The following is a 72,089-nucleotide window of genomic DNA, read 5'->3' as shown; positions in this document are numbered from 1 at the left end:
GTATTTAAAAACAGCAATTTGAACAGTTCTCTTCCATTGAAACTTTTTTGGCGCACAGTTTAGAAGTTGCAACGGAGATGGTAGTCCATATTTGAATATCATTTTCTTAATTGAAATAAACCAGCTGTTGCTTGATTGGTCTTTGATGGATAATTGTCTAATAGCCAATTTCTTTTCTAAATTTGAGTTGTCTTGCCTACATATATTATTAAATAATATTAGCGCTTTTTGATCGATTTGTGCTTCTATAGGTAAGAATCCGGATAAGATGTAAATACTCGGATCTGGTGTACATATCGGTAAAGACATAATTTTCTTAAGCAGCTGTTTGGAACTTTTCTAATTTTAGTAAATTTGATGAAGTAGGTAATATAACTTCTAATCCGTATGTAAGAATAGGTTGTATAAAAGTTTTGATCAGATGTAGTGAGGTAATCGGATCAAGTCCATTCTCACCCTGCAGTCCTGCTGACATTAGACTGTAGGCGGCTCTCCTAGATTTAGTAATGTTTTGGTCAGTGGTTTCATTTTGAGAGTTTTTTGAAGATGTTGATCTAAGAATTCCAAGATGAGGTGATTTGTCTACGACTGGCATAGGATTTTCGTTCAAAGTTAAATTAACTGATTTAGACTGTTTCTTGCGGTTAGTTGGTTCTATTTGTAAGACAACGCTTTTTTGAGGCTGTAGTATATAGTGATGGTTTTGACTATATTCAGCAGCTATATTTATGAGAAGTTGTAGTTCTGCTGGATTTTCGCTCATCAACGCAACATCATCCGCACAGGCTATTGCATTAACAGAGGTTTCTCCAATTGTGCATCCCTGTGCAACATTTTCGAAATTATGAAGTAAATCTTCAATATATATTTTATACAGATCTGCACTGAGAAGACCTCCCTGCTTAACTCACTGTTAGACTGGAAACTTTTCTGAATAATCATTTGCCCATTTGACGCATGCTTCTGTGTTTTTATGTATTTCATCAATTAATATCCAAGTCGCTGGATTGACATCGGTGAAGTGTACTTTCCGTAGTAGCATTTTTAAGACCGCAACATCGAAGGCAGATTTCGCATCCAGTAGAGCTATAAGAAATGACGATTTCTTGTCCATGTATTCTCTATACTTCCTCAACTATTATTGCTGCATTCAGTGGTGAAGCATTTGCAGTGAAGCCTCTCTGTAGCACTGACTGTAGATCAAGAGAATGTTTTCTTAGATCATCACGTAGTATGTATTCAATTATTTTCAATAATATTGGTAAAACAACTATACCACGGTAGTTCTTGGAGTAGGATTTATCTCCTTTGTTTTTGTAAACTGGTGATAATAGACCCATCTTTATAAAATCAGGAATCAGCCTTTTTTGGAACATAGTATTAATGAGTTTATGGAGAAATTTTAAAAATACGTCCCCTCCATATAAATAATTTTCTATGGAAACCCATATCTGTCTTCTGCTTTTCCTTTATTTATGGATTTAATAGCTTTTTGAATGATATCCAGGCTTACTTCTTTTGATGTAAATTGGCGACTTATTTCTAAGATTGTATCATAGTCCATTTCACATAGTTGGTAATTAAATGATGGATGTTCAGTTGGTATTGCCAGTTTGTTAAAATGAGTATGCCATCCAGATAAGATATCATCTCTTTCAAAAGTTTCTCCATCAACGTTTAGGTCATTTATGAAGGTATTGCCATTTTGTCTTTGCTTACGTATCAGTTTATAAAAGAGATTTTTGTCGCCACTATTTGAGTGTATTAAGATGTTCCTCTCGTTATGTTTCCTTCGTAGCTCTTCGTTCCTGATTTCCGTCCTAAATGTATTCCTTGTCAGTTTCTTTTCAATAATTAATGGATGGTCGATGTTCATTGGACTTCCATTGTCCTTCCATATCTTACGTCGTAACTACAATCCCCTTCCCTTTCATGAATGTGACCTACCGAATTAGACTATTTACCGGATTTGTAATCACATAAGCAACACGACGGGTGCCACATGTGGAGCAGGATCTGCTTACCCTTCCGGAGCACCTGAGATCACCCCTAGTTTTTGGTGGGGTTCGTGTTGTTTATTCTTTAGTTTTCTATGTTGTGTCATGTGTACTATTGTTTTTCTGTTTGTCTTTTTCATTTTTAGCCATGGCGTTGTCAGTTTGTTTTAGATTTATGAGTTTGACTGTCCCTTTGGTATCTTTCGACCCTCTTTTATTACCACCTGGTCGATGTCTCTGCTGGTGGACATTTTGTCCCCGAGGACATCATCCGCCCAGTAGCAAAACTACAATTGCATGAACTTACGAAGATCAAACAGGAAACTGGCTCGGACGTCGCCCAGTATAAAAAGGTCCGAAACAGACGTCACCATGGACACGGTGTCGTCTGATATGGCAGGTGTCCCCTCATCACCAGACATGACAAATATCTCAAACACGACTCATTCAGATCATCGTCCTAGTGACAATAGCAATATTACACATATACAGCCATGTTCAGTTCTCCTTAAAGACATTTTGGTTTTTGATGACACAGTACAACACTGTCGCATTTCATAATGTGAGACCAAAGGCTGCAAAACTTGTGCTATTTTAATTACAGATGCTGAATTCACTAGCAATTTGACCAAGAAGTCATATTTTACCAGAAGTTACGATGATCTGAATTGTAAATCGATAAATGTCGTCTACGGATTAGAGTGCAACCTTTGCGGATTGGTATACGTCGGTGAAACAAAAGGAAGGCTAAACAAACGTATGTGCGGTCATAGATCAGACATTAACCTCAATGCTAACGACATTCTATACCAGCATTTCAATCAGCCCGATCATTCCATCGTTTCTATGACAGTTCGCATTATCGAAAAGATATACCATAGCTCTAACAATCCTAATCTTTCAACGACTCTCCGTAGACAAAAAGAAGACTACTGGATTAGACAATTGGGAACTGCAACACCGTATGGCTGCAATGACAAAATTGATGGTATAGGTATTCTATCTAGTCCTTCGTGTAACTCGGTGAATGTGATGAATATTTTCAACTCGACTCCTCGACGTAGACACAGTCATGGTCATCGTCATTATACATCACCTTCTCTACATGATGTCTCTATTAATGACTTGCTGTCATTCATACAAAAGCCGTTAGGTATTCATCACATTCGCACGAAACTTTATTCATTACCCCTTTCAAAACTTCATTCTCTGTTCAATTTATGTTTGGAATCCACTGTTACAAACCCTCATTCAAACCAATACAAACTTCAAGCTATAATTTCGGATATTGCAAGTCACAGACTTTTGAAGCCAGTTCGCATTGGAAAAGATGAAAAAGAGAAAAGATCTTTTCTAAATCTTTCCTTTGCCAACAAAGGTCTCGATGGCGTCAACCTAGGCAATATCCTTCATCATAAATCAGTTCAATCGAAAATACCTCCTTATTTCAAAGACCAGTCTGTACCAATAATTTCTTATACCTATACCAAACCTATTGCAACTAAAATTTTCAATTACAAACGCGTTTTGCAGGATCTCGATATTGACGACTTCAAGTCTAAACCTCCTGATTGCACTTGTGCTAGTTCCAAATTCACATATAATCCTGCAGGCCACGTTATTACCGGTGACCTTAACATTGTTAATAACACTTCTCTACGAAATGTGTAATCGAAAGGTCCGAAATATCGTGAGCCTAAATCCATCAATTGGAAATACAACTTTAAAATTTTGATGGACTCAGTCGAGGATTATGCCAGGCAATGTGCTAAACGTGAAAAGGAAGACGTAGACACTCTATCCGAATGGATTAAGGCAGTGAGGTCGTTAATACAAATCAGAATTAAGAAACTGAATGGGTCCATCAATGCCCATGCTACGTCAATCTTTAAAGACCCAAATGTTGCTAAACACTTATCCGACCTCCATGATAAATATGTTGATGTCCCCGCAGACAAAGCCCCAAATAACATCGTTTTTGTCTGTAAAAGTCACTACATTAATTGCTTGATAAACGAATTAGGTATAGACAATTCACTTGGAAACTCAACGTATACCCTCACGACACTTACCAAAGAGGAAATCCTGGATAATCATAGGTCTGTTCTTTGTTCCTTTGGTATTTCAACCAAAGATGAGGAACTGGATCTTCCATCACTGTATTGGATACCTAAACTACATAAGTGTCCTTACAAACAACGGTATATTGCTGGGTCTTCCAAGTGCTCCACGAAACCTCTTTCTAAATTATTAACATCTATTTTATCAGCAATCAAAGACGGGCTTCAAAGTTATTGTGAAACTGCCTATTCTAGAGGTGGCGTGAATCAGATGTGGATACTTAAAAATTCCAAAGATCTTTTAGAGTACATACAATCTAACTCTCTTTCATCTTGTAACAGTATTAAAACATTTGACTTTTCTACTCTGTACACAAGTATTCCACATTCCAAACTAAAAGACAAATTGAAAGAGTTGGTATTACTTTGCTTCATAAAAAAGAATGGCCAACGTAGATACAAGTATCTTGTCTTAGGGAGGGATAAATCATACTTTGTAAAGAATCACTGATTCAAACAAAAAATTCTCTGAAACCGATATTATCAAGATGCTTGATTTCTTGATTGACAACATATTTGTAACGTTCGGAGGACGTGTTTTTCAACAGACTGTCGGCATCCCAATGGGAACAAATTGTGCCCCTCTACTTGCCGACTTGTTTCTTTATTATTATGAGGCTGACTTCATGCAGGAACTTCTTAGGAAGAAAGATAAGAAGTTGGCAATATCCTTTAACTCTACTTTCCGCTATATAGATGACGTTCTTTCACTAAACAATTCAAAATTTGGTGACTATGTGGAACGCATCTATCCCATCGAATTGGAGATAAAGGATACTACAGATACAGTTAAGTCGGCTTCATATCTTGACTTACATCTAGAAATTGACAATGAGGGTCGGTTGAAAACAAAACTTTACGACAAAAGAGATGATTTCAGCTTTCCAATTGTGAACTTTCCATTTCTAAGTAGCAACATTCCAGCAGCACCTGCATACGGGGTATATATCTCCCAATTAATACGATATTCCCGTGCTTGCATTTCCTATCATGATTTTCTTGATAGAGGGTTGCTGCTCACAAGGAAGCTATTAAACCAAGAGTTCCAAATGGTGAAGTTGAAATCATCCCTTCGTAAATTTTACGGACGCCATCACGAGTTGGTTGACCGTTATGGAATAACCGTTTCACAAATGATATCGGATATGTTCCTTACGTCGTAACTACAATCCACTTCCCTTTCATGAATGTGACCTACCGAATTAGACTATTTACCGGATTTGTAATCACATAAGCAACACGACGGGTGTCACATGTGGAGCAGGATCTGCTTACCCTTCCGGAGCACCTGAGATCACCCCTAATATTTTGGTGGGGTTCGTGTTGTTTATTCTTTAGTTTTCTATGTTGTGTCATATGTGTACTATTGTTTTTCTGTTTGTCTTTTTCATTTTTAGCCATGGCGTTGTCAGTTTGTTTTAGATTTATGAGTTTGACTGTCCCTTTGGTATCTTTCGACCCTCTTTTATATGCTTGCTTATTGGCTTTTAATGAGTCTGCAATTTCTTTGTTCCAGATGTTTAATTTTAGTTTGTTCTTGCCATAGGTCTTCTGTTTACTAACTTTTTTAGCTGTTTCAGACATTAAATTTGTTGTATCTTTAATGATCTGGTCTATGCTCTCATTATCGTTTTCTAGCATATCCGAATATTTGATGATCTCCTTACTAATGATGTCCGTGTACTGTTGTTTATCTAATTTTTCCCATTTAATTTTCAGTTTCTGATTGTTTGATGTTTGTTGAGCATGTTGAGTTAAATAGCATTGCATTTGGAGAAGTATTGGGTGATGGTCAGATACATTTACTGGATGGTCTGTTATTCTCTCAGATGGCTGTAAGTCTATATTACTGTGTAAAAAGTAATCTATTTCTGATATATCTGCACCGGATGTGTTAATAAAGTTGGTCCTTTATGGTTTGTTGTTAATTTACATTCTTTCATAAACTCAAGAAGTGCAATTTTACGCATGGAGTTATTTGTTTCTTTGACAATGTCTTCATTAAAGTCCCCTCCAATCACTATATCATGTGTCTCTTTGTATTTTTGGACTATCTCATATAGTTGGTCAATGCAGTCATCAAAGATAATTTTGCTGTCTGTTGTTGATTTAGTTGGTAAGTATACGGACATTATGATAGTTGGTTTGCTAGTTAATAACTCAACGCATTGAATACGAGTAGAACCGTCCGAAATAGGTTTCATATATTTATCAAGGGCTTTATTCCATAAAATTGCTACCCCTCCGAAACCACGTGGCATGAAGGAGGCTGATATTGGATCATCTGAATCTACGGCTTTACCACTTCCCGCAATGTCGTCATGAATTTCTGACAACATATTTAATTCACAATGAAATAACCAATGTTCTTGTATTAAAAATATATCAATTTCCTTTTCCATTTCCCTAATAAAGTTCCCACTTGTCTTTATATTCTTACAGTTAAAAGATAAAATGTTCAATTTCTTGCTATTGCCTTGTTCAGAGTTAGAGTTCTGATTACTACTTTCTGATGCTATGTTCTGCTGTATTGTGGCTGGCTGTGTCCTAAAAAATGGTCTTTTCGTAGCGGAATATTTTGATTGTTGTTGTTTTGCTGACTACCTTGCCAGGTATGCTGATTATGATGAGTCAAGGGTTGAGGCTCCGCACATATTTTGGTTTGTACTGTAGATGGTAATGTACTATTGTAATGTGGGTGCATATATGGTATCTTCTGGTTGTTAGTAGAAACTGCCTGGATACCAGGTAGTTTCTACTAACAACCAGAAGATACCATATATGCACCCACATTACAATAGTTCATTACCATCTACAGTACACCAGGCAGTTTCTACTAACAACCAGAAGATACCATATATGCACCCACATTACAATAGTACATTACCATCTACAGTACAAACCAAAATGTAAAGATAAACAATGAATGACAAGTGTAGATTATATAGAAGAAAAGAATAAATGACAAGCATTTCACAGTCAAACCAAAAAAGTCCGATTGGTGATGTTTGAATCATCTTTTCTTAAATTTACGGAAGCCTTTACGAGTTGGCTGATCGTTATGGAAAATCCGTTTCACAAAGAAGACGAAAATGCTTGCTTGTCGTAACTACAATCCCACTTCCACTCATCATATAAAAAGAAGATGTGGTATGTAGCCAATGAACAGACCAAATGACAGCAATTTTTAACGTACATTAGCAGCACAACGTGTGACTAATGTGGAGCAAGATCTGTTTACCCTTCCAGAGCACCTGAGATAACGTCTAGTGTGTGGTGGTGTACGTGCCCATGTTCCTCATTCTTTAGTTTTCTATGCCGTGTTTTTGTGTACTGTTGTTTTTATAAAAGTGAAAAAGATGTGGTATGATTGACAATGAGACAAATCTCCAGTCTCCACAAGTGACCAACTTACACAGATAATAACAATCTGTTATAGGTCACCGTACGACCTTCAACAATGTGTAAGACGTATCAGTTTTTCTTTTTCATTTTAAGCAATGACGTTGTCAGTTTATTTCGATCTATGAGTTTGAATGTGCCTTTGTTATCTTTCGCCTCTCCTGTTCATTTGATTTAATTTGTGTAGTTTCTCAGACTAGTTTCGCAGGAAGAGAACTACTCTAATCGGACACAACTAAGTACCACAATAAATGTTTGTCACTACATGATATGAGAACGGGCCGTTTAAGAGAATTAAACCACATATCGGTTTTATTTCATAACATTTTGCATACCGAATGAATGTATGATATTTTAGAATTTTCCCAAGATGCTCTGATTTCGAAGTTGGAGATGAATTAAATGTTGCTTTTGATTGCATCTCATCAAATAATGCGGAAAGGAGACTATTACTATATGCTTGAATATAATTGTGCTAACAGCATTTAATACAGTTATAGGGAGGTAATGACGTTGATACCAAGTTCAGTTCTAGGGTAGCACTGTCAGACTCATTTTCTAGGGTAGCACTGTCAGACTCATTTCTAGAGTAGCATTGTCAGACTCAGTTCTAGGGTAGCACTGTCAGACTCAGTTCTAGGGTAGCACTGTTAGAATCAGTTCTAGGGTAGCACTGTTAGAATCAGTTCTAGGGTAGCACTGTCAGACCCAGTTCTAGGGTAGCACTGTCAAACTCATTTCAAGGGTAGCACTGTTAGAATCAGTTCTAGGGTAGCACTGTTAGAATCAGTTCTAGGGTAGCACTGTAAGACTCAGTTCTAGGGTAGCACTGTCAGACTCAGTTCTAGGGTAGCACTGTCAGTCTCAGTTCTAGGGTAGCACTGTCAGAGTCAGTTCTAGGGTAGCACTATCAGATTCAGTTCTAGGGTAGCACTGTCAGACTCAGTTCTAGGGTGGCACTGTCAGTGTCAGTTCTAGGGTAGCACTGTCAGACCCAGTTTTAGAGTGGCACTGTCAGACTCATTTCTAGGGAAGCACTGTCAGACCCAGTTCTAGGGTGGCACTGTCAGACCTAGTTATATGGATAGCACTGTTATAATCAGTTCTAGGGTAGCACTGTCAGAATCAGTTCTAAGGTAGCACTGTCAGACTCAGTTCTAGGATAGCACTGTCAGAATCAGTTCTAGGGTAGCATTGTCAGACTCAGTTCTAGGGTAGCACTGTCAGACTCAGTTCTAGGGTAGCACTGTTAGAATCAGTTCTAGGGTAGCACTATTAGAATCAGTTCTAGGGTAGCACTGTCAGACCCAGTTCTAGGGTAGCACTGTCAGACTCATTTCTAGGGTAGCACTGTTAGAATCAGTTCTAGGGTAGCACTGTTAGAATCAGTTCTAGGGTAGCACTGTCAGACTCAGTTCTAGGGTAGCACTGTCAGACTCAGTTCTAGGGTAGCACTGTCAGTCTCAGTTCTAGGGTAGCACTGTCAGAGTCAGTTCTAGGGTAGCACTATCAGATTCAGTTCTAGGGTAGCACTGTCAGACTTAGTTCTAGGGTGGCACTGTCAGTGTCAGTTCTAGGGTAGCACTGTCAAACCCAGTTTTAGGGTGGCACTGTCAGACTCATTTCTAGGGAAGCACTGTCAGACCCAGTTCTAGGGTGGCACTGTAAGACCTAGTCATATGGGTAGCACTGTTAGAATCAGTTCTAGGGTAGCACTGTCAGAATCAGTTCTAGGGTAGCACTGTCAGACTCAGTTCTATGGTAGCACTGTCAGAATCAGTTTTAGGGTAGCACTGTCAGACCCAGTTTTAGGGTGGCACTGTCAGAATCAGTTCTAGGGTAGCACTGTCAGACCCAGTTTCAGGGTAGCACTGTCAGAATCAGTTCTAGGGTAGCACTGTCAGACTCAGTTCTAGGGTAGCACTGTCAGAATCAGTTCTAGGGTAGCACTATCAGATTCAGTTCTAGGGTAGCACTGTCAGACCCAGTTTTAGGTAGGCACTGTCAGACCAAGTCATATTGGTAGCACTGTCAGACTAAGTTCTAGGGTAGCACTGTCAGACTCATTTCTAGGGTAGCACTGTCAGACTCAGTTCTAGGGTAGCACTGTCAGTCTCAGTTCTAGGGTATACGTAGCACTGTCAGACTCAGTTCTAGGGTAGCACTGTCAGACTCAGTTCTAGGGTAGCACTGTCAGAATCAGTTCCAGGGTAGCACTGTCAGACTCAGTTCTAGGGTAGCACTGTCAGACTCAGTTCTAGGGTAGCTTTTATATTTTTGTATTTTTCTATTTTTATCAGTAAATTTTTGTGTTCTACAAAGTTTACCAGTCCTTCACCTTTCATCTGATACATTAATAACTAAAATATATGCTACATAGTTAAAGATTAACATATGTGCGTAGATTCTATTTTGTTTTGAATATGTCATACTTTCCAGTATGTTTTTTTTTTTTACCGGGACAGATTGTGTGATGTTAAATCTTACAAAGTTTATCCAAATTTTTTTGGCAAAAAAATCCGCTTAAGCTGGTACTAGGGACCATCTTATTAAACTTGCAGTTAGGTGAGAGATTTTTAAGTCCATGTTGATGCCTCACTGTGATGTTGAGATGAAAAACAGCAATAAAATCGCTGTTCCTTTTGCCTTTTGTGTGGATACCCCAAAGCCTGTGTTTTTTTTATACTATTTATCTATTTATTTTGTGTATCAATTTTACATCAGTGATAAAATTGTATGCAATCTTACTTATATCATGAATTTTAAAAAAAGCAAATATTACATAGCGTTTCTTATTTTATTGAATAATCACGAATGTGTTGTCTGTTTATTTATTACTCTACATTTGCAAAAATATAACAGATGCAGTAAAAAAGATATTCATGATTCTTACATTATATATACACTAAACATAATACCTATGAACTGCTTTCTAAAACACGTTTGTTATAGCTGGCGTTATTAGTCCTTGCATGATTATATAATTAGTTATTTTTATTAAACATATTCAAGTAAACTATTTCGATCATAACAGCATTATACTTTTTTTCTAAAATGATATGAAGAGAACTGAGATTTTATGTTCAGTGAGAAAAGGGCACGCTACTGAAGATGTTTTATTTTTCTAGAAATGTATTCTAAAGTGTAATCTTGAAAAATGTTGAAAAATAAATATTCGCTATTCTTTTGGCGATGAAAAAACACCATTGTCCTTTATAATAATTATTGAATAAAAAAATTACTTTTATTGTCCGAAAAAGTCGTGTGCCTCAAATGACTATATACTTTTCATCACCTTTGAAATGTTCTGTCTAGGTTAGAGACCAGTGTCCAAACATAGTCACACCTCTTTAAATTGTGTAACTTATACCTTTCCATTACAATCAGTATAAAATAGATCCACCAAATTTGCATGGTTTTATTTTTTTTGGTACGGTCTTTCTACCTATTAAATATTTTGTCTGCTTTTTATGGTGAAAATGATGTTCCTCCTATGATTCTTAGTGTGTAATTGGAATATGATTATTGGTTGCATATAAGGTGGTACCTAACACTACAGGGAGATAACTCTGTAAAATCAGCTAAACGTTTTAATCATAGTGTATTGTTAAGGAATTATTAACCTTCTCAATGATCAAAATTAGTGTTTGTCAATCTGCTATATATCCAATGGATTTTTTCTGAGAGAAGGCTTGTTTTTTTTGAAATTTTTATATTTTTGTCAAAGGGTGAAAGTAAATATTTTGTCAAAATATTATGAAAATTAAACGAGCCAAATTAATTTTAGTAAAACAAATCGTTAAAGGTTGCGATGATTGATGGCGTCTGTGGGAGTAGCCGATTTAAAAAAAGAAACTAACCAATGAATGAATGTTCTTAGTTGCTTATATATTGAATTCCTTTATATAAATTTCATATTGCAGCATTTTCCTGATAACGATTTTCAAATTAAATGCAGCTTAGATAAAGACAAAAATGTTATATATCATATATTGTATCGCAATTTACCACTTAACTGTCTTTATTATTTTAGCACAACACGAAACAACTTATACTAACTGTGTTCATGTTGGAATTATATCCGTTTACCAAACTCCCTTTTTTAACTGTTCGTGTCCTTCAGTTGTTCAGGGAGCAAAATTGTGCGTAGAAAATGCGAAATGCAATGTTTTTTCCTACAATCGTTTGTCTAAGATATGTTTTCTATCAGAGTATTGATACAATTAACTGTCAGTTGAATGAAGAAAATGAAGGGATTACTTTTACAAAAGTTACAGGTAGGCACTCTTTTTTGTTTAAGTTGTTTTTTTATTAAGTGTTTAACAAACTATTCAAATATACTCAGTTCTAGAACATTTCTACAATAACAATGACAGTACAACTGTCAGAATCAGTTCAAGAATAGCACTGTCAATACCGGTTCTTAAAAAGCGCTGTCAGAATCACTTCTAAGGTAGCGCTGTTAGTGTCAGTTCTAAGGTAGCACTGTCAAAATCAGTTCTAGAGTTTTCAGAATCATGGTAAGTAGCACTGTGAGACTCAATTCTAGAGCAGCACTGTCAGAATCAGTTCTAGGGTAGCACATTCAATATCAGTTCCAAGTTAGCACTTTCAGAATCAGTTCTAAGGTAGCACTGTCAAAATCAGTTCTAGAGTTTTCAGAATCATCGAAGTAGCACTGTGAGACTCAGTTCTAGAGCAGCACTGTCAGAATTAGTTCTAGGGTAGCACATTCAATATCAGTTCCAAGTTAGCACTTTCAGAATTAGTTCTAGGGTAGCACTGTCAATATAGTTCTAAGGTAGCACTTTCAGAATCAGTTATAGAGTAGCAGTGTCCGAATCAGTTCTAGTGTAGCACAGTCAATATTAGTCTAAGGTAGCATAGTCCGAGATTACTCTGACGTCCAACGGCTGTTTTGTCAGACAAGCTAGGGCCGTGGGATGTCAGAGCTCGTCCCATATCAAAAAGTGGATATTTGCCCGTCCAAAATAGTTGCCTTGCTTCGTCGTTTCTTGTGCCGACTAAAGGCCTTGGAATTATAGAAATCGGGTATCAATTTGGTCATTTTTGAAACTTACATAAATGAAGAGATAAATGAAAAATGAACAAATTGATACCCGATTTATATATTTCCAAGGCCGTTAGTCGGCACAAGAAGCGACGAAGCAGTGCATCTATTTTGGACGGGACAATATCATTTGTTTTTATATGGGACGAGCTCTGACGTCCCACGGCCCCAGCTTGTCTGGCAAAACAGCCGTTTGACGTAATATCGGACTAAAAATAGCACTGTCAGAATCAGTTCTAGAGTACACTGTCAGAAGTAGTTCTAGAATATCACTGTCAATATAGTTCTAAGGTAGCACTTTCAGAATCAGTTATAGAGTAGCATTGTCAGTATCAGTTCTAGGGTAGCCCAGTCAATATAAGTCTAAGGTAGTACTGTCAAAATCAGTTCTAGGGTAGCAATGTCAGAACTGTTCGAGGATAAAACTGTCAGAATCAGCTCTACGGTAGCACTGTCAGAATCAGTTCAAGGCAAGTAATGCCAATATCGGTTCTTAGGTAGCATTGTCAGAATCAGTTCTAGGATAAAACGTCGGAAGGGTAGAACTGTAAAATTCAGTTCTTGTTTAGCACAGTCAATATTGGTTCTGAGGTAGCATTATCAGAATCAGTTCAGGGGTAGTACTGTCAGAGTCGGATCTAGGGTAGCACTGTCAGAACCAGGTCTAGGATTAAACTGTCCGAAATGAGTTCAGAGTAGAACTGACAGAATCAGTTCTTATAATTCTATAAGTTGATCCATTATTTTCTACAGGGAAAATGATTGTATCTACTCAGTGATATGACAGTTGTTTTATATTTGTTTGATTTTAAAGAAATTTTTGATTTTGCGATTTAATTGAGAAACACTTTTAGTTTCAAATTTGCCTTTGAGTTCGGTACTTTTATGGTTTTACTTTTTCTAGGGTAGCATTGTCAATATCAGTTCTGATGTAGCACTGTCAGAATTAATTCTAATGGAGAACTGTCAATATCAGTTTTAATGTAGTACTATAAAAAAATAAGTTCTTAGGTTGCACTGTAAGAATAAGTTTTAGGGCAACACTGTTAATAACAGTTCTTAGGGAGCAGTGTGAGTATCAGTTCTAAAGAAGCACTGTCAGAATAAGTCCAGTGTAGCATTGTCAGTCGCAGATAAAGGGTGGCACTGACAGAATAAGTTGTATGGTAGCACTTTCAGAATCAGAAAATATGTGAATGTATACAATAAAAGAAATGTGATTAAATAGGCAAATAATAACCGTTTGCTACATGAGTATTGTTGAATAAAACGTGTGCTTAGTCGAGCAGGCCTTTTCGTATTTAATCGTATACATTAGAGTAGGATAGAAATGAAAACTAGTAATGGACTCGCCCAATCCGTACACTTACATGGTCGCACCTCGGGTAAATTAGTCAGTGACGTTATGATTGATATATCAGGTCGTCACATGGTGACCCCAATGGATGTGTAACGGAACACCAAAATTCACGACGTCACGTGACGTCATCTATTATTGTCATCATATTTCAAAGTTGACTTTTATACATAACTTGGCGGGTGCAGTAAACTCGTTACACGGTTCACTATCGACACCCTATATATCTTTCGGCTTCGACCGTATTGATTTTTCTACTTTTTAATCCTCTATGGATCCGTTGGGGTCAATGGATATCCGTAGAACTTATAAGATACAATATTAACTGCAACAGATGCGCATTTCGACAATAAATTAACCTTAATTGATGCCCAAAGGCAAAGTATTTGAAAATGCTACACTTTGAAAAGCTCATGTTAACCAACAAGGACGTATTTTACCCTTAACCTACTTCGATCATATATTTTACTGTTCGAGTATCATGAAGTAGTTTTTCAACATTTCACAAACCATACTCCTGAATGTTTTTGTTTTTACGTTACATATACTAAGTAAATGGCAATGTTAATCTATAATACAGCTCTAAAACGACGTTAGAATGTTGAATAAACAGATACAACAAATGACATGCCGTTAATATTTGATTATTGTAAAAGCGAAAACCTTTTAAAAGATGTAACCAAGGGCTAGTCCTGATGAATTTGCTGATTTGTGACAGACTTTTATTTTTTTTTGGAACACCACGACTAACCGTGTATAGAAACAAGCCCCACCTACTAATCTCGTGTGGTCTTCAAGTGGTTTCTTTTAACTGAAATGTTTAGGAGATACGGAAAAAAAAGGACACCAATTATTGAGGGGGTTCAAAGATGGAAAGGAATATGCATGAATTGTAGTCAATATACTAGGATGAGATTGATAAAAAGTGTCAAAATGAGTGCAAAATTAACATATTTCGCGCTATAGGATAGTTATTTTGACATAAGCTGGTTCTCGATTAACTACTACACTTTGTTTGAGCGCAGATAAATACAAGTGGATTCTAGTGTAATTGTGACATCACCAGAGTGCAAACACTGCATAGGATGTTTGTTTAGGCAACCACAAGTCCCAGCAAGGCTTTCAAGAACTAGCAAAAAAAAACATACCACATAGTCTGACCCCTATGTGACAAAATGGGAAAAAATTCCAAATGAAAAAAACAAAGCATAAAAACAAAACAAATAAAAAACCACAGAAAACCTAATTTTTTTCACAAAGCAACAAACGAAAAACAAATATCACAGAAAGCTACCAGCGACAACCCCTGAAAGGTCCCAGACATGGGAATATACCGGGACCCATATCCTGACACAGAGGCATAGCAACACAACACAAACACATACTAAAATATAATTGGAAATGTGATTAACCCATCGGATCTATTATCTAAAACAAAAGTAACTTACCTTAGGATTACATAAACAAACTGATGAATGGGTGACCATGAGTGCTCGCAATTACTGTTCAGTAACAATAGCAATTTATCAATAAACCATGTTTTCCTAGACATAGGTATAAGTACACAATATCGACAGGATGTAGGACTATAAGTTGATTGACTACATACAAATATTCATTTAGTTAATTTTGTTTTGAATTCATCAAAAACAAATTCAATGTTAGTATCGATTACAAATTCTTAAAATATCTTACCAGGGTGTCAAACTGCTACCTTTATAAATAACTTATTTCAAATGACCAATGAGACCATATGGGTCGTATCTATATTTTTAAGCTTTATAAACAACATAACCGTAAAGATTAGGATGTGATGTCGATCCCGTTTGTAATAAGAATTCTACATTTACAGCCAAGCTTCTAAATAAAAGCTTAAGTCTGTGAAAGAATTAAGTAAAAGTTTTTAGTAATTGTGGCAATGACATCAAAACTTAACAATACATTTGGTTAATCAAGGATATAGTCATGTCAGGTTGAGGGATTTGGTTAATCAAGGATATAGTCATGTCAGGTTTATGGATTTGGTTAATCAAGGATATAGTCATGTCAGGTTTAGGGATTTGGTTAATCAAGGATATAGTCATGTCAGGTTTAGGGATTTGGTTAATCAAGGATATAGTCATGTCAGGTTTAGGGATTTTTCTCAGATGATCTGACTCCTGAATTTTTTTTATACGATACACGGTAAAATATTAGTTAAAATATTTTGACCATATTACCCATTTTTCTTTTCATAAAAGACTTTAATAGCTCATTAAAATGTCATTACCAAGATTTAAGCAGATTTAAGATTTTCTTCCTTATGATCTTAGACCCAAATAATCCCACTGCTAATTATAAGGTAAAATTCAGAATCAGCCTTTTCCCCGCTTTTGCAGAAATCTCTTATACCCAAAAAAAGTTCCATAACCTATCAATATCTTTAGCGTATTTTGTTTCTTTAACTAATGTCCTTCAAACTGATAGTATCAATTTTAAGATCTAGTTTTTAATTACACCTAACTACATCCGTAAGAAGAGATTACAGTATTGTGAAGTCGACGTCATTATGTATGTTGATTATCTGGAATTTTACTTTATTCTTAAGGATGTATAACTTTGAGTAGTAAAATATTTCTAGAATTAAACATGTTTTCTTAACTTGATTTTTGGGTTCATATATGACAGTAAGAATGGCTATGATGTCAATTTTGTAAATTTGTGATGTTTCTCTGTGTTTTAAGAACAAAAGCATACTTTTTCAAATACTTTGTGATTGAAGATTGAAACAAACGTATCAAAGAAATTCGAAAAGACATATTTTCGGTAAACTCATTTCTTGTACTCCTCACCTATTTTCTCAACACTGTGGCTGATGAGACTGACATGATTGGTTATAAAATTTGAAAAATGCATTAAACAACGACTACTTACTTTTTTTTTTAAATATGCAGTGTTTCTACAGAGTCTTGTTTGATTATGATATTTTTTTTAGATTCAATGATTTTTCTGACGTGTATCACATGTTTTTGAAAAAATTGAAGAACGAGATTTCAACGAGACTTAAAAAACATCAGAAGAATCCATCATTCAAGCAATAGGAAATCCTGAAAAGATTAGACGACATACGTGATCTTGAAATTTCCTTTTATAAATAATTGCCTTTCGTTATTCATTTTATGGAAAACCTCATGATTTGTTTTTGTTCATTAATTATATATGCTTTTTTATTCATCGTACGGATATCTTCAGGAAGTTTAATATAAACCTTACTTAACATCCAGGATTTGAATTATATTATTTTTTTTTTATCAATAAATTGGTATTATGTTTTTTATGTGTTAACCAACATTGTTGATATAATACAGTTAAACACATGAAGTGTGACAAATTAAAAAAAATCACAGTATACGGAAGGCACATGCAAACGTTGCTGCGCACGAGGAAACGTACCAGCACAAGACACGCACGGTACACGCATTCAGGGCGGATTCAGGGAAGAGCGCAGTGATCGTACTTCCTTACAATCGGATAAAATATCCTTTTTGTTCGCAAAATAAAAAAAAAATCTCAAAATTCGTACACGCATTTCTCTAGAATTTTACAAACACGTGAAACAAGATACACACAAGCAGCTTACGGTGCACGTTCCTATCATATTGTTAGAGGTTTACCGTTTTGCTGCGTATCAGGTACCGTTGGTACGTAACTCAACGGTTATAGCTGTTATGGAGTTATTATTTAATGCATGGAATTTTTTTATTCATCAATACTTCAGTTCACCCTTATTACAAGAAGCCATGTAGTTTGCGCTTATTTAAAGGGAGGTGGACAGCCTGGCTTGCTTTGGAAGGACTGAAACAAATTGAAGTTTTTATCGACCTTGACAGGCTATATACATGTAGCCCTTTCACCATCGGTACTTTATTTAACTTTAATGGGATCTATAAAATATATAAGTTTCTTACAGAAGGTAACCAAAGAAGGTACCAGAGACTTTGCGACGATGCAAATATTAAACTTTACAATATAAATAAATATCTTTAACAAATGGATTCAAATAGCAAAAGCTATGCAATAAACAAATATATACTAAGTTTCATTTTATTTGAAAACGATTTCAACGTTTCTAGAACACTTTGTTCGTGTATGAATCAAATAGACCTTAAACGAGCTGAGTTGACACGGCCTTTAGATTCTTAATATAGATTTGCGTTTCTGTTTACTATAGGTATTGTTTTTGTTTTGTTTATCTAAAAAAAAAAGACAAAATTTGGAATAATTAATTAATATCTATGAACTACTTTCTAAAACACGTGTTGGTTATATTCGATAACATGTCAAAATTGTGTTGCTCACATTATTAGTTCTAGCATGATTTTGAAATTAGTTATTATTATTTAAGTAATCTATTTCGTTCATTACAGCAGAATATGTTTTCTTGAGAGGATATAAAGCGAGCTGATATTTCATATTGAGTGAGAAAATTACGAAAGCCGATAAGGGTCATTAAAAAAAATGTATGTCGTAATAACGACATAGTATGTCGTAATAACGATATAAAAGTATGTCATAATAACGATATAAAAGTATGTCGTAATAACGGCATATTATGTGGAAATAACGACATTGCTTTTTTCGTTATAACGACATCCTTATGTCGTAATAACGACATCCTTATGTCGTAATAACGACATCCTCGTGTCGTTACAACGACATCGCTATATCGTAGTTACGACATCGCTATATCATTATAACGACAACCTTAGTGTTGTTACTTTGTGAGCATTAAACACCATGGGAAACAACATTTTCATCTTTATTTTAAGAACAACTTGTTAGAATTGAATCAAACTTAATTTTCGTGTGCCCTATTGAGTCCTAATTAAATGTTGTTACTTAGTTACCAATTGGTTAAAACACATGACCGCCAAGAGACTTTGAAGAATCAATGTTCAAAATCTTCTTCTCAAGATCGCTGAAATGACTGAGTTTAAACTTAGTATAAATATACAATGTGTACCTAGTATCCATGTCCTTTAAAAGAGTTTTTACGTTTTGAGCTGATCCGAAGTTCAAAATGGCCGCCAGTGAGGGCAAAGTTTGTATAAAAACCTTATCGTAAACATATTCATTTTCGTTTTGAGAATGAATAAACACTGAATTTAATCAAGCTTAATTAATATTAAAGTTATTTACTCTGTACGTCTGCACATAATAGAACTTTATTTCATAATCAAGTGAAATGGTGAACGATTCAGGCTCCTTTCAGCCTTTATTTATATTTGGCATGTCTGTAGATCACATCAAGAAGATATGTTTAGTACCTGAAGGTTATGTGTGCTATTATCATCACTTGACGTACGTCGTCGTCTGTATTTATCGTTAAATTTTTATTAAAGATTACAAAAATCGCAAAATGTTGATAAAAAATTAGCCGCTGTCGCCGCAAAATCAATTCCTTTGTTTCGCTATTTATGACTTTCGTCGCAGGCGAGACAAAATCTGCTATTTCGCTATGTGGTCTATTTGTATAGCATTGTGAAAATAATTGCATAAATTTTGAGATTGCATGCGAGTTAAGTAAGCGCGACACTGTTTTTTTTTATATCCTGTTGTGTTTGTCGTTGATGAAATATGTTCGTTGTGGTTCTGTAGTTTACATGTTTTGCGACTATTACTACAATGTTGTGTATTATTTGTTTGCGTGTTTCTCTGTGACGAATGTTCTTGCGTGTGTTTGATCTGTATAAACAAGTTCAACCCACTATTTGTTCTTAAAATGTCCTGTACCAATTCAGGAATATAACAGTTGTTATCAAATAGTTCGTTCTATGTATGTAAAGGTTTTTTTTTTGTTCACTTCAGTGTTCCTGTTGTTAGTTTATTTTCCTCTTACAGTTGATGTGTTTCCCTCGGTTTTAGTTTGTAACCCGGATTGTTTTCTCTCAATCGATTTATGACCTTTGAACAACGGTATACTTACATATGTATGTTGCCTTAATTGAGTAACATTGTCCATAATGTAGGTTGCCGGTCAAAATCGACGGACGCAAAGTGATAACAATAAATGTAGCTATCCCAAAACAATGTTTTAGAGGACACAACTTATATATGGGTCAAACTGATCTTTCTCAAATTTTCGGCATAGATCCATTTTGGCATGATGAACCCTCAACAGATTTGAAATAAATGTAACGGTTTTCGAGTCATTATCAAAAAACTAATGTGTGACCATCATGTCCTATGTTTGAAGTTAGTAACAGCGGCTGTGTTTTTAAGGAGTCAAAAATTGAATCACGCTTTTTGTGAAGGAAACATTTAATAAGGAAAAATCAAACTAACGTTCAAAGAATTTTGCATGTTGTAGTTTCAAAGGTGATTTTAAAAACACGCTTACGAAAGTCGACCACAGACAGAAATTGCTCGCATACCACTTCGGGTACGAGACACAACTTCCTTAGGTGTTAGGTGAAGGTCAGGGAATCCATTAGGCTCGAGCCAAAGTTTAACATAGGCTCCAATGGAAAAAGCTTTGAAAGTCTTCTCCTTAAGAACTACCAGGCCATATTGGACCAATCTTAGAGAATGGACGATCCTTATATGATGAGGATCAAATATTAAAAAAAAGAAGATGTGGTATAGTTGCCAATGAGATAACTCTCCACAAGAAACCAAATGACACAGAATTTATCAACTATATGTCACCATACAGCCTTCAACAATGAGGAAAGCCTATACCGCATAGTCAACTATAAAAGGCTCCGAAATGACAAACGTAAAACAGTTCAAACGAGAAAACTAAAGGCCAAATGTATGTACAAAAAATAAACGAAAAACAAATATGTAACACATCAACAAGCGACAACCACTGAATTACAGGCTCCTGACTTGGGACAGGCAGATACATACAGCATGTGGCGGGGTTAAACATGTTAATGGGATCCTAACCCTCCTCAAAGTTTGTAGGAATAGTTGTCCTGGGGAACATTGGTTTAAAGAACTTTGGTCCAAAGTTTTAATAAAGGCTTCAATGGGGAGGACGCTGTTAGAATCTCATTAATCTCGTAGCAATGCTGTTATAATTTGCATCAAGCACCAGTAGGCCATTAAGATGCAATTGTGTACAAATGAAGGTACAGAGGTACATGGGTTCTGAGCACTAGGAGTCAAAAACTTAACGTAGTCTTTCTTTGGAAAAGCTTAAAATTCATCTTCTTCAGAACCTGCAACGGAAATGTCCACATATTTAACACGAATCTGTACATGCCAAATATAACTAGAGGCTCCAAGGAGCCTGAATAGCTTCCCTGTTCAACTGGGTCTCATTTGACTTGATTATAAAATAAAGTTCTAGTATGTGCAAGTAAATAACTTTAATTAGGCTTGATTGCATTTCATGTTCATTATTCTAAAAAAAAGAAGATCAATTTGGTTACGCTACAAACTTTGCCCTTACCGACGACCATTTTGAATTTCCTCTCGCCTCAAAAAGTGACAACGCTAAGGTTGTTGTAATTATGACATAGCAATCAGGAGCCTGTAATTCAGTGGTTGTCTTTGTTGCTGTGTTATATATTTGTGTTTGTTCAGTTTTTGTACATTAATGAAACCGTTAGTTTCCTCGATTGAATTAAATGTTTTAACATTTGTCATTTCGGGTCCTTTTATAGCTGACTATTCGGGAGCTTTCCTCATTATTGAAGGCATTATGATGGCCTATAGTTGTTAATTTCTGTTTCATTTAGTCTCTTAGCAATCATAATACATATTCTTTTGGTTTATAGCGATGTCGTTTTTACGACATGCTATAATTTTTTTTCTTCAAAGGACCCTTATCGGCTTCCGTAGAAGAAGGGCACTCTTCTCATCTTTTTTTCCCAACAACTGAAGATTTTTTTCTAATTCTAAAGTGTAAACTGTAAAAAATATTAAAAAATAAACATTTCCTTTTCTGTTGCCGATGAAAAAAAAAACCCACCAATGTCTTGAATCATTGAATTTAAAGAAAAAAAGACTAATATATAAAAGATAAGTTAAGTCAATTGTACTGACACTCGGGTTCTTTGAATATTTCATTAGCGTATCTTGTATTTGACGCTTTCTTCTTACTTTTAATCTTAATAAAGTTTCTCGTACATGTGTAAGTCGATTTTTTCGAAAATGCAGAAGACTATAAAAATGGTATAGTCTAAGATAATGAATTTGATTTACTCAAATAAGTAACAATATTTAGATCTATTAAAGAATGCGAAGAATAATTATTGATTATTTAGAAATAAAGTTTGTTGATCACCGATATGACATAAGTTTACATAGATATAGGAAGATGTGGAATGAGTGCCAATGAGACAACTTTCCATCCAAGTCACAATGTACACATAGATACTTGCTCAGTCGGGTTTTATATTTTTATTATGATTTCAAGTTGACTTGCACAGGAGTTTTTTGTTATGGAGATGAAAACAATATTTACAAAACCAGTTTTGTATCTTTAATGTGTGTGTTCATTATTTAATTCAATACATTTCTAATGAGGCTAATTTTGTATGTTAAAATAGCTCTTATGCTATTATGTTTTCTAAAAGCCTACCCAAAACAATTCCAACCTATTCATTCTATACTGTTATAGAATATAACATACTAATGACGTTGGAAAAAGAAACCATTAACGATTGCGATTATTGATAACGTCACTAGGTGAAGCGCATTTAAAGAAAATATTTAAAGGAAAACTAACCAATGAATACAAGTGGATGTTGTCAGTTGCATATATATTGAATTCCTTTATAAACATTTCGTATTGCAGCATTTTCTTGATAACTATTTTAAACTTAAATGCAGCTTGGCTTAACACTAAAATGTTTCATATCTTATACTGCATCGCATTTTACGGCTTAACTGTCTCTCTCGTTCTGGCACAACACGAGAAAACGTATACAAACTGTGTTCATGTAGGAATAATATCCGTTTACAAAACTCCCTCCTTAAACAGTTCTTGTATTTCAGCTGTACATGGAGCAAAATTGTGCATAGAAATTGCAAAATGCAATGTTTTTTCCTATGATCATTTGTCTAAGATATGTGTTTTCTATCAGAGTATTGATACAATTAACTGTCAGTTGAATGACCAAAATGGAGGGACTACTTTTTCAAAAGTTACAGGTAGGAAAAACACGGCACTGTCTTTTGTCTGAGTTTGCTAATTATTAAGTGTATAAAAACTCCTAAAAGATACTAAACAAAGCGAAATAAGTTTAAATATATTTATTTACTAGTGTAGTGGATTGGGCCACAAGTTATTACAACTTATATTAATCCCTTTCCACTTTGCTGGTGCGAGTGCTGCCTTGAAGCGGCATTAGCCTGCTCTTTTTATAAATCTACAAGGGTGCCTTTTACGTGCAAGAGATATTGCTCTCTCTTAACACGGGTCAGCCATTTATCTTCTCTTTCCGACGGACTATCATCGATTCCTCAAGACCATACTCGCAAATGGTGTCAAGGGAGAGCCGAATATTCAGTCCCTGAAATTTTTCTCCTTGGATTGGGGATCGAACCAGAAACCTTTGTGTTTGTAGTCCAATGCGCTAACCACTACACCACGGCTCTCAAAGCAAAATTAGTTTGATATTTGATGATAACTGTTCTTAACAGTTCTACCCTAAAACTGTTCTACGATAAAACTGTCAGATTCAGTTCTAAGGTAAAGCTGCCGGAATGAGTTCCTACTAGGGTAAAGTTGTCAGTATCAGTTCTAAGGTAGCACTATCAGAATCGGTTTCACCTTAGAACTGTCAAAATCAGTTCTTAGGAAGCACTATCAGAATCAGTTTGAGGTTGGAACTGTCAGAATCAGTTTTAAGATTGAACCGTCAGAATTAGTTCTTTGTTAGCACTGCCAGACTCAGTTTAAAGTAAAGCTGTAAGAACCGGTTCTAAGGTAGCACTATCAGAATCCGTTTTAGGGTAGAACTGTCAAAATCAGTTCTAAGATTGTACCGTCAGAATCAGTTCTTTGATAGCAATGCCAGACTCAGTTTTAAGGTAAAACTGTCAGAATAAGTTCTCTGGTTGCACTACTAGAATCAGTTCCACCTTAGAGCTGTCAGAATCAGTTCTCAGGTAGCACTATCAGAATCAGTTCTAGGGTAGAACTGCTACAACTAGTTCTAAGGAAGCACTGTCAGAATCATTTCTTTGGTAGCACTGCAAGACTCAGTTTTATGGTAAAGCTGTAAGAATCAGTTCTACGGTTAAACTGTCAAAATTAGTTCTAAGATTGTTCCATCAGAATCTGTTCTTTAGTAGAACTGCCAGACTCAGTTTTAATGTAAAGCTGTCAGAATCAGTTCTAATGTAGCACTATCAGAATCAGTTTCAACTTAGTACTGTCAGAATCAGTTCTAGGGTAGAACTGCCACAACCAGTTCTAAGGAAACACTGTCAGAATCAATTCTTTGGTAGCACTGCCATACTCAGTTTTAGGATAAATCTGTCAGAATCAGTTCTCATGTAGCACTATCAGAATCAGTTCTAAGATTGTACCGTCAGAATCTGTTCTTTGCATGTTAATTAGTAGCACTGCAAGACTCAGTGTTAAGGTAAAGCTGTCAGAATCAGTTCTCAGGTAGCATTATCATAATCAGTTCTCAGGTAGCACTATCAGAATCCGTTCTTAGGTAGCACTATCAGAATCAGTTCATGGGTAGATCTGTCAAAAGCAGTTCTCGGATTGCACCATCAGAATCAGTTCTATGGTTTAACTGTTAAAATTAGTTCTAAGATTGTCCCATTAGAATCTGTTCTTTAGTAGAACTGCCAGACTCAAGTTTAATGTAAAGCGGTCAGAATCAGTTCTAAGGTAGCACTATCAGAATCAGTTTCAACTTAGAACTGTCAGAATCAGTTTTAGGGTAGAACTGCCACAACCAGTTCTAAGGAAACACTGTCAGAATCAATTCTTTGGTAGCACTGCCATACTCAGTTTTAGGATAAAGCTGTCAAAATCAGTTCTCATGTATCACTATCAGAATCAGTTCTAAGATAGTACCGTCAGAATCTGTTCTTTGCATGTTAATTGGTAGCACTGCAAGACTCAGTTTTAAGGTAAATATGTCAGAATCAGTTCTCAGGTAGCATTATCAGAATCAGTTCTCAGGTAGCACTATCAGAATCAGTTCTCAGGTAGCACTATCAGAATCAGTTCATGGGTAGATCTGTCAAAAGCAGTTCTTGGATTGCACCGTCAGAATCAGTTCAATGGTAGATCTGTCAGAATCAGTTCGAGGGTAAAGCTGTAAAAATCAGTTCTAAGGTAGCACTATCAGAATCAGTTTTAAGGTAGAACTGTCAGAATCAATTCTAGGGTAGCACTGTCAGAATCAGTTCAAATGTAACACTGTAAGAATCAGTTCAGAGTAAAGCTGTCAGGATTAGTTCTAAGGTAACTCTCTCAGAATCAGTTCTTGGGTAGCACCGTCAGAATCAGTTGTAAGTTAACTTTGTCAGAATCAGTTCTAAAGTAGCACTATCAGATCAGTTCTAGGGTAGCACTGTTAGAATAAGAAAATATTTGTATACAATGAAAAGCTGTTATTTAATCTGTTTATAGGCGCATAAAAACCGTTGGCCAATATTTTTGAACCAAACGTGTGTGCAGTCAAGCAGAACAAATCGTATTAATTTTATTCTTAAAAGTAAGATACATATGCATAATTGTTTTGTCGCCCAATCCACTACACTAACATAGCTTGATTACTCTAATTATCGCACCTTGGGTAAGATTAGTGACGTTGTTTTTGGTTTAGCGTCGTCACGTTGAGACCCCCTAAGGATCCATAAGGGGTCAGTAAATTTCATTTGGGTATTATGATGTCACGTCTGCTACTAATTGTGACGACATACATTTTTGTATATCATTGTTATTGTATTTCTATGTTTATTTTATACATAACTTGGTAGGAAAAGTCCCGTATGCGATAAATTCGTTAAACTGTTCACTACTGACCCTACAGATCTCTAGGGGGTTAGTGAACTCAATAGGGATGAGCCCGTAGGTGGTTAGTAGCCAACCATTAAACTTATAAGATACCACTTTTACTACAATAAATGCACATGTCGACAATCATTTAACCTTTATTGATGCTCGAAGCTAAAGTATTTAAAAATGTTAAACTTTGAAGAGCTGATGTAACCCAAGAAGGACTAAACTTAGTATACCCTTAACCTACTTCGTGAATTTAATTTTCGAGTAGTTTTAAAACATATCACAATCCACAATCCTGGATGTTTTGGTTTTACATATACATTTAAAAAAACAGATGGCTATATATATATAAAGTTTAGCTCTAAAACAACGCTTAAATGATAATTATACAGAAACAACCAATTATTTGCCGTTAACAATACATTCTTCAAAATACAAAAACCTTTAAAAGGTGATACAAAGGGCTAACCCTGTTGAAATTCCTGACTTGTGACAGACACTAGTATTTTTGGATCTCAACTCTCCCCTCTTCACAGATATATCAACGTGGACTTACAAAAGGAAGTATTACACTACTCTATCAAATGGTCAAAGTCAAATAACTCTTGTAAAATTGACATATCAGCACAGCGATAATATATGGCAAACAGGCGTACCAAGTAATAAAGCTTTCTGTCAAACAGTCTCAAAGGCGTTCAAAAGGTGTTACTGCCACACAACACAAAGATTGTCAAAGTCCAATAACTCCCTTAAAAATACTCGGATCAAACTGACGGTCTTATATAGTCAACTTCACATGAATGCAAACAACACTACCAAATAAAAGAGCTTTCTGTCAAACAGACTAAGAGGAGTTTTGTTCTAAAGGTGTTTTTGTCACAATACACCAAAAAATTATCAAAGTTCCATAACCCCCTTAAAAATGTTCGGATCAAACTGACGGTATACTACGGTCAACTTCAAATGATTGCAATCAATGGTACCTAGTATCAACTAAAGTCATTATCCGGAAAACCTCTTATCCGAAGGATTTGGTTAACTTTTATAAAAAGTCAAAATGTTATTAACAAAAATACAACTTATTTACAAATGATATCAGAGGAGATACAGTACTTGCATCAGTATGCGTTACCATTTTAGCGACCAGTCAGCAGTCACCCATCAGTCAAGTTCGCGTCAAACTCACGTCACTGATCCGACTTATAAGGAGAATCTTTGACTGATCGGACAGATTAATCTTTCTATTAGACTGAGCACTACTACGTCATATGTTGAACTCTTACAAATTACGGAATCTTAGTTTCGTTTTATTTAATTAAAATGGCGCCACGGAAGATACAATGTATAGAAGCCCGACATGCTATTTCTAATTGTTCAGCAAAGTTTTTACAACTAAAAAGAATTACATTAATTATAATTGAAATGAAATATGCAGATACCACTAAAATTTAAATCTTATTAAAGAATTCCGATTGTCGTAAATATATATGATTTTTTTTTTCAAACTCGTTAAGTTCTAAAAGCGGTGGTTATCGCGATTGCTAAATTCAACTTAATTTCCCGAAAATGCCCTAAAATTAAACAAACAAATATTGTCAATTAAGTTGCATGATTTTCAATAAAAGAGTACAGAAATATGGACACTTTGAAAAAAAGAATATAGTATTTTCTCTTATATTCATGCATATTTTAAAGAGAACAACCCGTTCCGATGTACACAAATAACCATATCAAATGATTTCTATTAATAAATGAAGAAACAATTTCACTTTTATTCAACACAAACACAAATTTAAGTATTTTTATCCTTTTAATATTTACATTTTTTAAAAACTCGTCAAGAGGTATGAAATACGAATGCAAATGATGGAGCGTTTGTGTTAATAAAAGAAATATCGGCATTTTACACAATGCAAGATTATTGACATTTTATGTGAAAATAATTCATCCTGAGGCATTTTGAACAATTGATTGGGAATAACAGTACATTATCTTTGATAAAAACTTTAAAGAAATATGGTTATATTAAACAATACAAACACAATTTTAGTGTCTATCTATTCTCTGATATTCATTATATCTTATGAAAAACAACCAAATTGAATCATGATTTTCAAAGAAAAAACAATGACGGTGCATGATTTCCGTTTTAGTAAATGAAGAATTAATGACACTCTCATTTAACACAAATAAAGGTTGAAGTATTCTTGTTCTTAGATTATAGACATTATTCAGAAAATAACTTATCCAGAGCTTTTAGAAATGAATGATTGCAAATAAAAGTGCATTAGTTTTGATAAAAAATAAGAAATATCGGCATTTATAAACAATACGAACAAATGTTTACTATCTTTTCTCCAATATTCATTATATTTTATGAAAAACAGCCCATTAAGGTGTACAAAAAGTGTTCGTACCAAATGACAGTTCTTGATTCAATAATATGTTTTCTGTCTATAAATAGATAACATTAAAATGTGGTGCTCACTGTATCACCCGCATAGCAAATCATTTAAAAGTGTGCACCACATTGTTCAGGTTAATTCGAATAAACAGAAACAATATTACAGTTATTCCTTATAATTTTATTCTAAATTCCAATGTTTACGGAGTAAAGCATTAAAAACGCTGACGACGTAACGGTCACATGACAAATTTGTGTCTATGAGCTAAACAAAATACTTTCAGCTAATCAGAAAACGTGTTACATTCAAAATTAATGTAGTTTTAAATTAATGAAATAACAGCCCTCTCCATCAACAAAAACACAAGTTTAAATATCTATACGAGCAACAGTAACTAATTTTAAACGGCTTGATTTCATTCAAGCATTTTCAATACTTTGAGCTTGCTTCCGGTAATTACGATTATTCTTCGAAATGGTAAAATATTCATAACTCTTTTTTTAAAACTCTTTCTGTATGTTCTGGTATATAAAACCTCGGGAACACAACCTCTCTAAGACCTTTACAGAAAACTCTCATACTTTGTAGGATTTCTTGACACCATGTGTAGTTATTCATATTATATTGTCATTTTGTTCCGACCATTTTCAGGGAAGTGTGGACCTACTACTGTTTAGTGTAAACATATTTTTTAATTATATTCAGGTACATACATAGGCATTAACATAATAATACAAGTGAAATAATTAATAGGATCCAGAAACAAGATGTTAGCTTATGTTAATCCGTTTCCTGTTACTATTTTATTGTAATAGTGTCACCTTGTGACCACAACTACTCTGAGACCCTTTAACAAAAAGATCTCATACTTGGTAGGATTGTCTGCGCAGTTGAATATATTTGAACGTCATTTCGATTTGCCAATTTGTTTAGGAGGTTTTGGGACTTTCACCAAAGTTGGACTATCGTACTTTAATGACACATTGCAACACACAATTTGATACCTCATTTATAAAGAGCGTGTGTTATGTGTCTGCGCCGTAGCATTCTTGATCTTTTTATAATGGCTGCGACAGTGAATTTATATTCTCTTTTATCTTTTTGAAAAAGTTTATTGGTTACTTCAAGAAACTTCCCCAAAAAATAACCGAATAATGTCATAGTCATTTCTACCCTGAAAATCAACTGTAAACACATATTCAATTTTTAAGTCATCTTTCTAGAGATGAACTAACAATGAATTCCTTTATTACATCTTTTGGCGATCTTGCGCATGTTAAGACAACAGTAAATACCTATAAACCAGATCTTATCTACTGAAGTAGAAGTTTCACTAGGGTAGTGACTAAGGTAAGAATGCCTTTGTTTGTTAAAAAAAACCTTTTTTTATTAGCTCATATCTGTCCCATTCACAGTGTTTGATTCAAATTTCATTTTCGATGAATGTATAAGAGCAGTATTAACTCCCTTATGTACTTACTTACTTTATTTTTTCCTTTTCCTTATAACAATCGACCGGATTAACTATTCATTTAAATAGATTTACTTCACCTTGTAATAAGTCATTGTTTTTTGGCACTGACATGCACGGTAAGGTGCATAGATGAAGTTATACGATAATTTCTCTTTCAGTTCATAGATTTTATACTCTTTACTTCAAAAAACGAGCGGTAATGAAAATTCCGTCACTTGTTAATTAAATTAATTTGAAAAAAAGATTAGCGTGATATTCACAAAGTTTTATCGCTATATGTGCAGTAATAACGAAGAAAATCAATTATTAATGAATAAATATTGACTACTTCCTGTAGGTCGTGACGTTTTCTCCTGGTATTGCATGACGGGATTTAGAATACAATCAATTAAAGTCTTGGTCTTTATGGTTACAATGTACCAAATAAAATTACATGGGCGCAGCCATTTTATGAAGGGAACATGACATAGAGATATATCTTTTATATATATATTTTTCTTCTGGAAAGCATTATGAATGAAGTTTCATGCAAGCACAAATTTGTCCTTAAATGTATAGTATGAAGGGCCGGAAATATTTTTTTTATGTTGCTCAAAATTAGGGAAATTTTTCTGCGAAATCGTCAGGTATCGTGAAAAACCCCAAAATTCACCAAGAAAAGCCATGGGACCATATATATTTGAGTGCGGTAAAATCGCAAATAGATATCGAGCTTCAATTAGACAACAGCAGTTTTTCCATAATTAGTTGATTAAAAGCGCCTTTTAAGGAGATAATTGCTAAAAATAGCATTGACGGCAATGGGGCCACCATTTAGTACTTTATATCCTTATTCATACTTGAACGTAATCGTTAGCGCGCCGATGACTTATGTTATATCTAATAACCATCTGATGATAAGAAAATAAAACGAATAAACATGCAACTGTTTACATTCATGAGCTAATTTTCTATATTTACCGTATATATTTTGATTTATTTTTGTAGACAGCACAAACAATTATTATTATTATTAATTTTTTTTTTTAGACTGATAAGGTGAATAAAGTAAATTATATACCTTAAACTGTTAAGACAATATACAAGTGTACGCTTATTGACCTTTTACTATCTACGCTATGACTTGGTTTATACGATGTGTGTATTATTTTCTGGCAATTCTCGTGGAAAGCTTGTAAAAAGGTAAAATGTTATTTGCAGATCGGTATAATTAACCGGGCCTCTAGGGCACAACGTGGCAGGTGTGACTGTCTATTCGGATAAATGGATTACAAGACAAGAGGTCGGATTTAATACACAAATTGAAAATACATTTTCAAGGTGTAGACACATACTAATGAATCGCCGTGGAATTATTTAATTATATTTGGTGCTATTATTTATTTGAATACAAATTAGTTGATAAACTAAGAAATGAACAATTTTCGGTTAAAGTAAGGAAACTTAATTCCATTGTCAGAATGAAATGATATACACTCTTATCATTTATTTATGTCTCATAAAAAAGGGAAAATAGAACTTGTTTTACAAAAGCATTTAAATTATCCTTATAGGCAAACAATGTACGGAAACACTTAAAATTTAGACATTTGAAAGCCATAACCAAATGAAAGGTGCCCCTGTAATACATCTAGGGTTTGGCATTTGATCTTAGTGAGGTCGGGAGGTTTAATTTTATAAAATAAGATAGATTATCCGATATCATTTGGATAATGGAAGGAGCTATACTATAAAAAACATAAATTTATGACCGATACACTCGAGATCAAAGGTTGTTAAGTTTTGCTGATCCAATTAACTTTTACTCACATTTTGTTTTCTCTTTTGATTTGAGCGTCCTTGTTTTTATATGACACTTTTTTCAAGTTCTCTTTTCGTGTTAGACGAAAGCAAACCCGTAGAGATTATTCTAAACTTGTATAGTCTGCAGTTTACTAATTGATATTCTTATTTTGCAGGTTAAATGAATGAACAGTTACATAAAAAAAACCGGCATTAATTTCGAAATTTACAATTTTGTTACCACAAGTGTTACAAGTAATGAAGATTCGGGTCCGACCCTAAACTCATTTGTTTTTCTATTTCCGAATTGTCAATTTTTAGTTAGCTTCTATTTTGTACAATCTGAACGAAAAATTAATCTGGAAGATATTCTGTAATTAAGACTGGTGGATATTTTTATTTACATTTTGAAAAAAAAAAATAAGCTAAAAATTAAGTCTGCAACCGCGGGAAACAATTAACTTGAAATAATATTTTATTCCTACACACGTGTATGTTTTATACTACTATCAGAATCGTTACACCATGCATTTGTACACATGATATATATCACAAACAGTTTTTTGGTATGGTATCTATAATACTAAAATGACGAGGTCCAAATTTGTCAGCCGTCATCGGGTAAAAATTACAAATCAAAGAATTGAACTCTATATAATAACTAATATAGGACAATGGTGTAGATTAAAAATTACACCACTCCACACCCTTTTGTTTTCCACATAATTAATATTGCTACTAATTAACAAGTTCCGGGTCTAATCCGATACCGATACCAATAGTATATTCACTTGTTAGCTATTACCTTATCTGTACGTTCCGCATTTGACAGGCGCACCACCAAACGGTGTATTTAGAATTTTGCTATATACACGGGTCATAATCAAAGGGCTGACACTACTAAATTCAATCATTGTCAAATTGTTCCCTATTGTAGCTTTATTCAGCAATCAGCAAGACTTTCTAAGATAACTAATATAGGACAATGCTGTTGATTAAAAAATACCCCATTCCTGGATAGCTTGGACCTTTTGTTTTCAAAATAATTAATATTTGCAATAATTGATAAGTTCCAGGTCGACGGGTTTAAACAGAAAGATTTGAAAGAAGAGAAAACTGTGTATCTTATATTCGACATGACTTTATCAGATGACAATACCAATTACTAAAATACGGCTTAGGCATAGTTATATACTTTAATTTAGTCACGGACCCGCGATATCACGGGTGTGTACTTGTATTTTATAAATTTTACCTGTGCACACCTGGTTCACTCGCGATCACTCCCGTGGTTTATTTACCTTGTTCATTGTGTATTAAATTAAACAAGGCTGCCAGGACGTCGATCGTTAGAATACCCGAATGTGTCACTTTAACACTACCCGGTAATGATTAAGCCATGCTGATTACAAGAAGACACATTTTTGAACGTTGGTCAAGTGTGAGACTACTATAACAGGTCAAGTTAGGTAAAAACCCAAAAATAAACTATTATTGTACGCTAGAAAAAAGCATTAAAAAAAACTTTTTTAGTGTATAATTCTTCCACAATAAGTATCTCCGTACTTTTTTCATCGTATTGGGACTACTATAACAGATCACAACATTATTATAGCATAATTCTTAAGCATTGTCCGCTGGATATTTAACCCACTAAAAAAAATGTCTTGTAGAGTACCTTTTAAATATTCTTATCAATCTTAGTAAAGCATTACTTGATTTGATGATCTTGGAAACTATGTAATCTTATTCCATTACTTGGTCGGGTAGAACATCCATCAACTTGACAAGTCATTTTAACACTAATTAACGGACATGTCATGCTGGGTACTGGTAATTAGATATCCGTGGTCATTAGTTTTCAAGACGGTGACTTGCCGATAATTGATTAACTCACTTATTTAGACGAATACACATTTCATATTTTGGGAATATGCTTATTTGATTAGGATGAACATAATATCAAATTTTTATTTTTTTGCGAATTTTCCTTTTAATGAATGTCAGAAGGTTGGAATATTAAAGACAATTTAACTTTCTGAAGAAGAAAAATGAAGTTAACAGTTTACACAACTTGACGTGCCAATGTGCCTGTCCCCAGTTAAGAACATCGCCAGTGTCTTCGTTCTTATTGTTAATTGTATATTTAGAATCATTCTTATTGACATGATATTCCCTATAAATGATTCATTTACAACTTTCGATATGAGTGGATCACGAGCTTGACAGGAACCTATTTGCCGTTTCAGATTCTATAGGACTGTCAGTAAAGATAATTTGCTTGTCAGTTCCTTAAAAGGAAAAGGAAGTCACATTATTTGTTTATAATGATACATTGTATTAGCAATCACTTTAGGTTTAGATGTTGATAATCAGTAACAACGTTTTGGGTTGAGCTGTACAAAATGAATCTACAAATTCCTCCGATTCTTAAATGTCGAATTGTCCATTATTGAAGAAACGTTTTTGAGCTTTTCATAAACTTTATACAATCATGTTTCTTTTTCAATACGTATATGTCGTTAACGGTGACTGCTATTGGAATAACTTGCATTTCACCTGCACAAAAAACGCATGTGAAGATGAATTCATATGACAAATCCAAATCTTTTTAAAAACCTGTCTACCTTCTACTATGCTTATATACGTGAAGGTACCGTTTAAGATGCTTCAACACAGTTTACCAAATTTCTTCAGCCATAATATTTTTTTAACTAGCTGTACTACGTTTGGAAATAAAGAACTTTGAAAACAAATAACAAATTAAAAATCAATTGTTCAGTTAACAATTGAAGGTCTTTCCACATGAATTTTCTAAATGATTGATGAGAATCGAAGCTACTTCCGGTTTACTCAAATTTACTATTGGTGTCCAAGCATAGGTTCCTTCATACTGATTTAATAAATATATGGATTCTATTTATTTTTTCCTGAAATAAGGGAGATAATTTGCTACTTCTGTTTTCAAAAATATCACTGCCGGTCTCATATGATAGCTTGATTCACACTGATTTAAAAAAAAATATATGGTTTCTGTATACTTTTGCCTGTAATAAGGGAGATATTTAGCTTCTTCCGGTTTATTGAAGGACACTTCCTGTATCAAAATGATAGGTTTATGTATGCCTTTATAAACAATATATTGTTTCTTTGTACTTTCCATGAAATAAGTGCAAAAATGTCTACTTCCGGTTTACTCAAGGTCACTTCCGGTTGATATTTTATAGGTCGTATTTCAACCCAACATTTTGCAAAAGACCCTATGGCTTTATCCTATACCAAGTTGGATTATAATCAATTAACCGTAAGTTTTACCATTCCAGGGACAATACCTCCTATAAGATGTCATTGGATTGTTTCAGACCAAATGTATCATCACAATAAGGCAAACATTTTGCAATAGTTCTTTATAACGTCTAGAACGACAAAATTGTTTCATGTCTACCTGTATAAATTTCAAACGCGCAATTTCATACCAGAACTTAAAACCCTTCATCCTTTATGGGTGCATTTTACATAGATAAATAAAATCGTTTAATATAAGCAAAATGAGGATGTTAAATTTGATGTATGCCTTTTTGTGCTTCTTCGTTACATTTGTTGTTTTTATAGTGATTAAGATGATAACACAATTTTGACTGCTGTACCCCTATATTTTACATTTTTAGCTATTGTGTCTGTTTGTTTTGTTCACGCATCGGAGACAAAATAATGAAATTTGATGCGACTGTCATACAAGTGAGAGGTTGAGCTAGCTATCAAACCAGGTTCAATCCACCATTTTATACATTAGAAAATGCCTGTACCAAGTCAGGAATATGACAGTTGTTATCCATTCGATTCGTTTGATGTGTTTAAACTTTTGATTTTGCCATTTGATTGGGGACTTTCATTTTTGAATTTTCCTTGGAGTTCAGTATTTTTGTGAATTTACTTTTTATATATATATCTTTAATAGTGACGGAAGAGCTTATAAAACAAGGAAAAGTCTAAATTCAGAATATGACCTTGATCTTTGACCTCGACCTCAATTTCATTTTAGCGAACCAAAGACCTCAAACCAAAATACCTTAGGTCTCTATCACTTACCATTCATGCTAAACATTTATAGATAACTTATGTCAAATACAGAAGTGGACATAACTCTCATATGAAGTCTTCGTATCGCTTCGGTCAAAATTTGACAAAACATCCCGAGGATATAACGAGCAATTTGTCGATTTCTTTTACGGTTACGGAGGAGATGCACGAACAACAAAAACAGTGTTTGGGGAGAACAAATACAATAAGTCTTTCCAAAGAAAAGTAAAGACCTCATAACAATCAGAACATAACCAATAGAGGTCTTTCCACAGAAAATTGAAAAGACCTTATAAATAAATGCAAGCGCTTACATCACAAAGTGGTAAAATAGTATAATAACCTTTTTAACTGCGCAAGTTATAAACTAGACGTTTTCACCCAGTATATCTAAACATTTTGAATTTATTTTATTAGTTATTGTAGATTGTCCATCTGAATGGATGAGGTTCGGAAATAGTTGCTACTTTTACGAAAACAGCAGGCAATTACCTTGGGATAATGCAACAGTAAGTAAAGTAAATATTTGTTGGAATATTCTAATACCCTGTCAATCATGATATTCATTAACAGTACCGTAAAATCACTAAAAAAGAGACCTGCAGTTATCTCAGACATCGTTGATGTCTTAAGATTCATATGCTGCTTTTGATAATCTATGCTCGTCAACCCTAACTTCCGACAATACGTAAATCTGTGTAACACGTATTATCAAAATACTATAAGTTGTTGCCCTTGCTTCTAAACCAATTGACTGATATTTTTTAATTAAGGTAAAATTACATTAATATACTTAAGACTTTTGCATTGATATTTATTTGTTCCGATAGATACAATATTGTCAATCAAAACACATTTTGAGTTAAGTCATAATTACAAGTTTTTAAGGAGATTTCTGAAATTTCCTATCGTTAATTATCCATTTTCAGATGGTGACGTTCCATTGTCACCATCTTACGGTGTTTATATATCTCAACTTGTACGATTCGATCGTGTATGTAACAATGTTTTAGATTTTAACGAGAGAAATTTATGTATTATACTGAAAAATTATTACACCAGGGTTTTCGATATCACAAACTAGTCGAAACATTTACTAAATTTTATCATCGGTATAAGGACATCATTCGTAAATATAGCTCAACATGCAGACTTCTTATACGTTCAGGTATTTCACATCCAATTTTTTATGGAAATATTTTTTATAAAGCACAAAAATGTCAGTATTCACCTCAGAAACTAACAAAACCTTTAAATAGACTTATCAAGAAGGGATATATACACATGGAAAAAAGTATTGCAACACCAAATTGAAATTGAAATTAAAAAAAAACTCTTTATTTTTTTGTGATATAATTTGGTAAAATAGAACTAGTTAAACATTATTTAAGTATCACATGAGTTTAATCAATAGATATCGACTCGATAAGTTTTTATCTGCACATACAGCTACTGTACCCGTAAACAGCAAAACAGATGTTTCCATCCTCATTGTTTTCAACACTTTAAATAACCAAGTTTTTAAAGTTATGTGATTGACACCTTGTAATGGGTCCTTGACAACTCTTAACTGCAGCAAGATGACAAATTATCAGCATAAGAGAAGCAGGGCTGTCGATGTAACAACTGCACGTATTGTTGGTCATCACCATTCCACTATAAATCGTTTTGAGAATAAAAATCAGGCAATAAACGCTGTTAAAAACCTTCCAAGATAATGAAGACCCTCTATACTATTTGCTAGGGAAAATCAAGCATAATGAAGGTTGGTCAGAAGGAAACCCATTGCATACAAGACAATCTTAAAAAGAGAGTGGTGGCCATACAGGAGCCTTTTAACAAGAACTGTTCGAGATCGACTCATCGCTACTGGTTATCGTGCGACAAGACCATTTCGGAGACCTTTGCTAACGAACAGACACACAGTTGTCCGTATCATACGTTTTGCAGAGCTCGCCAAAGTTGGAAATAAGCATCGTGGAGGAAGATCCAATGTTCAAATGGAATTCGGTTCATCTTCCTTGGCCCGATTGTAGCCCGGATTTGAACCATATCGAGCATATTTGGGACACTATTGGGCGGAAAGTGCGCGAAAGGACACCCCAGTTCAAACACATCATGAAATAAACAATGCCCTTCATCAGAAATGGTTGCTGCTACCTTAGCAACATATTAGTCGATTTATGGCAGGAATCAGAAGACGTTAAGATGCGGTTATCTGTTTGAATGGAGGCTGCGCACAAAGTACTAATTCTTTGGCGTATAACGAACAAACATGATGTGAACAGTCATCTGAACATTAATTTTGGAATGTCTGACATTGTAAAGTTCGACTACAGTAAAAGTTGTAAAATGCATTTTTTTGTACAAAAAACACTTCATTTTGTTATTAAAATTGTGGTTATATAAATCATTTTTTTTTCAAATATTTTTTGTTCGTTTCAATGCCAATGTTATCATAAACTATGTTTCAATAATATTATACATATATTTTATTATATTTCATCCAAAAAAAGAGGCTGATTTTTCAATTTTTAAAAAATCAAGGTGTTGCAATACTTTTTTCCATGTGTATAGTTACGATACTGTTGTCAGGTCACTAAAGATTGCTTATTTTGGCGTTAATATTGAGTCACTTATAGGGTCTTTGCATCGGAACTAAACACATTTATTAAAAAACCAGTTGTTGGCATGACACGGGTTATGTTCTTCTCATGTATGTTATGATGGTATGATACTAAACCCCTAACGGGAAGGATTGTGCCTGATATTCAAATGATGAAATCATAATCTTTCAATCAGTTTAATTGAAGTCTGGAGCTGGCATGTCAGCTAACTGCTAGTAGCTATAGTCTGTTGTTATTTATGTATTATTGTCATTTTGTTTATTTTCTTTGGTTACATCTTCTGACATCAGACTCGGACTTCTCTTGAATTGAATTTTAAATGTGCGTATTGTTATGCATTTACTTTTCTACATTGGCTAGAGGTATAGGGGGAGGGTTGAGATCTCATAAACATGTTTAACCCCGCCGCATTTTTGCGCCTGTCCCAAGTCAGGAGCCTCTGGCCTTTGTTAGTCTTGTATTTTTTTAATTTTAGTTTCTTGTGTACAATTCAGAAATTAGTATGGCGTTCATTATCACTGAACTAGTATATATTTGTTAAGGGGCCAGCTGAAGGACGTCTCCGGGTGCGGGAATGTCTCGTTACATTTAAGACCTGTTAGTGACCTTCTGCTGTTGTTTTTTCTATGGTCGGGTTGTTGTCTCTTTGACACATTCCCTTTTTCCATTCTCAATTTTATTTGAATTTTTCGAACTGCTAAAGATTTTTAAGTTCAAGAATAAATTACGTTAGCTGCTTTTGCTAAATATTTGGGTCTTCACTGCTATTCAACCTGATACTGTATATGACTTTGATTCCGGCGTCACTGGTGGGTCTTTTGTAGACAAAACGCACATATGGCTTACGAATTTAAACCTGATATCTATGATGAGGAACGCTAAAACTCAAAGATTCGAAAACCAAAAATGTATACGACCTAAACAGGTGAAGAGTTGTATGATCAAAACGGACCTAAAATAGGTTCTAAAACTCTTCTAAGGTCAAGTTTAACTAAAATATTAGAATTTTCTACCCTATAAATACATTACTGTAGCTGTATTTAGCAAAACCTCTCGGAATATTTGGTTCTAAATGCCCTTCAACTTCGTATTTGTTTGCCTTTTTAGCCTTTTTGGTTCGAGCGTTCCGATGATTCTTTTGTAGACGAACTGCGCGTTCGGCGTACAAAATTGTGATCCTGGTATCTATGAAGAGTGTTTTTAGCTTGGGAGAGTTAGAACCATAATTTATTATTATTTCTAAATTATGAAAAAGAATTTAGGAATAATTTATAAGAAATTAACAAAATGAAATCACAACTTTAAACTTTTCACCGACATTGTGTTATACATTTGTGCCATCAGTGGACTTGGAATTTTCTTGCCTTTTAGGAACATTTGAGTCATTCTGTTAGTGTTTTCTTCCTTTTATATTGTTGAATTTGTTTGTCTGTTCTTTTGGCCACGGTGCTGTCTGTCTTTCTTCGAAATGTAGTTTTTTATTTTCCCTTGGCAAAATGCATCATGCCAATTTTTAGGAATTGAATTGTAATATAAAAAAAAATCAGTAGCTTAATTTACCTTTTCTTTAACTTTTGCATAATCTTTTAAAACACCATTATTGGATAAATACTGTAAGGTCAGAAATTATTGTGTGCACTTATTATTTATTTTAAAGAATGGACAACAATGCGAGTTTAATTATTGCAATTTCAGGAAAATCTGCATACAGATGTGTGTATCATATCATTGCGATACTAACTCAGTCGCATTATTCGCATTAATAAAAACCTCGCAATAATTTCTAAATTCACAGTCATCATATAAATAATTGTAGGAATACTGTGCCTCTCAAGGAGGTTATCTAGCGGAAGTAACAGATGAAGAAGAATTTCAGATGGTTGATTTCGTAATAAACGGTATGCTATTATTCAAACTATATTTATAAACAATTGATCTTTGATGAATTTGTCTTCTTTTCTTGTGCTTATTCATTTTATTCATATACATGTAGCTCCACATTATATTCAAGTGCTGATACATCTTTGACTTTTCGATCTTTGGTTCGAGTGATCCCGCATGATGGAAGTTATTCAGAAGTGCACGTCGGACCAAATTTATAAAGTGATATTTTCATTTTCAATAAAGTCTTTATCCAAAATGAATTGGAAAGCCAAATATACAGACGTTTGAAACTTACAGAAACATCATACAAAATATCCATTTTCAGTCAAATGTGAATGAAAACATGTCGTTTATAGTTAGAGCCTGTTTTCTTTTTTCCAGTGTAAATAGATATTACACATATCACACTGGGTAGTGTCTGGTTTTTGTTTCGCGTCGAAGAAGTCGAAAAAATCGAGACTTAGACGTGCTGTTTCCGTAGTCGACGTCGGCGGAGTCAAAAATGCATTAGTTTGTGACTAGGCCAGTTTATTGGGAACCACTAGTGGTAGGTCAATGATATTTTGTATGCAGTTGTATTATCATTGAAACATCTAATTTCCCTAGAGATTGTATGCCCTCTCCCGCAGTCATGGTCTGTCGACTTTGAATCTTTTGGTTTGTTTTCATGCATTAGTTTGTGAATAAGTCAGTTTAAGGGGAAGCATGAGTGGTAGGTCAATGATATTTGGAATCCAGTTTTATAAGCATTGGCAAATCAAATTTCCACGGAGACTATATGGTCCCGCCCCTTCAGTCATGGTTTTTGAACTTTTGATAAATTTACATGTTAAAGTTTGAGATAAATTATTGAAGAAATAATTAAAGAAAATGAACTAGTTGTGTTTTTTTTTTATTTTTCTCCACCATCAATAACTCAAAGATTTATCAAAATAGCAAACGTGTTTCTTGGATGCAGACTTTATAATGAGAAGTGGCAGTGGATTACCTCTGGAAAAGAGTTGCTGCTGGATGATACCCTCTGGACCCCTGGTGAGCCGTTAGGAGGAAGTACATGCCTTCAAATATGGAAAAAGAAAGGGAAAAAATTTGACGATACTGGGTGTAACAAACTATTAAATTTCCTCTGTGAAAAAGTAAGCGAATTTAATTTTTGAAATATACAATTTGTTATTCTTGCTTTTCCATTATGACCGTTAAGTACATACATGATGATGATAAAAACGGCAATTTTGAAAAAATAAAACAGAACACATTGTTGATTTGATATTTGCACATGCATTCGGAATAAGTTAGCTCACATATGGTTTTTCACTCCATGTACATCTTAGCCATCTTATTCTTTGTCAAAAGTAACTTGTTCTAATAAACTCTTCGTAAAAAGTAAAGAAAAATGAATAATGCTCTGAGCATTTTGAGACATACGTTTTTTCGATGGAATATAAACTAGCCCTTACTTCTGAATCAACAATTTTGAATTGATATTGAACACTGTTTGTAATTTTCAGTTGGGTTAGATAACGTTGTACGCACACTCACAGAAGTCCTGAAAACGGTTGTAAAATGTTTGATTTTTTAAAGTTACTACTATATTAGAATATTGAGACAACAGTATTGTTTTTAAAGATTAGTGGAACCAAATCACCACGTTGTGTCTATATATTATCAACTACTGTTGATCTTTTAATTCTTGTTTTATGATGAATACTCTCACCTGTATTTTTACAATAACAGTGTAAGCAAAAACAGGTCCTGACAGTTGACCAGAACAGTTAGAGACATCTCTGTCAATAATGTAATGAATTTCGTAATAAAAATCTTAATAATTCATTCACTTTTTCTCGTATTTTGTTTATTTATTTTTGTGTTTTATTATATTTTTATTCTACCTTTTATCTGTTTGAAATAGACGGTTAAAATTCTTTACAGGCTGACTTTTGAATTTTTTTTATTAGAATATTCTATACAACATTTACTATATTGTTCAATCAATTCCATATAAAAGCATCAACTGATACACATTTGTTCTTTAAAAATGTATTTCCAGCTTTTACCGAATGTGTTATGAAAACTGACTAAGCTTAAACATATATTTTCCTGCTTTTATGAAATTTAATAATTGTTGTTAACTCATAAGTGTTTTCGTACAATTTCGTCATTAAAAGATGTTTAAAAAGTAATTAATTCAAATAATAGCTAGTCAGAAGTAGTCGGTATCAATGACTTCGTTTACTAATATATTCTACTTGTGGTAACCAGAAACATTTATCCTTTCTCAAAAATGACAACACTGATTACTAATAATTACCCTTACGCATGCTCAAAATGACCAACACAATTGTCTTGTTTAACTTTCCAAGACATCTTAGTTGACTCTTAGTTTGTATTGAAATAGTTCGTGTTGTTTTTACGTAATAGATGTAATAAGATGTGGTATGAGTGCCAATGAGACAACTCTCCATCCAAGTCACAATTTATAAAAGTAAACCATATTTTGCCATATGATTATGGACTTTCCGATTGGAGTTTCCTCAAAGTTCAGTATTTTTGTGATTTTACTTTTTATAGATCAAAGTAAGGTCTTCAACACGGAGCCTTGGCTCACACAGTAAGCTATAAAGGACCTTAGAAATTACTAGTGTTTAACCATTTAAACGGGAAAACCAAAGGTCTAATCTATATAAAAAACGAGAAACGAGAATCACTTATGAACCACATCAACAACCGACAACTACTGAACATCAGATTCCTGACTTAGGACAGGTTCAAACAGCAGGTTTAAACGTTTTAATGGTACCAAATCTTGGAAATAATAGTGTAATTTCACATAATATAAAGACACACTATAAAATATAAATTGAAATGGCTTAACTCAATCAAAAGACATATTAAAACAAGTGAAAATACACTGAACGAATAAATTTGATCTATGATACAATGTAAATACACAATCAATATAATAAGGGACGAATAATTAAAGTAACAGTATTATACCGCTGTGAAATATTAAACAATTCCAGAAAATCAACAATAAACTTTAAACAAAAATCCGCCATTTTCAATAATATTATACACAGGTAAATGAAAATAATTTTGTTGTTATGTATACATTTTAAAAGGAGAAAGGAAACATTTTTACAAAATAAATAATTTTGATGTTCATAGTTCAAAGAAGTGAAAATTTATAGTGATACCAAGCACTTATCAAAGCTGGTATATAGACCAGATATAAACCTGAATAAGTAAACATTAAATAACAAAAAAGCATTACAAATAGTATCAACAGGTCAAATTAACAAGAAAGTACGATTTGAGAGAACTCGCAGTTATTGACAGCTAGCTAAAAGCCTAACACAATAATAAAAAAATATGCATCAGAGACTAAAATCAACTAAAACACATCCCAGGTATTTAGTATTTTAGTCATGGATAGTCAAAGAATACATGACTTGTGCAATGCCAAAAATAAATGTATCGACAGGCAGAAAGATAGTTAGGAGTTAACTTCTTAATAGATAAAAATGAACATGGGTGTGTCTTTATACATCCCGTTTGAAAAAATACAAATTTAGTTTTAATTTGCTGATGACAAAGTTGATATTAGTGCCAAGGTAAACTATATTCAAAGATCTAATTAAAACATTGGCATTTAATTACATCTTGGTTCATTGCATTTAATGTTTTTCTTGTTTCTGTTGGTAACAAACTTGTCTGTATATTGTCTACGCAACTATTTAAGTTAAAAACTTCCTTTTGGGTAATACATTTTGATTCATCAATTTACACATTCCAATATTTTATAAATCATAATGCGATAAGAAACAAAAAGGTAAATTTTTTTTTATGTAAATGAGATAGAAAAAATTAATTTTGTAGACAATTTTGAAAAAGAAAAATATAACACATATCCAATTAGTTATTTGTATTACAAGGTAAATCTATTTCGTTTCAGGCTGTATTATTTGTATGAGAATCAGAGACTAAAGAAGAACAAATAGTTAAGTGAAGAAGACCAGTTTAATCCTGTTTACTGCTTATAAATAGATCGAAAAGTGTTGGATTCGAGATAAATTTATATACATTCATATAATATTTTTATAGAATATCTGTTCCACACATGGCGTTGAATATGTTCAAGTTGTCGTTACCACAATCATGTCGTATATTCTTTGAATATGACCCAACACATTGTTTTTATTACAAGGTTTGAAAAAACACGACGGGTGCTACATGCGGAGCATGATCTGCTTACCTTTCCAGAGCACTGACACCACCCCAGGCTTATATAGGGTGAAAAAAGAGAACATTCAGAATTTAACCAAAGTTGCTTTATCTCACACATTTTAAAGAAATTAACTCAAATATGAAGTTTTATAAATATTTCATGAAGATTGATAGAATTCTGTGCCTTAGATATGATGACTCAGCATAAATTCACAGTTTACAGTATGCATAGTTTACTTAAAGTCCTGAATACAAAATTAATTCATGATATTTGCATATATGTAAGCTAAATTGTTAAGAAGTGCTTATATTTACTCTTCGCAGCCATTGAAACTCATCGATCCTTCCTGAATATTATTTATGGGGTATTTATGTCCTATCAATAACCCAAAAGTAAGCCGTAACACCTTAATCTGCATTTTTTGTCCCCATGGCATAAAAAAAACCAAGCTAGAAATACAAAAATATCTCAACAAAACTTACAATAGTGTGTTGTATCCTGAATATGTACTAAATATTCCAAATTGCTAGAAACAGCAGAATAATTTAGGAAATTTGAGGCCCCAGGTGCAAAAAACATAGAAAATTGCCTACCCCCTGGGTCATAAAACAAATAATTTAACTTGTAAATACTATGATTTAATGATTTTTAAGTTCTTGATATAGAAAAAAAATAATAATGCTTGGAAGTTATGCAAAAATCAGATGTTAGCAGTCATCTCTATAACATTTTAAGTGAATTTATATTTCAGACATAAATTCATATATACTGCATACATACAACTTTTGTAAATATGGCTTTGTCTGTACACATCTAGTATATTTATTAGGTAAATTGTGTCAGATATATGGTTACAGATGATACTGTTGTGACAAGAATTCTAAATTTACCATTTGAGGTAGTAAAGGTGAACTTTAATTGACAAATAGGCATACAGTAAGATGTGGATTGGAAACAGAAATGCAGGATTGGATACTTTGTATAATCTTGAATGTTGTAATAATTGACTGCTAAACATTACATTTATAGTATTCTGATCAAAACAGTTTTAAACAGGTTTTTGGCATTTCATATAAGAAAATATGCAAATAGGATAAGCTGGTAATAATTAAAGTCTTGTTTTCAAATTCTTTTAAAAATTGAAACAGGGGAGGGGGTATAAAATGATCAGTAAAAAAAAATAATTAGAGTATACACAGTGATTTCTTTAAGGCTATAATTCTGATAAATGAGTATTAATGTGAGAAAAACTGATTTCAGAGAGTTTTCTATTTGAATAAATGTTTGTATAGGTTGCACTTTGTAAATACAGCTGTTTCTCAAACCAAGCCTCTTTTGGGGATATCTCATCTTCGCTAGCCAAGGGTTACGATCCACTCCCTTTCTCTTCACCCTTGGCGGATTGAGCCAACATTTGTGAAAACAATGTTGTGCCATCTATCGGAAGATTAAAGTCACGCCCATTCCGAATACATTATTCTTGACCAATGGTAGCATTTAAACTCTTCAATTTGGAGGTAAAAACACGGTAGCGTGTAGATTCTACTCACTTGATAAAGCCAGAAACAAAAATATACGTCAACATTCATTCATTTGTGCATGAAACATACACATGAACTTCTACAAATTGATTAAAAACATTCAAGTTGTCACTAAATATAGTCGTATGTTTATAGAATGTAAAGACTTGTTGCACAATAAACACGTGGCAATTGTTTACAAACACTATCTACATTTACACGTGATCATGTTATAGGCGCTTTTTGATTGGATGCAGCGAGTTTCCACTGCAACCAATAAAAATCCTTACCTTGTGTCTCCGAAATTTTATCTCAATCCGCCAAGGGTGAAGAGAAAGGGAGTGGATCGTAACCCTTGGCTAGCGAAGATGGGGATATCTAGAATATTCATAGAAAATTAATTTTGTTTACATACTTGTTCCCAGTTATGCTCTGTGTGTTCATTCTCATAAAGACATAACTTGGGAATGTTACCAGTAAATATACATGTGCATATTGTTTACATTGAAATCTGTGGTAACCCTTCATTCGAGGTAGGGTAGTTAAGAAAATTTGTGTTAGTTTAAACTCTGAAATGTTCAGGGTATATAAACGTTGAAAATATGCCGCACAGCCCTATATTTTGACATTTGAAAAACATTGTAGTGCATATGAACTTTCAATACTAGGATAAGATATTTTTCAAAACTTCTTAAAAGTGGTACAGTTTAAGCCGTAAAAGGAGTTCCTATGGGAAATTGCATTGTCAATATTTACAGAAATGCAACCTTTGGTGGGGTTTATGTTGCTCAGTCCTTACTTTTCTATGTTGTTTTTTGTCGACTTAATTTGCCATGGCATTGCTATTGTGTTTTCTACTGATTTATCTGATTATCCTTTTCACCTTTTTCATGTATATTGTACGGACATTCAATTTTGTAGACTTAAGGAACATTTTATTATACGTGTTGACTTTCAATATTTGAATGATTGTTATAAAAATAAGCAGATTTGATATGATTGCCAATGAGACAACTACCCCCTCGCACACGGGGGTAAGCCACTATAATTCACAGTTCAGCTTTTAACAATAAACCACATAAATACCGTATTTTTTAGTTAGAAATAGCCCCGGTACCACAAGAAGCGAGTAAAACAACGGCATTATTCTTTCTTAACAATAAACCTAAACATTCATGTAATACCGGAAACGCCTGAATATCAGTCTTCTGCGTTTAGACCGGTTATTTCAGTCTGTATCTGGTAATGTAATATTGATGTATTGCAATTCAAATGTTTTACATGTTGTTTTTTTTTGTATATTATTTTTGTTTTTATCAAAATCTTATGTGTTTGATGTTTTCGACTTAGATATGTTTCACAAGTTTATTCCTTAACACCTTCGTCAATATATACCACTATCAGGAATTAAAAGATTAAACAATACGAAACCGACCAGAATTCTAGTTGTAACATTATTTGTTTCGGTCACCTCTGAAGTATTTGGTTTTACTGCATCATTTTTGCTTATGGTAGGTGCGTATTTATACACTATGCACCGTTATACGTTTTGAACTTTCCAAACATAGAATATTGATTTTCTAATCCAACAAGACTGTATAAGGGCAGATAAAAAGACGTTCTTTTGTCAAAATTTACATTTCTAAATGGCTGGAAAAGTCTACCTGACCATATTCACAAGTCTAATACCAATTGTTCACTAATTATCGATGCATTTAAAACTTTTGAAACTGTTCTATAGATATAAGGAGATGTGGTATGAGTGTCAATGAGAAAACTTTCCATCCAAGTAAAAAATTGTAGACCATTATAGGTCAAAGTACCGCCTTCAACACGGATCCTTAAGCTTGGCTCACACCGAACAGCAAGCTAAAAAGTGCCCTAAAAAGGACAGGTGAAAAAACCATTCAAACAGGAAATGAAGGAAGCTATGGCTGTTTCCTCAGTTTGATACATATCTTTTGGCTATTTTAACGTTAAATATCATAGAACCATCGGCAAGACATATGAAATTTGGAAAGAATGTATCTGCCTGACGTTAGACTGAACTGACATATTAAGACACTGGTGCAATCTTTATCCTTAGCAGCATGGCTTTAACTTATTAAACAAACCATAAGCTTATACATTTTTATATGTGCATATATATTTACAAGTAAAATAGGCGAGTGTAATATTTGAAAAAGACGTCTAGTTAAGGACTTTAATGCACCCACCTAACACACGGCTAATTTCTTTTTTAAATGAAAGAATAATGATTTAACTTTGATTTTTGCCCGGTCGTCACAAAATCGTACGGTGCAGTTTTTGTAAAATTGACGTTTATTTCAGAAATTAGTTGAAAATTATAAAATTACGACATGTTTTTCAAGCAAAAGAAATTAGTCGTATCTCTTTTTTTAGACCGAATAATTAAGTGAATTAGATTCTTAAAATAATGAAAAATAATATTTACAACTATAACTCTGCATGCTTTTGCATTCCTTCTAAATATTTGACATTTTGTACGAAAATTTTCATAATCCTGACCTTTTCGGATCTACAATTAATTTTTTTATTAAATGCTTTTGCACTCTATCCGTTTTAGAACACACCAAATCACTCATCAGTTATCGTTTTTTCATTCAAGATCAAGACTTTATCTCAACATTTCTTAAAATCACGAATTTCTGTAATTTTTTGGAAAATGACGCAGTCATTGTTCCATAACTGCCGACCTGATTTCTCTGCCTACCGCGCTTGGTTTCGTATTTACTAATTTCAATACAAACTGGAATGTGCTTGTGTTCCTTATCATTATGCATGAGCATTGTGTAGTAATCAGCCAGGAACCAGTTTACAAACTAACTGGTTTCTGTTTGTATTCCACTACAGTCGAACAAAGTGTTGTAGTTTGACAGGAACCAGTCCAGAATTTTGTAAACTACAAAACGTAATCGGTTATTATCATTCCGTTTTGGTGTTTCATACCGACTTATATGGTTTGAATAAGCTTAAGACCCTTCAAACATTAATGTGATAGGTATATTAAAGACTGTTTTACAAAAGGATGAAACTGTTTTGCTTTAAAAGTCGTACTATAGTGATATATGTTATGTACGGATTTCCACTCTCACCGGTTAATTTCTTCTTTTACACGTGCTTTTGAAACTTCCTGTTTAAACAGAATACAGAATTAAACATCGCAAGTTTTAAAATTGTTTTTTGAGTGAATTAAACTTATTTTAACAATCACGAAGCGTTCGGGAATCATTTCAAGCAGTTTCTTCTTCTCTTTGATGATGGAAAATAGGTTTTCTCAAGAAAATACCGCAAACGATCGCAGAGGAATTGAAACGTACAAGTCAAGTCGGCACCTGGTTAAATTGGCTTCAAGTCAAATCGGCACCTATTTGACGTCAATTCGGCTTCCAATAATATTTATTATAATATTTTCTATTCAATTAATTAATAACTGTTACCAAGTACATAGTGAATATTAGGTAAACAACGAAACCAAAGTGAATATGTTGTTGTGTATAAAAGTAAACAACGAAGCTATTGTTTTAACCATTAGACAATTATTAAAATTAAATGGAAAACTATGAGTCCCTTTCAATAAATCAAACTTTCATGCCAAATAATTAGCAAATTTAAGGTGTTTTTTTTTCAGTAATGTTTAAACAGCATTAAACAAACAATCCTGTAAAAGACTCAACTGGTTAAATAATGCATAAAAATATCCAATATCTCATGTATTAGTCCAAATAATAATGACGTCTGACAAGGCTATTTTATTTTTTTCTGGGACGCCTTCCTAAGACGTTCGTAGGAAGGCTTCCTAAGAAGGCGTCCCAGAAAAAAATTAACATAGCCTTGTGGTCATAGGAAGGTGTCCCAGAATAAAATTTAAAAAGCCTTGCCAGACGTAATAATTATTTTGACTACTCATATATATCATTAAAAATACACCAAAAAATTCATGTAGTTGAGAAAAATAAATACATACAAAATGTACATGAACATCCAAAAAAGTGAAAGTTAGTATTAACTCTTTTTGCTTTAAAAATTTACAACTGCATTTAAGTATTGAATGCTTTTTTTTTGTAAATTCATTGAGGTGTAAAAGCGTTGACCGAAGTACTTTTTGTATGAAGCGCGTAAGCGTAAGCGCTACATTCTAAAAATGTGCAAACGGTCAATGCTTTTGCAACCCTATGAGGTTACAAAAAGAAACATTCAATACTTATAATTACTTTTTTTAGCTAGGATCATGAAAACACGAATTTTATAACTTTTTTATTCAATTCATCTGTGCACTTTATTGTGGGACCACGTGTTATCATGAATGAAAAGTTTTATTGAGTGATGCAATTGCTTGAGGAATAACATGTGATGTGCAGCTAGTATTATAATGAAACATATAGCAAATGTAATTATAACAAAATGCATTACGTTGTAAGAGTTATCTCCCCAAACACTGTTTTTCTTGTGGCCACCTCTCCTTCGTAACCGTAAAAGATTTTATTTTACCAAATTGCTCGTTACATATTAAGGATAAGAATATTCGTTTGAACCATAGCTCTATGGGGACTCCATATGAGAGTTATTCCCCCTTTTTCATTTGATTCAAGCGATATGCATTTTCAACTGGTAAACCATAACTGATAGAGACCTAGGGTCTTCATGAGGTCATTGGTACTTAAAATGAAAATGAGGTCAATGTCAAAGGTCAAGGTCATATTATAAATTTTGATTTTGGCTTATTTTCACTTCTTTTCAAATACCGTATGACATTTTGACAAATAATTTTACATGTCCTTACTTGTATATTTTGGTTGAAAGGCTGCGCATACAATAAAAGGGAGTTTTTGTCCATCTTACATTTAAAATTACGCGTCAAGTGGTAGTACTCATTAACCAAACATATCAAAGACCTAGGATATTTTGATTCAAGGTCCATGGTTTGTGACCTTGAAATTAAGGTCAAGGTCATAGGTTAATAGGACGTCATAAAGCCATAAGAAACTAACATTTTAAACTGATTTTTCATATTTCAATATAAAAATAGATCTTTTCTAGTGGAAAGACTTCAATTGTTCTCTGAACAATTTGTTTTTAATTTACTTCATATTTTGTGGGAGAAGGGGGTTCAGACTATGTGGAATCAGGTCTGTTTGCGCCCAATACACTTTCGCACCTCGCACGTTCACACCCAAGGTCCGTTCGCACTCTACTCATTCGCGCCCAATTTTAATTCAAATTCAAGTTGAATAATTGGAAAATCATGATTGTTGTTTTAAATTGCTTTGGTGTAAATACTGAATGTATTTATAGCTTGGTATGAGTAAAACATTGAAGATTTTAAAGGAAAACACAAAAGATAATTGTTTTTAAGCCCTTTGATCTGAAACAATAAAATATAGGAACCAAAATATAGCAATCCACTATTATAACCAAAACATGATAAAATTAAACACACAGAAAAAAAATTAGTCAGAATCTCACTTCATTATGAAAGAGGTCAATGAAACAAAGTATAGCAATACACTGACCAAAACATGATTAAGAGTTATTCAACGCTAAATAAAACGTTGACAAAATACCACTTTATTTAGAAAGGATTATTATTATCTTTAACAATACGCTATCCAAAACATGATTAAGATTTATTCAACACAAAAAAAAAATGCTGTCTCACTTTATTTTGAGACAATGACAACAATTATACTTATAAGAAAACACTTGCTTACAGAGTTATTAAACACAAAACCAATTAAGATTAGTTACGAACATGTAGGGTGTGAAAGTGAAAGGGGGCGAACATGAGTTGGGGCAAACGTGAATGGGCGCGAACGGACCCGGATTCAGCCTATGTACCAGTGAGAAATATAGAAGCCTTTCTACGGTATTTATTTGTACAATTCAGGTAGTCTTGACCTATTCATTTGTCTTTAAAAAAAACCAGCCAGTTGGCACCTTCACTTCACACACACACATATACGAATATCAATTATATGCTTACGAGACATGTTGCATTGTTAAACTAATTACGGTATGTGAAAATCAAGACTTGCATAAAAACTATCCCAATATTAGAGACAGTGGCGTCATTTTTCTTCAGAGCTTTCAGCTCTTTGATTGATGTTGGGTAACATCACTATAGTTTCCGGAATCCCTTATCTATTTCGTTATCGTTTTTTGTACTGAATATATTGGTCGATTTCCGTGTACTTAATAGTGCTATTAGAGTACGATAAATCATACTTAAACGGTTCTATTTCTATCTTGATCTTCAGTGTAGCTTAAATAGATATAAAATCGTCCGAAATTAAGACCAAATCGAAGTAAAACATAGTTTTTGAGTTCTGTAGAATTCACCCATTTCTAAATAAGGAATCGTATCGGAAAATTGTAGAAAATCTTCCGAGTCGTGTCAAATTTTCACAGTCCAGTTCACAATGAAAGTTCAAACCCTTCCTACGCTAAAGAGCAAAAACTATCCATTGATTGACACAGATGTATAGTCTGTCATGTATTTACTACATAGAAACTATGTAGTTAAACACTTAAATGAAGATACAGTTGTATTGCCTCAGTGGGAAAACGAAAAGATGAAGTTTACAGAAGACTGGTCGTTGAATATGAAAAAAATGAAAACATCCCATTTGAAAATACAAAATATCATAAGAGTTGCTATGAATATTTCAAAAGTAAGCACAACCTATCATCTTCTGTTTTGTCTGTACAAAGACTTTGTACTACATGTACCAATTCTACCGACCAGTCTCTTCTCATATATCAACGAGGGCAGTAGATCTACAACTCATTCTGGTTTGTCTGTTTGTATATTTTGCAAATGTATAAAGCCTATGACAATGAGCAAAGCCCATACCGCAAAGTCAGCTATAAAAGGCCCCGATAAGACAATGTAAAACAATTCAAACGAGAAAACTAACGGCGGCCTTATTTATGTAAAAAAATGAACAAAAAACAAATATGTAACACATAAACAAACGCAAACCACTGAATTACAGGCTCCTGACTTGGGACAGGCATATACATAAATAATGTGGCGGGGTTAAACATGTAAGCGGGATCCCAACCCTCCCCCTAACCTGGGACAGTGGTATAACAGTACAACATACGAACGAACTATAAAAATCAGATAGAAAAGGCTTAAATCTTTATACCATCGAGCTTGCATCGCTAAATATTTGCTACAAAATTTGAAGTCAGAAAGTAAAGAGCTATTTTAGTCTGTACATAAAACAGCTTTTACTAACATTTCGACGATTAAAGATGACGTGCCTGTACACAAGGAAGTATTCTGGTTAACAACTTTAATTACTTGATCAGTTAACTGGGCTTGATTTATGCCCGAGAAAACTACATAACATATTATCAGCTTCAACAAATACTAAAAATATATGGTCAATTTATAGTTACAATGTACATGTATACAGCCTCAACAAGGCCAAGGTACATCCAATATTGTATCCAGTAGCTCTATAATTTTGTCTTATTTTTTTTTAACTCTTTTTCATTTAGATTTATCATTACAAATGCACCGTATTTATGGACACACCTTTGATAACTATATTAACAAGTTTGACTGATCAACAGATTAGAAAAATTGAAAATGGGGCATACATTCTACATGGCATAATTTTCTTCTGGGGGTCAAAATTTTATCCATGACAATGTCGACCTAACTACAGAAACAATAAAAGTTCTCCGTATGACTTTGGTTGGTTAAAAGGCAACATCGGTCCGGTATGATGTTATCCAACTTTCTACAAAATTTGATCTGTTCACGGAGGGTTGAGATTGCAAAAAACATGTTTAACCCAGCCTCAATTTTGCGCCTGTCCAAAGTCAGGAGCCTCTGGCCTTTCTTATTTTTGTATGATGTTTTGTTTTAATTTCTTGAGTATATTATCATTTCAAACTAGTACATTTTTGTCAGTTAGGGGCCAGCTGAAGAACGCCTCCGGGTATGGGAGTTTCTTGCTGCATTGATGACCCATTGATGGTCTTCGGTCGTTGCCTGCTTTTTGAACGGGTTGGTGTCTCTTTGACAAATCCCTCAGGTCCATTTCCAATTTTTAATTCAATCTGTATATAGTAGATCTTGTGTCCGCTTTGAGCAAAACCTCTGCTGTACTGGTATATGCCCATGCCAAGGAAGTTGTCTTTGTATGGATATTTTGACCGATAAGAATGATGAGATTACAAGTTAAAATGAAGCTATATAATATTCCGATATCGCAATATTCCCACACCTAAATGGTCCTACATCCCATTGGTCCGACGTTTCGATCATTTAGGTTATACGCTAACGGGATTTTAACATAAGTAAGCCAAATAAAAGGTTCAATATTAGGATAACCTTGTCCTCCGTTTGAAGCGGTGAAACAAATAATATTTGGTCGTTACATACAAACGTTCACCTAAATTGTCCCAGTCAATGGATGATTTTAATGTGTCAATCAATGGCCACAGCTACACTGTTTTGAATTTCATTCTAATAAAACGTAGATTTGATTTGTTTTTGTCCTACTTATGCATCAAGAAATGGTCAAATGAAAAATAGACCGAATACCGTGCGTAACGTCCATACTAAACCCCAAAACATATAAATGAACTAAAATTAAAAATCAGATAAGACTAACATAGGCCAGAGGCTCATGACTTGGGACAGGCGCAAACATGCAGGAGGGGGGGGGGGAGTTAATATATTTAAGGAGATCTCAATCCCCCCTTTATCTCTATCTAATGTAGAAAAAACAAAAACATAACACTAGGCACAGTAAAACTCAGTTTAAAAGAAGTCCGCGTCCGATGTCAGAATCGGTAACGTATATGAATTTTCAAAGGCTGACTAGAAGTAATTACTGATATGCCAGCTCCAGATCTCAATTAAACTGGTTAAAAGATTATGTTTTCATCATATGAAAATCAAGCACAATACCTCTTGTTAGAGGTTTAGTATCATACCATCATAAAATATATGAGAAGAACATAACCCGTATCATGCCAACAACTAGATTTAAAAATAATGTGTTTATTTCCGCTAAAAAGTCCAGATGAGTGAATCAATATTAAAGCCAACATATGTCATGTTTAATGACATGACAACAGTATCGTAACTATATCCCTTTTGAATAAATCTGTTTAAAGGTTTGCTTAGCTGTTGAAGTGAATGCCGACATTTTTGTGCTTTGTAAAGAATATTATCATAAAAGATTGGATTTGAAATACCTAAACGTATAAATGTTTGCATGTTGATTTATATTTACAAATGATGTCCTCGTACCGATGATAAAAGTTAGTAAATGTTTTGACTAGTTTGTCATTTCGAAAACCCTTGTGTATAACTTTTTCAGTAATGCAGATATTTCTTTCGCTAAAATCAAATACGTTGTCACATACACGAGCGAATCGACTAAATTGGATATGTAAACACCAAAAGATGGTAATAACGTCTCCATCTAAAAATAGATAATTTACAATAGCAATGAATAGGAAATGAAAAAAATCATCTCTTTCATCATTTTTGGTATTAAGCTTCCCGTTAAAGATATTAATATCAAGATCCAGGAAAGGGCAGGGGTCATTGTAAGTAAGAACTTTATTCAAAGTCAGTTAAGCCAGGTAACTCTCTATAGTGTACATACTGAAGTCGAAATTATTGAGAGCGAATATAGCATTAAAAAATCTAAAAGTGTTATTAAATTTTTGTATCAGATGTTTTTTCGATGGGTCTTTGCTGATTTTAGTCATAAATTGTAACTCATAACAATATGGGAACAGGTCCGCAATAAGTGGTGCACAAACTCGTTGCAAGTACTTGATACATTGCAAACGTATATTGGTGATTTCGAATCTGTTCAAAGATTTTGATTTTTCTATCCTATGTACCACTTTACCTAATAATCTTATTAAGAAAAAAATCACACACCTAATTGAATGAGCATTAAAAAAAAATCAAAATACGAATATATACATATGTGTGTTCAAACTCTTGTCGGTCATTTTTTAGTAACAACAAACAAAAGAACTATGTCAAATGGACCTGCTTTAATACTATGTAACTGCCCTGAAATTTTTAATAGATAACATTTTTCGTTGTTATGGATTTTCCGTATATCGTCAAGTTATCGGAATTTCAAGAGGGACTTACTCACTATTCAAAAGTCAGAAATATAACAGTTGTTATCCATTCGTTTGATGTGTTTCAGCTTTTGATTTTTCGATTTGCATAGGACTTTCCGTTTAGAATGTTCGTTTTTTATGTTATTTTGCTTCTGACTCAGGGTCGACTAGTCTTTGTTTTTACTCCTGATACCGCGTGCTTAGCTAAGAAAATCTTAACTTTCAAGTCTTTGTTTTGAACAGGTCTGATATCGAACCCATGACGTATCAAACTAGCGGCATGCACGCTTCCACGAGACAACCGAGAATGTTAACAATCGTGACAATTGTTTAACTCTTAAACAAAATTGTAATATCAATTTAATTATACGTCTGATTTGTATACCGAAAACAGTTGAGTATCCGCATTTCAGAGATTCTTCAACATTGCAAGAAAATATTTATTTGTAAGAAAAGAAGTTTCACAATTTATGCACCCACTTCAATTTGCATATGTAAAGTATCACCAGAAGCATGTTGTATGCCAACATTGATGGAAAACGTCAGACATAGTTATTTGGTACCTTGTTAAAAAAAAAGAAAAACAAGATCATCTTTTATCGACATTTCAAAAAAGCGCATATACGAATAAGAGTTAAAGATTTATTGTTTTAATATGTTAGTATTACTGTCAATGAGACAGACCGATAGATTATGTTTTTTTAATTAGATCTTTACTATCGGGAGAATTGAAAAAAGCGAATTGACTTTTTTGATAATAAGAAAAAAAGATCTGTGGACTTTAACGGTTCTTTTTTGTGGACTTGAGTGGAACTTGTTATTGTGGACTTTAACGGTGTTTATTTGTGGATTTTTGTGGAGGTCATTTTGTTGAATTTAGCGGAAATTTTTTGGACTTTAGCGGTGTTGTGGACTTTAGAGGAATTGTGGACTTTAACGGTGCCACAATGTCTCACGGTGATTTTGATGAAACCAGTAATAAAAGTGCTGTTCCGTTTACCTTTGCGTGTTTTATTTTGTTTTGTATATTATGATGTTGTGTCATGGATGGATACCCTAGCCTTTGTTTTTCTTTTAATATTTATTTATTTGTTTTATGTATCAATTTAACATCAGAATGGCTGTCCCTATAGGCACCATGATAAACTTGTCTGTATCTCTTACCTACCTCATGAATTCAGGAAATTAGCATATATTACATAGCGTTTCTTAATTTATTCAATAATCACGAATTTGTCGTCTTTTTATTTATCACTCTACATTTGCAAAATCATAACATATACAGTAAAAATGATATTCCTGATTCTTACATTATATACACTAAACATAATACCTATTAACTGCTTTCTAAAACAAGTTCTACAATATGTTGGTTATATTCCGTAACATGTCAAAATTATGCTGCTTGCGTTATTAGTCCTTGCATGATTTTGAAATGAGTTATATTATTAAACATGTTCAAGTAACTTATTTCAATCATTACAGCATTATACTTTTTTCTAGAATGATATGAAGAGAGCTGAGATTTTTTGTTCAGTGAGAAAAGGGCACGCTACTGAAGATGTTTTTTTTTTCTTTCTAGAAATGTTTTCTAAAGTGTAATCTGGACAAAATGTTGAAAAATGAATATTCGCTATTCTTTTGGCGATGAAAAAACACCATTGTCTTGAGGAAAGGAAAGTTGTCATTATCCAGTTAATTACCGACCTATTTCGCTTACAAGTATCATATCCAAAATCATGGAGAAAATTTTATTCAAGCATTTGTTTAATTACATGAAAGATCACAATTTAAAATGTAAATTTCAAACCAGACGCAAGCTAGCGAACAATAAGCCAGCGAACAATAAGCTGAATCAAGCTAGCGAACAATAAGAAAACGCGCCAACATGATCATGCCTAAAAACCGAAGACTTGTAATAACACCAAACGTACTTTGAAATATAATAACAATTATTTCCAGTAGGAAGACGAAATGCAATACCATTTTAACACAAACAAAATTAATGAGTTATTAAAAATACTTGTATTTAAAACATTGTTTTTCAATTCCTTTTAGCTCATCCTTTCTCTTTTTAGTGTTCTCTGATTAGAGGTGGGTTTGTTGTCTTTATGTTTGAACAATGAATAACAATTATAGTTCACACTTAACTAGTGTAACGAAACAATTTAACCTTCTAGCTTATATATGTGTTTGAAAATAAAAGAAAAAAAAAACCAGGCAGAATTCAGAACGTCAAGTATTTTTTTGTTGTTAGATTTTCTGTAGTAATAAAAGCTTACAACTATATTACACGCAGTTTTCTTCTTTTGTCAAGATCGATTTTATAATTATTCAAAAACAAGTCGTCGAACTGGTAACTTTTTTTTTTTATATTTCGATAAGAAGAGTGATTAGTGTAAGAGAGACATACAAAAAGAACAGGAAAGGTGTCAAGGTAAAGATTTTTGTTAATCTGAACGACAAATATATTGACTCCAAGATTATGTGAAATCTTGATCCAATCAATTCCTGCCTTTCTTTCAACTAGGTAGGTACGAATGATAGGCAATTGCCTAAGGTTGCCTGAACCCGTAAACCCAGTTTTTAAGGTCCAACACCCAGTTTTTTTAGGTCCAAAGTTGGGGTCGGGTGACCCTAGTACCATCCCCCTTATTTAATTCATAGCAAAGTCCCTACGGCAAAGATTTTGGCCACACTAGGTACACTCGATAGGCACTTGCCTAAGGTTGCCTGGACCCAAATACCCAGGTGGGAAAAGATACGGAACTTTTTTTTTTTAGGTCCAAAGTTGGGGTCGGGTGACCCTACTATCCCCCTTATTTAATTCATAGTAAAGTCCCTACGGCAAAGATTTTGTCCACACTAGGTACACTCGATAGGCACTTGCCTAAGGTTGCCTGGACCCAAATACCCAGGTGGGTAAAGTTACGGAACTTTTTTATTTGAGGTCCAAAGTTGGGGTCGGGTGACCCTACCATCCCCCTTATTTAATTCATAGCAAAGTCCCTACGGCAAAGCTTTTGTCCACACTAGGTACACTCGATAGGCACTTGCCTAAGGTTGCCTGGACCCAAATACCCAGGTGAGTAAAGTTACGGAACTTTTTTTTTTGAGGTCCAAAGTTGGGGTCGGGTGACCCTACCATCCCCCTTATTTAATTCATAGCAAAGTCCCTACGGCAAAGCTGTTGTCCACACTAGGTACACTCGATAGGCACTTGCCTAAGGTTGTCTGGACCCAAATACCCAGGTGGGTAAAGTTACGGAACTTTTTTTTTTAGGTCCAAAGTTGGGGTCGGGTTTTTTGCCGTAGGGAAAATTTTATGAAGGAAAGAAGGTGGATGATAGTGTCACGCTTCCCTAACTTTGGACCTGAATTAAAAAAGTTCCGTAGGTTAACCCACTTTGGTCCTTTTGCGCAAGCAACCTTGGGCAACTGCCTATCATTTGTACAAAGTGGGCAAAAAACTTTGCCGTTGGGAAAATTTTATGAAGGAAAGAAGGGGAATTGTAGGGTTACCCTACCCAAATGTTGGGTCTCAATTCAAAAAGTTCCATAACTTTACCCACCTGGGTTTTTGGGCCAAGGCAACATTGGGCAAGTGCCTATCATTTTTTCCTAGTGGGCATACAAGCTTTGCCGAAGGGAAAATTTTATGAAGGAAAAAAGAGGGATGGTAGGGTCATCTAATCCAAACTCTGGGACTCAATTAAAAAAGTTAAGTAACTTTACCCTACTGGGTCTTTGGGTCCAGGCAACTTTAGGCAAATGCCTATCAATTGTACCTAGCGGGGACAAAATCTTTGCCGTAGGGAATTTTTTATTATTTAAAGAAAGGGGATAGAAAGGTCACCCTGGCCCAACTTTTGACCCTAATTTAAAATGTTCCGTAACTTAACCCACCTGGGTCTTCGGGTCCAGGCAACATTAGGCAAGTGCCTATCATTTGAACCTATTGGGCAAAAAAGTTTTGCAATCGGGAAATTGTATGAAGGAAAGAAAGGGGATGGTAGGGTCACCATATCCCAACTTTTGATCTCAATTTTAAGTGTTCCGTATATTTACCCACCTGGGTCTTTCGGCGAAGGCAACCTTGGGCAAGTGCCTACCATTTGTACCTATTGGGCAAAAAAGCTTTGCCATAGGGAAAATATTAAGAAGGAAAAGAAGGTGATGGTAGGGTCACCCTATCCCACATTTGGACCTCAATTAAAAAAGTTCCGTAACTTTACCCACCTTGGTCTTTGGGCCCAGGCAACCTTGGGCAACTGCCTATCATTTGTACAAAGTGGGAAAAAAAGCTTTACCGTAGGGAAAATTTAATGAAGGAAAGAAGGGGAATTGTAGGGTTACCCTACCCAAATTTTTGGCCTCAATTCAAAAAGTTCCATAACTTGACCCACCTGGATTTTTGGGTCAAGGCAACATTGGGCAAGTGCCTATCATTTGCACCTAGTGGGCAAAAAGCTTTGCCGTAGGGAAAATTTTATGAAGGAAAGAAGAGGGATGGTAGGGTCACCCAATCCAAACTCTGGACCTCAATTTAAGTAACTTTACCCTACTAGATCTTTGGGTCCAGGCAACTTTGGGCAAATGCCTATCAATTGTAACTTATTGGGACAAAATCATTGCAGTAGGGAATTTTTTAGGATTTAAAGAAAGGGGATATAAAAGTAACCTTGCCCAAACTTTTGACCCTGATTTAAAATATTCCGTAATTTTACCCACCTGGATCTTTGGGTCCAGGTTACCTTAGGCAAGTGCCTATCATTTGAACCTATCGGGCAAAAAGGTTTTGCCGTAGGGAAAATTGTATAAAGGAAAGAAAGGGGATGGTAGGGTCACACTATATCCCAACTTTTGATCTCAATTTTAAGTGTTCCGTAACTTTACCCACCTGGGTTTTTGGGCGAAGGCAACCTTTGGCAAGTGCCTACCATTTGTACCTATTGGGCAAAAAAGCTTTGCAATAGGGATAATCTTATAAAGGAAAAGAAGGTGATGGTAGGGTCACCCTATCCCACATTTGGACCTCAATTTAAAAAGTTCCGTAACTTTACCCACCTTGGTCTTTGGGCCCAGGCAACCTTTGGCAACTGCCTATCATTTGTACTAAGTGGGTAAAAAGCTTTGCCGTATGGAAAATTTTATGAAGGAAAGAAGGGGAATTGTAGGGTTACCCTACCCAAACTCTGGACCTCAATTAAAAAAGTTCTGTAACTTTACCCAACTGGGTCTTTGGGTCAGCTTTTATTTTTTTTTCAATCGTATAATTTCTATAAGCTTGAAGATCTAATTGTATCGCTACACTAGTTTAGTGTAACCTATTGTTATCAATTGTTATTATTATTATACAGACAATAACCCATCCCTTATCAGAGAGAAAGGAGAAAGGGTTACTTTGCTAAAAAGTTTTTTAGATTCCAGGCTTTAAAAAAAATTGTATTTAATACACGATTAAATGATTAAACTTTGTCTGTGTTAAAATGGAATTACATTTCATCTTCCTACTGGAAAGTATTTGTCATCATATTTATTTATTTGACATCATATTTATAAGTACGTTTCGTGTTATTGCAAGTCTTCGGTTTTTAGGCATGATCAGTTTGGCGCGTTTTCCTTATTGTTCGCTGGCTTATTGCTCGCTAGCTTGATGCATCTTATTGTTCGCTGGCTTATTGTTCGCTAGCTTGAGTCTGGTAAATTTCAATCTGGTTTTCAAGATAACAGTAAATCAACTAGAAGAAATATATAATACTATTATTTCCAATCTTGATCAAGGAAAAGATATTCTCTTTATTTTTTGCGATATTTCCAAAGCGTTTGACAAAGTTTGGCATGATGGTTAACTATATAAATTGAAAGTTTTTGGTATCCATAGTAATTTAATTGATTGGATTGGAAATTACCTAGGTGACAGATGCCAGAAAGTTGTTTTGGGTGGGTTTTATTCATATCAAAAAGGTACCAGTGCTAGGGTACCCCGAGGCTCGGTACTGGGTCCATTCCTTTTTTGTCGAGCCTTCGACTTTAGTCGAAAAAGCGAGACTAAGCGATCCTACATTCCGTCGTCGTCGTGGTCGTCGGCGGCGTCCACAAATATTCACTCTGTGGTTAAAGTTTTTAAAATGTTAATAACTTTCTTAAACCATACTGAATCTCTACCAAACTTTGACAGAAGCTTGTTTATGATCATTAGATAGTATCCAGAAGTAAATTTTGTGAAAATAAAATTCCATTTTTTCCGTATTTTACTTATGAATGGACTTAGTTTTTCTGTGGGAAAACCATTACATTCACTCTGTGGATAAAGTTTTTTTAAAATTTTGATAACTTTCTTAGACAATCCTTGGTTTGTACCAAACTTGGACAGAAGCTTGTTTATGATCATTAGATAGTATCCAGAAGTAAATTTTGTAAAACGATAAATCCATTTTTTTCCGTATTTTTACTTTAAATGGACTTAGATTTTCTGCCAGGAAACAACACATTCACTCTGTGGTTAAATTTTTAAAAATCTTGATAACTTTCTTATACTATTTTTAATTTGTACCAAACTTGGACAGAAGCTAGTTTATGATCAAAAGCTAGTATCTAGAAGGAAATTTTGTGAATATTTTGTACCTGTGTATCTGTATTTTACTTATAAATGGACTTAAATATTCTTCCGGTTAACATTACATCCATATAGTTAAAGTTTTTCAAACATTTATTAGATTCATAAGCTATCCTGGATTTTTTCAAAACTTGGACAGAAGCTTCTTACAATCAAAAGATAGTAGTATCAAGCGGAATATTTTTATTGTTTTTTTCCCTCATTTTTGTTGAGCCTGCAATTTACAGCAAAAGTAGGCGAGACGCTGGTTTCCGCGGAACCCTTACAAATTTTTCTTTTTCTTATATTAATGACATTATGGAAAATATGAGTAATCATATTAGATTATTTGCAGATGACACCTCTTTATATGCCAATATTGATGATGACTATGATACTGTTTCTATGTCTTTGACTGATGATCTTGGGAGGATTAAAACATGGGCTGAAAACTGGGCTGTAAGCTTTAATCCCTCCCAAACAGAAACCCTTTTATTTTCTAGAAAAGATATCAATCCTCCCCCTTTATACTTTGGCATTGGAGGGGACCAAATAAAAGAAGTTAAAAGTCACTGTCACCTAGGTCTCAACTTTGAGAGTAAGGCTACATGTAATTGGAAATTACATATAAATGCAATTTATAAAAAAGCATGTTCTAGTTCTAAAGTTTGGATCGAAATGTTCTTATTACAATTTATACAGCATTTATTCGCCCTATTCTAGAATATGCAAACATTATATGGGATAATTGTACTTTACAAGAAGCTAACTTATTAGAAAGTGTTCAAATTGAAGCTGCTCGTATTATTACTGGTCTCCGACGTACAACTTCTCTTAAAAAATAATACACTGAAATAGGTCTTGAAAAATTATCAGACAGAAGGAAGAAGCATAAACTTACTATATTTTATAAAATAAAAAATGGATTTTCACCAAGTTATATGATAGATGTATTAGAACCTTGTTTTCTCACACCGAATGATTACAATCTTCGGAGAGACTCAGAATTATACCATCCCAAGGTGCAGAACAGTTTCATATTATAAAAGTTTCATACCTTCTGTTGTTAAACTCTGGAATGAATTAAATACTAATGCTAAAAATGCTTTGTCGATTAACCAGTTCAAATCTGTTCTTGATAAAATATATAAACCAGAGATTCCTCCTAAATATTTTTGTTCAGGTATAGAAAATCTAATATTATTCATTCTCAATTACGAAACGATGCAAATTATTTAAATTCTCACTTGTTTCATGATTTTTTGACAGAAGAACCTTCCTGTCCCAAATGTTTATATAAATGTGAAGACAACCAACATTATTTTTTGAGTGTCCATCATACACTATTAACAAGATCACACTCCTTGATAAACTGTCTGCTTATGGAGTTGATATTGATTTAAAGTTGATACTATTTGGTGATCAATCTATGAGTATTGAAGACAATGTGCAGATAGTTAAGGCTGTTCATGAATATATTAAAGATTCAGAGAGATTTGTATAATGAAATGTATTTTATAGTCCAAAACCAAATTAACTTTTACTTTGTATGTCTGTATTTTATATTATATTAAGCTCTTAGACTCGAACCAGCTGAAAAATAATTAAAATTGAAACAAAAATTATAATGAAACGACATTAGTTACATTGAAATTAATATTATTAAAGCTAAAAAGCACCTTTATTTCTATATCATTCATATAATCAATTTGTATATCTTTAATTTCTTAAATCTATTGTTTTCTTTCTTTTATTATTAACATTCTAAATTCTTTTTATATTATTATAATTCTTTAAAGTATCAATATGGTTACTACTCGCTGTCGTTTTTCTTCAGGTGCAATAAATTAGTAAAAATAAGTACAAAATGTACATGATATCAAACATGTTGTTTTAAAAATGAGTTATTAAATTTATTATTTTAAATAGCTGACTGGAGACCATTTTTTAATTTAATGTGAGACCTCTAAATCAATGTTGGAGTTTATTACCTAGAATATTAAAACTTTTTTTTATATTTTTTTTTTATTAATTTTTCTGGGTTAACATTTGAAGAATTTTTAAAATAGTCATACTTTTGATCTGAGTTAACTATTTGAAACATCATTCCAGTCAGCTTAGAGGTATTTTTGAGAAAAAAAATATTCTGTTTTGTCATTATGTTTGTGTATGTGTTGCTTTGTTTGAATGTAATATATTGTACCTTATATTGTGGAGAGGGCTTTCATAGGCTATACCTATTTATTTGAATAAAATATTGTTTAAACTTAAACTAAACTACGTGTATTATTATTGTCGCCTTTAATTTTTCAGTATATCTTGTTCTTCCGTTTTACTCGGTACGCTTCCGTTAGGTGTCCGTTGGATGTACGTTCGACATCTGTTCTGTCCGGTACGTTTCCGTTTCTCGTACGTTGCATATCCGTTGCATGTCCGTTATGCATTCGTTAAGCGTCCATTTTGTATCAGTAACTTGTTCGTTATACATCTGTTGGAGGTCTGGTAGACAAATTCACCAACGGACTTCTACCGAATATTTAACGGATAAAACGGATGTTGAACGAAAGAGAAACGGACGTCTACTGGACGTATAACGGATTAATGGATGATGAACGGATCTGAAACGGATAAATGCAAATTTAAAATTTCGCGTCAGGAATGCCAATTATTGGTATGTTAGGTTTTTTGAGGTTCATGAATTCTTATTATTCATAATCGGTCTTAGAGTAAGGGCACGTCTTCACTATCAAATAGTTCTTATTCAGGCTAGACACTGCCCCTAAGCGGCATTTTCACTGAAGAACAAACCAAAATCCAGATACACAGAAAAATTTTAAAAATTTATGCGATTAAAATGTATTATTATTGTCGCCTTTGATTTTTCCGTATATCTTTTTCAACCGTTTTACCCGGTACGCTTCCGTTATGTGTCCGTTTTATGCGGTACTCGTCCGTTGGATGTGCATGTACGTTCGACATCCGTTCTGTCCGGTACGTTTCCGTTTCTCGTACGTTGAATATCCGGTTGGTGTCCGTTATGCATTCGTAACGCGTTCGTTTTATTTTGTCAGAACATTAACGGACTCCCAACGGATAACAATTTTGTCAACGGACAACTTTAATTTTCATCCGTTAGTCGTCCGTTCGTGCTATCCTGTAAGGTGTGACCACAGCTTTAAGATTCAATAAAAACAGCAGTTATTAATGGCGGAGGCTGTATATATTATAATTGATCACCTTTGTACTCGTTGCAAAGTAAAATGCTTGAATATATAGAACATATCATTGACTAATAAAGATCAGAATAATAGATATATGAAGATATGGTATGAGTGGCAATAAGAAAACTCTCTATCTAAGTCACTACTGGTAAAAGTAAAACACCATAGATTAACACGGAGCCTTGGCTCACACCGAACAGCAACCTATAAATGCCCCCCCCCCCCCACCTCCCAAAAAAAAAATGATATCAATGACACTACTAGTATATATATTACAAAGAAAATTGAGTAAATTGACGTTTCACCGAAGACAATAAAAAATCAATCTGCTAATATAGTGTATAGCTATAACCGAACCAAAGTAAGCTCTCGTTTGAGGACTGTGTAAAAATGGTTAGATTCAAACAAGCTACCCTTTGGAAATAAATGTATAGAATAAAGATGTCTTTTAATAAAATTATGTTCTCTCCTTCAAATTGCTACCCAAGTATCTTAAAAATACTTCACTATATTTAAATGAAAATTCAATGACTTTTTATCAAGGAATCTTTATCATATTCTGTGAAAAAAATGATTTCTTGCATCAAAATTTAAAAAAAAAAAATAGAGATTATACAAATGGTAATCGGTAGTAACCCTGGCGCCTCAACAAAATATTATAGAATACTCTGTAGCCAAAGTAATGCCACAAAGTAAAAATGCATATTCTAGTTATGAAAATGTAAATACAAGTTGGTGTAATAAAATGTATGTATAATTCAAAGGATTGTTTTTGTATAAGTTGTAAATGAAATAAAGAGGATGGAACCTCTAGACAAATGAGTATAATATACAGAAAGTCTGTAGTATTTTAATTTTGGTATTTGTGAATTACAATTAACAACAGACAAAGAGAGACAACTCTAGATTAATTTTTAACATAGTTTAGAAAATACGTCAACAACTCTTGATCGTTGTTCTTCATCTCATTGTTATTCGTTCAGTATTGATATAGGGTCTTCTTATATGAGTATTGCAATTAATAGAGGTTATAAAAATTTAATATTTTCAATAATCTGGTTTAATTCAATCAAATATGTGTGTGGGTGCGTGGGTGTTGCAGCCTGTAGCTCATTGCCATATTCGGCATGGCCATAGATGGCGCTCGCAGCTTGAATCAGAATTTTGGAATTTACGTATCATCTTGAATTAGAATTTTGGAATTCCCGTATCGGGCACTTGTTAATTTGCTGTCGACTAGAAAGCAGGTGTTACACAAATTAGTTAAACTATTTAAAACCCGCACACCCTCCCTATGAGAATAGTTGCTGCTGTTTTTGTTTTATATTTTCAGGCGCTTGTTTGATGTATTTGAATGGAATATTATGGTTACCAGTATCCAAGCGGACCTTCATAGTATTGGACCAATACAGGATAATTTCGAATAAACTTGCGTTTCTATGAATTGGACATTTCCGTTATTCAGCACTTTATCAACATATTATGGACTATTGTGATTTAAAGTCATAAGAAACCTCAAATTAAAAAAAATACATAATTTTTTTTATAACTCAATGGATAGTTTTCATTATAAAACTTATAATAAAATTGAGAATGGAAATGGGGAATGTGTCAAAGAGACAACAACCCGCCCAAATAAAAAACAACAGCAGAGGGTCACCAACAGGTCTTCAATGTAGCGAGAAATTCCCGCACCCGGAGGCGTCCTTCAGCTGGCCCCTAAACAAATATATACTAGTCCAGTGATAATGAACGCCATACTAATTTCCAAATTGTACACAAGAAACTAAAATTAAAATAATACAAGACTAACAAAGGCCAGAGGCTCCTGACTTGGGACAGGCGCAAAAATGCGGCGGGGTTAAACATGTTTGTGAGATCTCAACCCTCCCCCTATACCTCTAACCAATGTAGTAAAGTAAACGCATAATAATACTCACATTAAAATTCAGTTCAAGAGAAATCCGAGTCTGATGTCAGAAGATGTAACCAAAGAAAATAAACAAAATGACAATAATACATAAATAACAACAGACTACTAGCAGTTAACTGACATGCCAGCTCCAGACTTCAACTAAACTGACTGAAAGATTATGATTTCATCATATGAACATCAGGCACAATCCTTCCCGTTAGGGGTTTAGTATCATACCATCATAACATATATGAGAAGAACATAACCCGTGTCATGCCAACAACTGTTTTTAGAATAAATGTGTTTAGTTCCGATGCAAAGACCTTATCAATGACTGAATATTAACGCCAAAATATGCAATCTTTAATGACTTGACAACAGTATCGTAATTATATCCCTTCTTAATAAGTCTATTCAAAGGTTTTGTAAGTTTCTGAGGAGAATACTGACACCTTTGTGCTTTATAAAGAATATTACCATAAAAAATTGGATGTGAAATACCTGAACGTATTAAAAGTCTGCATGTTGAGCTATATTTACGAATAATGTCTTTATACCGATGATAAAATTTAGTAAATGTTTTGACTAGTTTGTGATATCGAAAACCCTGGTGTAATAATTTTTCAGTAATACATAAATTTCTCTCGTTAAAATCTAAAACATTGTTACATACACGAGCGAATCGTACAAGTTGAGATATATAAACACGTACATATACTTTTTTCTGAAGAAAATTCTTTAATTTATTCATATTTAGAAGAAATTTACTTTATTTTAATTGCTTCCTTCCAGGAGGCAATTCCCCCCGACACATTTTCCGTATGCAAAGTGACCTCAGTGTGACCCATCTCGTAAAAATCCGGTGATCGCAATACGCATGGATGTCCTTAAAATAAACTATAATTATCTGAATTTACATGTTAAACACGTGCTCAATTTCCATGCTTGTTTGTTGATTTTTTGTTGATTGTTGACAAACAGGTGACAATCGTTAAACTTCGGCTTGAAAACACGAACTTTAATTACCTGCCATATTTTCACAACAACACTGACCGATTGAGAAAAAAAATTGACGATTATACGAAATTTATGCGAAAAAAATAATAAATTCATGCACAGAAGACTATGTTTATGATGTTTGTATGCATTGGTTCAAGAATTGGAAGAACATTATTTTTCACCGGTCACTCGTTTCTTATGACTTTAAGCATCCAGAACTAATTTTAGTTTTTAGTAATTAACAATTTTAATAATTGGAAAGAAAACAAGACATTTTTAAGAAATTAGTCATCTTCTACTATCCTTAGGCGCAGAGTCAATTTTGAATGGGGGGAAAGGGGGGGGGGGAGGTCCAGGGAGACTGGTAGTGATTGGGGAATTATTTCACTCGGCCCTTGCTCTGGGCCTGTCAAGTTCTAAAATTTGCAGGTTTGGAAAATGTGGTTAGTGGTAACGGTGGGGTCTACAGATGGGTGACTCTGGAACCTCCTTCACCTCATCTTATAGAGGGGAGGCCTACACCTGGCTACACCTGCCAACAGGTGGCCCGGGGCACTAATAACTGGAGCATTGGTAATACGAGTGCTTTCCGCCTGGTCACTCCCCATGGTAGGTGGTGGTGTAACCGTGTTTAACTACCAGGGGGTTTATGACACTATGTCAACATAGGTCAGCTGATAGCCATTGTGTAAAGGTAATCGGTAGTCACCCTGGCGCTTCAAAAAAATATTATAGAATACTATGTAGCCAAAGTAATGCCACAAAGTAAAAATGTATATTCTAGTCACGAAAATGTAAATACAAGTTGGTGTAATAAAATGTATGTATAATTCAAAGGATTGTTTTTAAATAAGTTGTAAATGAAATAAAGAGGATGGAACCTCTACACAAATGAGTATAATATACAGAAAGTCTGTAGTATTTTAATTTTGATATTTGTGAATTACAATTAACAACAGACAAAGAGAGACAACTCTAGATTAATTTTTAACATAGTTTAGAAAATACGTCAACAACTCTTAATCGTTGTTCTTCGTCTCATTGTTATTCGTTCAGTATTGATATAGGGTCTTCTTATATGAGTATTGCAATTAATGGTTCTTTATTAATAATTCATTTTAAAGCAGAAAGATACATGTAATTTTTTCACAATTGTATGACATTATTTTTTATCTTTCAATTAGAATATGACTATTCGATACTATATCCATTTTCTTGTTGCAGTATATACTTTTCTGATGCACAAATCATTCTTAATTTATGTATGACTGCACTTGAAGTATTGCCTTATTCCTATGCTTATTTATTATAATGATTTAGCCTTGTATGCATGATTCTTTTTTTTTTTTTTTTTTTTATCTAATAGTAAATCACAACCGAAATGAATGACATATATATACAATACTGGTCCGTGTAACACTTATCAATTCAAAGTTTTAAAAAGTTTTGAAATTTTAGATTTTTGGAATTTTGATCAAAGTTTTAAAATATCAAAATTTCAAATTGTGTAAAAGTTTCGAAATTTAGAAATTTTAACCAAATTATTAAAATATTAAAATTATAAATATCGTTTATAAATTTGATAGTTTAGGAATTTGATCAAACTTTTAAAATACTATACCTAACGTGCAATTTTGATTATTTCACTTTTTTAAAGTTTTATTTTTTACAAATTTTTGACTAAAATATCAAAAATAGAAAAGGGACAAAAAGAGGGGTACCTGTAAAAAGCGAAACGAAATAAAATCGGAACGAAACGAAACAATATGAATTGAAAACATACTGATACTTAATAGTTAGTGTATGAAATAAAACCACAGACAGACCGTTGTAAGCGGTGAAAAAATGGATGACCAAATAAATATTTTCATTTCAAAACAAGACGTACGGATCTGATATTGGCCATTTTACTTGCTGGTTTTTCTAGCACCCATATTTTAGCAGAAACAGGAGTAACAGTAAAAGCTGAACAACTCGCAGTAGGTCAAATAGTATGTTTATGTTGCATTTTGAGCATGTACATGTATATATATTTTCTACTGAACTCTAAGCAATAGAAAGGCTCAATACATGGTGCATTATCTCTTTTGATTTCAATTTTTTTCTGTTTTGCCCTACGACTTCTTACTTTCTGCAATCATGTTGGCTAAAGAATATATCATTTAATCTGTTCTTTGTAAGGTGTTGACCCTTAATATTCAGCTTTGATCGTTCCCTAAGAAGGTCAATCCAGAAAAGCGCTTCGGTCGTAACTTTCATGTTGTGTTTTCAATTTTATCGGTTGTATGACGATCATAATTATATTGCCTTGTATCAATGATTTTAGTTAATATTTTTTTGGTACGGTAGGAATACTGAATGCATAGTGTCCCAATTAAGGTTGTGCTAGTCTACAATGTGGGAGATTTTTGCGCTGAAATTAAGAGTACTAAGACCAAATATTAGTAGATTGGAGCCAAGATACTGTTACAAGGTATCTACATAAACTCATCATAGATTGATATCGGGGTATAAATTTTGCTGGGTTTTGCGCCAGACGCGCGTTTCGTCTACAAAAGACTTATCAGTGACGCTCGATTCAAATCAAGTTAAAAAAACAAATAAAATTAAAAAGGCCAAATAAATTAAACGTTTATATCAAACTTATAGCTCTGGTTTTGTAAAAATTGTTAGCGCTTCTACAAAACAACAACCCACTTTTAAAGTTAAATAGTTGCTCCCTTATAGACAACGTTTGGACTGGTTATCATATACGTACATGTAGCTCCATTATGGGTACTAGATCTACCACTGTTTTTAAATAATAAATAAAAGGAAAGGTATTTTTTTGTATTAAGGGATATTATTGTTCCGTATTTCCATTTTGTTATTTGGACATTTTTAAGTTATCGTACGACAATCGACTTTTAGCAAACTAAAAGAACACATGCAGGTATATCCAATCAGAATGGGGCGTGTAAAGAAAAGCCACAGTGTCATCTGCATGATGGGATTTTTCCTTTTTTGGCCATACACCAATGTTGCTCTCGAAAAACCAGTATAATGTAAATCGCTGAATTTTAAGTAAAGAATTCAACTACGGAACGCTGAAAACTGAAATTTGAAAGTCAAGAAAAATAAGAACCGAAAAAAAATTGAAGAGGTGTTTGGCCAAAGTGAAGTTAAAACATATCAAAATCCATCTATAAGGGCTTCTTTGTCCAAGGGAGTTGAATTCTAAGTTTCTTCGTAATTTGTACGTAAACAACCTATTTTAAATTATCGATTTTTTGTTGCCAGTGACACATATTTCATGAATGTTTCGGAA

The sequence above is a fragment of the Mytilus edulis genome, chromosome 6, assembly GCF_963676685.1.
Source record: "Mytilus edulis chromosome 6, xbMytEdul2.2, whole genome shotgun sequence".
In the NCBI taxonomy this organism is placed as follows: domain Eukaryota; kingdom Metazoa; phylum Mollusca; class Bivalvia; order Mytilida; family Mytilidae; genus Mytilus; species Mytilus edulis.
Note: the sequence above shows the minus strand (reverse complement) of the source record.